Below are 70,424 nucleotides of genomic sequence, written 5' to 3' on the forward strand. Positions count from 1 at the left end.
GAGCCAAGTTTGGGTTTTTTTTGTTTTTGTTTTTTTTTTTTTTCAGAACTTTGGGTAAATTGACTTCAAATCATGCTTGCTAACTCAAATTTGACTTTTTATATATCTTTGTTCATACATTTCATAAAAAAAGTCTATACTTTTCTGGGAAATACTAGTACCCACATCATATTACACAATCACAATTTCAATGCATTTCAAATGTGGGTAGGTTGATTCTTTTTTTTCTACCTTTTCAGTCCAAAAAAAAAAAAATTTTGTGGGTAGGTTGTGCATAATAGACACTACCCTTGCTCATATTGGGCTGGGACTAGCCATCACTCGAATTAAAAGCTTTGACATGTAGCCTCTTTAACATGCATTTTTTTGGTGACAACTTGCACCAAGGTGACTCCCTGTACAAGCACCCAGAGAACTACCTAAAATATATTGTTTACAAACTATTATCTTGTATCCAAATCCAACTCAAAATAAGAAACACCAAGTAAAAAATACTCTTTGCTTAGTATGAATGAACTTTTTTGAGTTATATCATTTATGACCAGTGCAATTTCCTTCAAAAGAATACAACTAAAATGGGAGAGCCTACTTGTGTAATGAAAGAATAAAGAAGACAAATAAATGTAAAGCCAACATCTGTCTCTAAGATAAGCTATGAACACATTTTTTCACAACTTTTTTCACAATATATAGGTCCACCATTAACACTATTTTTATTATTCATCTGCCACAAATTCACAACCTACCATCTCAGCAATTAAAAAAAGTTTGTGAAAATTTTGTATCACCAGAGTTGTTCTTTAACTTTTCTCTTCTTCCCCACCCCCCCCTCCCTTCTCTCAGTGGCAAGAAAAGTCTCCTTCTATCTAAAAAAAGTAACTGTTTGTACAAAATTCTTCCCTCTTTCTTTCTTTTTCCATCCCTTTTGTTTAGTTTTTGTTTACAACCACATGTTGTAGATAAGTAGTTTTTTTTTTTTTTTTTTTTTTTTTAGCATAAAGAGAAGCTGAAAATCTACCCACTTAACTGCAAACATATTCACTTTTTTTTTTCATTTCTAACTAAACTGATCTTATGGAGGTAAAAACTATAGCAATTCATGGTTCAATCTACCACAGAAGCCATGTCATTCTCAACCAGTGAGGAAGTGTCAGAGGCAGCATCATCAATACTGAAGTTTGAAACTTCACCGCAAAGGGATGAGATTTCATCCTCGCCATTAATTGATGGTGCTGGGGATGCATCGGTAATAGTGGAACTGGAAGATGCAGAAGCAGGTGATGGAGCTGACTCTGCCTCTTCAACTGCTTTTTGCAGGCTCCAGTACATAATGCTGGCTGTAAGGGTGAGAAGCATCTTTTGGTTCACCTGCCATAGTTTGAAATAGATGACAATGATCGGTCAATTCTCTGATTTCCATCTCTAAATTCATACTTCATAGAGGGATCACTCACTCACTCACTGACATGAATGACGGAGTTGCCTACAAAAGGGTAACTGCTACTATCTCTAATGAACATTCCTATTGCTTGTATTGCCATGAAGCCACCGACATGTTACTGATTAATCTGTGTGAGGGTGCGTGTGTGTTTTGTGTTTACACCTGCAGATGTTTTTGTCTGTATCTCTTCTATAATGAAAAAAAAAAAACTAAACTGCCAGTAATCTGGTTATTTCTTGACATATGGTAAATTAATCTCATAAATCATGGTAGGCTGCAAGGTAATGAAGATAAAAAGGGGAAGTGTCAACTTATAGTTATAGTCTGTGCAATGAAATGTACAACTCAAAAAGATACAGGCCCCCAGCTGCAATCTTACCTCCATGATGTCCTCAGGTAACAAGAAAATGGAACAACCAAGCTTTCGCGCAACACTGATTATATATGTAGCATTCAACCTCTTTTCATCGTCTATCATAATAACAACAAAAACAGTCAGCCCACTTCTTCCTTAGTACTTCACTCAGTTTTGGCAATGTCTAGAGTCAACTAGTAATAAAAATAAATAAAAATTGATAAAGTGAAGCACTAGATTTCATCTATTCCCCTCTGGCCTCTCCATAAGATTAAAAGATATGGTTGTAATCCTGTTATTAACCAATCCATGATATAGAGTTGCAGGAAACATACCACTTTCACCCTTTGTAACAAGGTTCCAATTGACAACCCTAGCCTCCACAGCACTAAGAAGCTGAAGGAAGAATATTCCATTTGACAAACTCTTATCCTGAAAAGAATTTCCATATTACGCAAAGTCACCAATCAATCTCCATAAAAGTATTATGTTCATGTGATAAACATATAAAGTAAAAAATTCTCCCTCACCTTAAAACTGTCTATATGAGAGGATCTGCCTGTACTTTTCACTTTGTTGTTTGCCCAATTTAGGATATCAGCATCTTTTACCTCCTTTCCTTGAGAGTGATATCTTAAGTTCTTTAAAAGTTGAAGCATATGAAACCTCATCAACTGCCACAGGAAAGCTGAAACAGATTCAAAAAAAATTGAGCATTGGGACAACAAATTTACTGCCACAAATTCAACAAAAATCAAACAACCATTTCTTTTTTCTTTTTTTATTCAGTAAGTAATAAAATGTGTCAAAAAACTGTACCACTAAAAATATTTAGAAAGCTTGTTTAAAGAACAAAGGAAAATATTTAAACTCAACAGGGAATCGTGGAATAAGTAGATTTAAATTCATATCTTATGCTATGATACATACAATACTTCTTCCTACAAAAAGTTGCTATGTCAGACACTACTCTGAATTGACACCTGCTTGTACTCTTAACCAACGTGGCTAGAACTTGAATAAAATAACTCATCTTAATATAGTAAAATAGGAGAGGAACTGTGTATGTGTAGGAGTATAATGCCTTTTAATCAAGATACTTAACATGAGGTCATTCTTTAAATATTGTTATGCTTTAAAGGTGATTTGGTAATCAAATGCAAGCTTTAAACATGAAATAAATTAATAATTTATATTCACAACGCACATCAAAACGCAAAAGCCTTGTCCCAACATCATCAACTACAATGAGAGTTCAGAAAATTTGTACTAGTTAATAAAAAGTCTGCAATTATGCTACACAAATGCAATATGTGATGGAGGAGTTACCAAGTATGAGCTTCTTATTTCCTTGTACAAAATCATTTCCACCTAAATTCACTAGCGAAAATTTCATTTGCTTCCCAATCCTTATGACTTGATTGCAATTCTCTACTTTTTTAAATGGCATCTTAATTGGAGGCTTTGATGCCTGCTTCCAGATAACTGATCCAGGAGAAACTTTGTCAAGCACTTCTAGAAGTACCCAGCTGTGTACAAGAATAATGCTCATCAAGCCATATAAGAGGAAACTATAAATGCAATGTAGTTAATCACCTGTTAAAGATTTTTTGCATTTTTGGGGAAGAAATTTGAATTAAACAGAGATAAAGACCTTGAAAGGAGCACGTGCATGCGCGGGGGGTGGGGGTGGGTAGGGGAGAAGGGTAAATATTTTCAAGAATGAATTGAGAAGACAAAAGGCACACATTTACATTTGAATAAAACATAAGGGTGCATCTCTTCTAAAAATATATTCAGAATATATTGAATAAGTATTTGGCTGCAGCTTGTATTTCTTTTCTAAATAAGATTAGAAGAATTCACACATAATAAATACTTCAAAAATAGAAAAAACTCACCCATTTCTGACATCCTCAAAAACATTATTGACATAAGTAGCAATTCCAAGACTGTTGATCCACAACCTAAAGCATCTTTCTTCTCTAGAAGTTTGTATATCTTCTGTCATCATCTCTGCATAGGAAATTTTTTTGCTGTCCGTGGAGAGGCCACTCCTGGAAACATACATTCTCAACATAATGAACCACAAAGTTGGGAGGACGAGTTACTGAAAGATCCAACATATTACACTAATAAAGAAATTTTCTTGGACTCATATTAAGAGTGTACGTAAACACACACACACACACAAATATATATATGTTGAAAAGAAGAAGAAAAAGAGAAGCAAAAGGCTAAAGAGACGGAAAAAAAGGAGAGAGAGAGAGAGAGAGAGAGAGAGAGAGAGAGGGGAGGAGGAGGAGGAAAACCATTCCACAAAGTTACCATATGACTTTAAAGGAGAGATGATTAAGAAATCCTACACGTTCTAAACACTTCAATGTAACAAGAGATGGTGAATTTCTCTTCCCACCTTTGGTGAAAAATTTGTGCCACAAATGCAAGATTTAAATTTGGCGAGCCCTCAACAATGTCATTGGGGGATAAGTATCTTTTGCACTCCATTCTCTCTGCATGATCAAGTATCAGTTTTGCCCTTTCCTGAGGATCCTTGGTATCCAGTGTGGATGGATTGCAGTGTTCTGGAGCCAGAACATTTAGCAGGTAAGCATATGCCTCTCCATTCTGCATGCATATGAGCAAAAACATAAAAGCAAATGAAGTTACAAGTCTTGTAAAACATAATCTCTTGATAAGAAAATATGAATTCATCTGTAAGAAAGAAAAAATTCTGCTGTAATTGCTTGTGAGGAAGAGCAAATCCCTACTTAAAAGAAGGGGAGAAGTTGGGGAAGAGTATGATAACGGAGCAAGATGGATATCTAGACAAGCAATAATTCCTTTAAAGTAGCTCCAAATGCCACTTAACAGGTCATTTTAAATATATATAGTAGGATAATATGATTGAAATATATATAGTAGGATAATACAATTTAAATATTCCACTTACTACTCAGCTATTCATAACACCATCATTATGGTGCAACTAGGTACACAGAAGGAGTAGCCAATACCTTCAAATCAGAAGAAAAATTTGTAACAGGTTTCTTGTAGCCTGCTTTCTGGAGATGGAAATTCATCCATTTTAATAAAACTTTGTCAGGGGGTAAACTCATAAGCTCTTCAACATCCTGTCAAATAAAGCAATGCATAATCTGAGCTTCATTCCTAAGACATAAACAATTGAAATCTAACATTGACAGACTTAGTTTTGTTGAATATTAAGAACACGATAATTAACAAGATAATTCTAAATTTCATACACTGCTTTCATCGACCAGATCCACAAGCTGAGGTGTCTTCTTAAGGTTAAGATCTGCCAACAGTTGTATCTGAAAATGAAACAATAAGTTCATGACATAGAGGAGCTGAAAGAGATGACTGAATAATCAATCTCTAAAATTCAGAAGCCCAATGTTTATATAGTCATGCTACAGACCCAACTCTGGTGTCCAGCACAGGGTTAAAGGCTATTAAACTTTGTCAGAATCAGAATCTAAGTACAGATGCTCACCTTTATAATTTGAGAAATCAACCCAAATATCAGATGAGGCTGCAAAAAAAAAAAAAAAAAAAAAAGAATAGAAAACTTCAGACTAGATGAAATGGGTCTATTAATAAACCTAAACTGGGAAGCTGCATTAGCTAAACTCACCCTTCCTTCAACCAAGTCCTGTGTACCGATGTTAACTACTGTGCAGCCAATAGCCTTAGCAGAGTTGAGGCAAAGAGTATGGTTTTCATTCCTCTCCCATAAGTTGATAACTCGTTTGGTATTGATTGCTCGTTCATCTATTGTACCAGGCACAGCAACATTGATAAGCTTACTGCATAAAGCCATAAGATAAATCAAAACCAGCACATTGTATCAGCTAAAAGTTGCATAAAAAAGTTTAGCATTATCAAGCAGACCCTGGTTAAATACCATAGAAGAACTCCATCTTTTGCAAGATCAAATAGATCATTTGTAGCTGGGTCTAACGGAAGATATTGGCTTAGAAATGGGTCATCCCCAAGATAGCTGTTTATGTGAGCGACATATAATGCTTTCTCTGACTGGCTGATTGTGTGAAGGAGAGTAGTTGTGGTGGCTTTAAGGAAAGAAGAAGAGTTTTTTGAACCATCCGATTTTGTTGTAGTTCGACTTTGCAAATTCAGATATGCCTGGTACCACCATGCAACCAATTAAACATGTTAGCTCTTATCCTTCTAAAACTTAAAGCCAATAAATTCCCAAATCATTGAAATCTATTTCAACACAACAAACGTTACTTCTAACTTCAAAACAATTACAAATAAATTACATGACCTCTACTTTCATTCCTTTTTTGATGCTAGTGCTACAAAGAATCATTTATCAACTATCAGAGGAAGGGAGAGAGGAATCAGAGAAACCAGAAGACGCAGAATGCTCACCCTCAGGAAGGCTTCAAAATCAATTTCTTCACTCAAATCAGAATTCAATTCACCCAAAATACCCCTGATCTCCTCCTCAGTGAACTCCCTAAAAGCCTTTAGCTTCGCCATCAAAGGTGGCAAATCTTCGCCTGTAACTTTACCATTCTGATTCTTTATTGATACAAACTTCAAACCCACAAAAATGAAATTAAATGTTAACATGATCAGAAATAACCATCAAAGGATATTTTCAAATCAAATTTACTAACAAATTTAAACAAAATTAAACTTACTTTAGATTTAAGGCTGCGAAGCTCAACCTGTGTGAACTGGCTATGAAGCCATTGATCGACCACAACACCCACAAAATTTGACATCTCCACCAATTGCCAAGAAAAAGACGAGAACTAACTAACCTTTACAATTCTTCCCCAAATTACATAAAATCAGTAAAAAATCCAACAAGCATCCTTGAATCAACAATTCAGTCTGGCATTAAACACAGAAGTACATAATTGAATCCACATAGACATGGATTAGTTAGAATCATAAACAGACCATGCACTAGGGTGATTTAGTTCCTACTAATCACCAGCCTGTCCGACTGTATCCAAACAGATAGCATAAAAAAGGGGTGCACACAAAAAAATTAATAAAAAATTTAAAAAACAGCCACAAGACTAAGTTAAAACAATAATAGTTAATTAGTTTTTAGATTAAATGAACAATGAATGAAATCCTGTTAAATATATCATAACTTAAAAGGGCCCAGAACTGCATATCTATAGAAATTAAAGGGAAAAAAAGGGTCAAAATCGATGAGTTTATTTTCAAGTTCTAACTATTTGGAAAACATTCAATTGCACTACTTTCAAAACCAAAAAGAACAACAAGAAGTAGAAGACCATGAATCTGGTAAATTAGACGAAGGAAACATAACATTATGGCATAATGTCCATGCGTGCGTGTTAGAGAAAGAAAGTAAAACAATAAAAACAAAACCGAGAATTCCACACCTGCAATAAGTCTTAAACGAAGAACCCAATAGCACAAGACATAATATTATGCGTGTGTCTTATTCTAGTGCCCTTTTCATGAACACTATCATGATGAAGAAATCAAAACCCAATAAAGAAAACGTTAAATCAAAGTAATCCCACTAGTCCATACCAGTTGAAAAAAAAAAACAATAATAAACCCAATGGTATAAGACAAACCAAATAAAGTTTGTGTCTTTTGTGAGACTTTTTTGTTACAATGGATTTTCATGAACAACAACAATATACCAATAGAAATGAATCAGAACCCAGTAAACAAAACGTGTAAACAAAGAAAACCCAGAAGCCATTACCTGTTAAAAAAGCCTTGGAGAAAAAAAAATGAATGAGCCTGGTCCCTCACAGAAGTCTCAAGTCTCTCACTTTTTTTCTCAATTGTGATAACACACAATGTGAACAAAAAGAGAGACACAGAAAGAAAGGGATCGAGTTTTCCTTCGTGGGAGAGCAAAGTGGGAGAGAAAGAAAACAGTTTTGGCTTTCGGACCCGCTATGGAGACCAGAGAGGACAGCCGAGAAGAGAGAGAGAGAAAGAGAGAGAGAGAGACAGAGGGAGTTTGGTACCATGGTTATTGTAGAGTTTTTGCGGTTTTTGTGGTTCACGTAGTTGCGAGTGTATGGTAAGGTAGATGGACTCGCTCATTTTGCAGTGCCAACTGCCAACACATTGAGTTTTGTGTGTACACCTGTTTGGTCACTTCTGCAATTGCCTTTTGTTGCTATGTGTAAGCATGTGACTCTGTGAGACACTGTCCTTTGGCAATTGTTTTTTTTTGCCAAAAATATAGTACTACTTGTATTTCATTTTAAATACTAAATAGTAAATGTAGTAACTAAATGCATCACTGAAACACAACAACTAACCCCCAATCCAAACCAAACACTGACTGACAATTCCATGAATCTAATAATACTTTTCAAAAAACAAAATAAATAAATAATATTCACGACATTTTACAACAAATTCTAAGTAAAAAGTTGCAATTAATTATAATTAACGGGTTAGATCAAGTTAGAATCAATAATAATTTATCACTTAAAATTTGTTGTGAAATAATGAAAATATGGTGGGCATAGCACTTCTCAATTCGTTACGATGAGTAGATAACAAAAACTGAATTTTAGTAGTATATCTATTTTAGAAGTAATATTAAACCAGTTAAAATTTATTGTTTTAACAAATTTGTGGGAAAAAAAAATTGTATCCTTAACATTACTCTCAACAAGAAACAACCCTAACGAGTAACGACTATTTTTTTTTTTTCATTTACTAAAATACTCACTTTTGATGAACATCAAATTTGATCAAGTATTTTTATGAAGACCCCAAAACAAAAAATATATGATGCAATGCCATCAAAGTTTTGTCAAGTCTACTAATTCAATATATATATTTTTTAAATGAACACATTGATTAATTGTTCATTTTTCTAGATTATATGGATTTTAATTGTGTATAGAAGGTGTACATTAAACATTTGTTGAATTAATCTAATTATATAAGTAATTGTGAAGAATGTTAATTGTGATTATTCCTCTTGAATGTATCATAGATGTAAGTAGTATGTTTTCTAAATTCATGACAACTAATAGTTTACATACTTTGTAAGTTCCAGTTAGCTCAATTAGTAAAATTTCTGATGGTTGTATAAGAAATTGGGGGTTCAATTCTCATCTATATTAAAAATTGATTGGTGTCTTTGTTTGATGGTAAAAAACTATCATTAGTAACAGACGTCATAAGTTAAAACTTTCTAAAAAAAAAGTTTACTTATCATGGTGAATTTTTAGAGGTAGGGAGATATATAACTTATCTAGAATTGATGTTTAAGTTTTATCAATTTCTATCAAAATTCCAAAAAAAAAAAAAAAAAAAAAGTCTCTATCGAAATTTTCCCATGAAAAAAAAAATTATGTTCTGTCAAATTTTCTTTCTTTTTTAATAATTATAAATAAATAAATAAATAAAGGCATGTTGATGACAAAGACTATATATTTTGTCATATATTCTCTTCTGACACTTTTGGGAACCTAAATTAACTTAACCAACCGAACCTTAATAAGGTATAAATTGGAATAAGTGAAATGTTTATGGTGGTGATTGTCACACCTGAAACAATCCCAGTTAATTTTTTTTTAATTAATTGTTGTTTGGTTCCAAGATTATGGTTTGTTTGTGGCAAGGACAATCAAGGTGGACCATGGCATTCAGTGACATATTTAATTTCGAAGCCATATCTCAGCAGCATCAGAGTGGACCCCAAAACTATATGTTTTGTTTTTTGTTTTTTTTGATAATGCCCAAACCACATGTTATAATCCCAAGGCTTTCAGATCAGAATACAGTATCCAGATCTATACCTATGATTAGATTAGAGTGACATTGTCAAAAGATGACGCAATCTCCTACTTTTTATTTTTTTGAGTGAAAAAGTTTAATCATTTCATGATTTTTCACCCAAAAACATGTACCCACAGGCCCCCCCCCCCCCCCCCCGCAACCATGGCGCAGTGCCATTCACGCCAATGTTATTCGGATCTGTTCAATACATTTTAAGATCTAAATCGGAGAAGTTTAGATTATTTTTTTAAAATTATAAACTTTTTTCGATATATAATTGCTAATTAGGTTTTTGTATTTAAGTTTTATTGACATGTTAGGCAAATTAAATTTTCATGTGATTATTTTAACACATTCATAACAATTTAGACCCTGTTTGGTAGAGTTATTAAACAACTCATTTTCAGTTTTTAAATAATATTACATACATTTTTACACACTTTTTTTATTTATATGTATTTTAAAATATTACAAACAACTTTACTCAAATTCCTTTACCAAATAGACCCTTATTTTTTTGGTTAAATAGTTTATTGATTCAATTGGGTTAAATTAACTCAATATTATGGGGCCTTCCTGGAGTTGGGGAAAATAAAGCAAAACTCTTGTACATATTTTTTCTTTTAAAATAAATAAATTATCATTCTACAATTTTGGGACCTTGTATGATTTTGTGAGCCTTTTATATTTGAACTTGGAAGGGAGGCACTTAGGGCCCATTATAAATTTTTGGGGTAGGTGGAATTGTGGCCTAGGCCTAAAGCTAGCCCTAATGATTTATTATCGCAAAGCAATCCTTGAATGGTCATGCAATTGAATTTTTTAAATTGCATTTTTATCTTTCAAATATGCTACTTGTTTAATTTTTATCCCTCAATTTAAAAATATTCAATTATGGTCCTTCTATATTTTTGAAATGTAATAATTTAGCCCCCTTATAATTACTCCATTTACATGACTAGCAAAATGCTGAGACAACATATATTTAAAGGACTAAAATCAAACTAATCTTATATTTAAAGAGGTATTACCTCCTGACTTGATCCATGTAGTAGGCCACTCATAGTCACAAATTATGGGTCTCATAGATGCATGAGGCTTACAATATGTGAGTGGTTTGCCCTATGTAGCAAACTCAAAAAAAAAAAATATAATGACCTTAATTTAAGGAACTAAAACTAAGCCAATTGAATATTTAAGGGACTAAAATCAAATTCAATCCATATTTTATTGAACCAAAAATGCAAGAAATGGACAAAATTGTTGTATTTTAAACATTGAAAGACTAAAATCGAATGTTTTAAAATTGAGGAGCCAAAATTGAACACAACCCCATATTTGAAGTACCAAGAATGGAATTTACCATTTTTAAAAATATAGATCAGTTTAGATTAAATAAATAGATGGCATAAAACTTTTTAGGGTAGGTTATATTTCAAAACCTTATATTTTAGATAAAGGTGCTTCCAACCAATTAACTTGGCGTACTCGACCCAACTAACCAATCTGATGCCTCAAGTTGGCCTTTCATGGGTTAATTAGTTGGGTTAGATTGTAAATTCCTTTTGAGACTTGGGTTAGGTCATATTTGGGTTGGAAAAATTTACAACCTATGTAACCTAACACAATCAACACTATAAATCATTTACACACGCGCATATATATATATTTAACATTTGTTAGTTTGATTTATTTGAGAATTTTGAGACTTAGTTTTAATAAAAGTGGAAAATTAGGCTCAATTGTGTAATTTGTAATCTCTTATTTAAATGGACTTAAATAGTTGTATAAAACTTAATTTTTTTAATATGCCTCACAAAATTGCCACAAACCAACATCCCAAGCTAACCCAACTCGATTCCAATAGGTTGGGTTGGGGCAGGTTAGGTTGGATTTTAGTGATATAACAGATTGAGTTGGGTTGTAGATTTCTCAACCCAATGAGGATGCGTTGAGTCCCAATACTTAACTCATGCATACCCCTACTATTAAGGTTGAATTTAACTTAAACTATGTAATTTCACAAGTTTCAAAAATCAAACTTTGACATTTAAGGCTATTACAAATTAAACTTTATACATTATTCTCTAAACCAAACCATGAACATCCCACAATTCAAACCTGAAAATCCCAAATGGTTTATAAGTCCAAGGTTTGATTTGAAATTAGCAAAATTATGAGATTTAATTTATAATATTATAAAATTTTAAGGTTTAATTTGAAAATTTGAAATCTAAATAAGATTTAGTTTGAAATCATCGAGAGTTGAGACAGAATTTACGCAACATATAAATTTTGTTTGTTAAGTGAATATTTTTTAGATATCACGCAACATGGTCGTATGCATGATGGAGAATGTTCGTTTGCAACACGACCAGAAAACCATCTAATTAATATTGATTATTATTCGAGTAATGCTCACATTTGACAACACACTCTACCAGCTAATACCAATTTAAAAGATGGATCATCAATACATGGTCAGAAATAGTATTATATTAATTTTTATTTTTTTATTGTTATATTTTATTAATTTGATGGCCAGAAATAGTATTATATTAATTATTTAACTCCACTTTTATGAAACTGCACAGATTTAGTTGTTCTCACATTCATCACTCACCGGCCAAACCGATCTCCTGCATCTGACTTCAATGTGCCTGCACGACATAACGTATATAGCTCTTAATTTTTATATGTTTATCATCATATAAAGCTAAAATAGAATTAAATTAATTTTTTATAATTTGTAGATTGGCTGCAAGTGATTATATGGATACAAAAAATCTCATGGATCCTTATTTTCTTGAGCTAAAATGTTCAAGCTTACATGATTACATGTTTTGAAAATAATATTGATTAGTGATTTAGTATGCTTATAAATACCACTAAAAATGACCAATTCAATGCTACTCATGCTGTAAAAAAAAAATAAGCGCACACACACACACACACATATATATATATATATATAATTCACACATGAAGTATTATGTTTAATTGTATAGAAGCCATTATATTGCATTATGGACAGGAAAACAAAAAACATAAAAACTTACTAATATTAGAAGGAAACCAAAAAAGAAAAAGAAAAAAGATTTAGACCATGTAAAACTGTTAACCTGAAAACCAATCTGTATATTTCTTTTTTCTTTTTCAAAAATAAAAACAAATATTAAAGTTTTGAATGTAACTCAAAACTCTAATAAAGATCAATGTGAACTCTATATATTATGAAAATGATACAAAACATCTGGTATAGCTCAGTGTATGAAAGGAAGGCAGTGATTTGGAAATTGGAATATAATAATTTGCAAACCCAAAATTTAAAAATGTTTACCATCCCACTTCTATTGATCTTTTAAGTTTGATCCTGTAATGTCTTCATATAAAAGCCTCCTAACTAGTCATGGAAAAATTAGACTTGGACCAATGAACCTGTCCAAACTCACATGAAAAAAAAAAGGTATGAGTAATAGGAATAGCAATCCGATTTAACTTAATGTGTAATTCTCTAATATAAATATTTTTAATGTTAAATCTACTACTAATATTAATTATTTTTTATAAGTTCATTACAAATTTTCTTTTTAATTATTTATATTTTTTCTTTACCTAACGTATTATATTTTATTCTTAAAACTCCATACAAATTAACATGTTAGTTAAAGAAAATAATAATAATAATGTAGGTTTTTCACTCCAAAACCAAAGCATACAAATACCCTCAAATTTAAGCATATCCAAGACGCCTGGGCTTTCCTTTTCTAAAAGACTATGATTTTTAGAGATTTTTTTGTTTTTGCAATGTAGATACAATTTTTTTTTTTTAAATAACCTTTTTCACAATTTGTGGACTGATAAATTGTAATTAGTGCAATATTACTTTGACATTAGTGATGATAAAGGTATGGTAAATTTTACTACAAAGGTCTTACAAACTTGTATGTCAACTTCTTCTCAAAAAAAAAAAAAAAAGAAAAAGAAAAAGAAAAAAAAAGACTTGTATGTCAACTTTTAAATACAGAACATAACAAAAGAAAGTTCTTTATTATTATTATTTTATTCATGTGATACTAATCACATTTATTGCCACCCAAAATTTTTTTTCTTCTAAATAAAAGTTTTTTTTTTTGTTTTTTTTTTTTAGTAAAATGGACACTAATTTTAGCATTTTATATTCTTTCTTTCTTTTCTTTTTAATTTCTTTTGGCTAACAAAAAAAATTTCATATAGAGTTTAGACCAACCAACTCTCCTTCAATATATAACAGAAGGATGAATGTAACTTTTTTTACGTAAAAAGTGGGAGAAAAACTCGTTTGAAAGAAGAATGTAATTAATCTTCTTTACGTAAAACCCGTTTGACCATCAATAAAATCTTCTTCTCTACACAACGCCGGCGCCACCATCACCACCACCACCAACTCACCAACCTTGCCTGAATGTAAAACCAAACACAATTCAAATCCTCAAAAATCCCATGATAGCTACCCAAAAACATTGCTTTCTAAACCTATGATATAACCTCAAGATATATCGAGTTTATATCTCAATTGAATAGAGTTCAAATCCTCCTTCTACCATTATTCGAAACAATGAAATCATAAATAAAAAAATAAATAAACATACGATATAACGTTACCTATGTACATTTTGAATGTCACCCTCATAAACCAACATTAAATTCACCATTTTTTTAACAAACCCAACTCTGTCTTTGAATTTTGAAGGAGTTTCAGTTTCATTTTCATGGCGGCCGACCTCGTGAAGGAAATATTGGCAAGGCCAATACAATTGGCAGACCAGGTGAGCAAGAGTGCGGAAGAGGCACAGTCTTTCAAACAAGAATGTTTAGAGTTCAAAGCCAAGACCGAGAAGCTAGCGGCGCTTTTACGCCAAGCAGCGCGTGCTAGCAGTGATCTCTATGAGCGTCCAACCCGTCGAATCATTGATGACACAGAACAAGTCCTTGAAAAAACGATTGCATTGGTTATGAAGGCTCGTGCCAATGGCTTCATGAAGAGGGTTTTCACAATTATCCCCACTGCAGCGTTTAGGAAAACGTCCATGCAGCTTGAGAATTCTATTGGGGACGTGTCTTGGCTCCTAAGAGTGTCAGCCTCGGCCGATGATCGTGACAATGGCTATCTTGGTCTTCCTCCAATAGCAGCCAATGAGCCAATTCTATGTCTTATATGGGAACAGATTGCGATTCTATATAATGGGTCTACGTCGTTAGATGATCGTTCTGATGCGGCTGCTTCTTTGGTTTCGTTGGCTCGGGACAATGATCGATATGGAAAGCTGATTATTGAGGAAGGTGGAGTGGTTGGACTTTTGAAATTGGCCAAAGAAGGAAAATTGGAGGGTCAGGAGAATGCTGCTAGGGCGATTGGGTTGTTGGGACGTGACCCGGAAAGCGTCGAACACATTGTGAATTCTGGTGTTTGCTCAGTGTTTGCAAAAATCCTCAAAGAAGGTCATATGAAGGTTCAGACTGTAGTGGCTTGGGCAATCTCGGAACTGGCTGCAAATCATCCCAAATGTCAGGACCATTTTGCGCAGAACAATGCAATTCGGATGCTTGTAAGTCATCTTGCGTTCGAGACGATTCAAGAACATAGTAAGTATGCCATTGCTAGCAAACACCAAATGTCGATTCATTCTGTTGTGATGGCGAGTAATAATCCGAATCCAAATAATCATAGAAAAGAACATGAAGATGATGATAAGCAAAGCAGTCCTCAAATTGGTCATCCAATGGGGAATAACACTCCTAGCCAGATGCAAAATTTGGTTACTAACACCATGGCCATGAGGGGCCAGAATAACCCTGGCCAGTCAAAGCCACAGGCATCACAAAACCACGGAGCACATCACACTCCTGACCACTCTAAGAGTAATGCAAAACAGCACCCCCACCATCATCATCATAATCAGCACCAGCACGTTAAGTTATCAGGTGCAAGCATTAAGGGGAGGGAAATGGAAGATCCGGCTACTAAGGCTGAGATGAAGGCAATGGCAGCAAGAGCCCTTTGGCAGCTATCAAAGGGAAATGTATCTATTTGTCGGAACATCACAGAATCCAGAGCACTTTTATGCTTTGCTGTTTTGTTAGAAAAAGGACCTGAAGATGTTCAATCCTATTCAGCTATGGCATTGATGGAAATCACAGAAGTGGCTGAGCAAAATGCTGACTTAAGACGCTCCGCTTTCAAGCCTACTTCCCCTGCTGCCAAAGCTGTAGTTGAACAATTACTTAAAATTATAGAGAATGCCAACTCGGATCTTCTTTTGCCCTGCATCAGATCAGTTGGAAACTTGGCCAGGACTTTCAGAGCAACGGAAACAAGATTTGTTGGGCCCTTGGTTAGACTGCTTGATGAAAGGGAACCTGAGGTTTCTATAGAGGCTGCCATTGCACTTAGCAAGTTTGCATGCACTGAAAATTTTCTCCATGTTTATCACTGCAGAGCCATTGTAAATGCAGGAGGAGCTAAGCACTTAATTCAGTTGGTTTACTTTGGTGAGCAAATGGTCCAAATTCCTGCTCTGATTCTGCTATGTTACCTTGCAATGCATTTGCCTGAGAATGAGATACTTGCACAAGAAGACGTGCTTATTGTGCTTGAGTGGTCATCAAAGCAGGCACATTTGATCGAAGAACCTTCGATTGAATCTCTATTACCAGATGCCAAAAGTAAGTTGGAATTATATCAGTCTAGAGGTTCAAGAGGATTCCATTAATTCAATCAAATTGTAACAATGTTGCTAAGAACAGATTCGAAGAGCTTTACTTTTGTCTTGTTTTTCTAAATATCATACAATGTATATAAAATTAGCATTATTGTGGTCATCACTGCTAAGAACCTTCATTTTCCATATTGTTTCAATTGTGACCCATCTTTTCAATCTTTTAGTCTGTCTTACTTTCCATGTTCAATTAGCTGGCATTGGCTCTTTTTGAAATTGTGTTGCCTGGGCTTTAATAGGATGGCTCTGTCATAGAAGGCAAGTTAGCTTTTATAACGTCAATTTTATGTTGCAACATACACAAGCCAACAACTTCTAAAATCTTTTCCTTAATCATGCTTATCTCTTAAATGAACTCGTTATGTATCAATTTCGATGAAATCGAATTAATTTACATCTTTTATACCCTTTTTGAGTCTTTCTTTTTCTTCTTCTTCTTAATATTGTAAATAAACAACTATAATTCCCACAACCACGACCACCACAACCGTAGCCATTGTCACACTCTCATTGAACCAGTGCTAATTTGCTACCCTTTTTGACACTTCTTGGTGCACTTCAAATGGTACTTAGTAATGCCAGCATCCGAGTCAGAATTAAACTTATATTGGGCTATGAAATTGTGGGGAAAAACTTGGCCATGATGATGCTTTAAATTTGATACCTCCTTATCATTGTCTTCTTATATAAGTTCAACTCATCATTTCATCCTATCAAAAAAAAAAAAAAAAAAAAAAAAAAAAAAAAAAAAAACTCATCATTTCATGTTCCAGATTGCTTGTAAAGTTGTAATACAACATTCTTTCCCACTTATGTTCCTCCTACCATGACAGTCTGCTTCCTAGTAATTTAGAAAATGCATAGGATGTATTAAGAAGCAAACAAATAGGGTTAACATGCGAAAAATGTGGAGTACATGAACATTCTTAAAATTTAAGAACCAAAATCGAACCGACCCATATTTAATGCAGTTGTATAAAAAAATGATGATATAATGGCAATGGTCTTTAGACAACGTGTTATTATATTTGAAAAAGGCAGTGCAATTTAAATATGTTGTCGGTTCGATTTTGGTCCCTAAATTTGAAAATTTTCTAATTTAGTTCTATGAATTTTTTTAAAAAGAACAATTTTGTCCGTCTATATATTTTCACCTGTGTCACTAATGGCACACTGAGTAGATGGCTGATGTAGCATTTTTAGTTGAAATTGGTATTGGTAAATTGTAAATTTGGCCCCTTAAATATGAAGCCAATTTGATTTTGGTCTATTAATTAAAAAAAAAAAGTTCTAATATAGTTCTTTAAATTTTTTTTAGAGGAAACAATTTAGTCTCTTTATTTACTTTTTCCGACTATGTCTTACTTGCATTACCAACGACATGCAAAGTGATGCAGCATTTTTTAAATGACTTGATTTTAAGTAGCAAAATTGTGTTTTGTGAAATGAATCCTCAATTAATTTGAACTCAATCACATAATTATGAATATTTTTTGAATTTATATATATTTTTTACACAAAGCCCTAATCACTCTCTATTCCATCATTTCTTCAAGGTCTATTCGGTTTAGACATGAATATATTACTTACAATTTATTATAAAATATTGTGTATATAGAATTTCTCAAAATCTTCACTATAAAAATACATAAACCTTAAATTATAAATTTGGATTAATGGAAAGTTTTGAATTAAATAATTTTTTTAAAAAAAAATGAAGAGCCTAGCCTAGATAGTAGTAGGGTTTTTTTTTTTTTTTAATTTTTTTTTAATGAGAAGATAGTAGTAGTATTGAAAAAGAAAAAAAAAAACTATTATTAAGGGGGAAACAACACTTGGCATCCCGTTATTAGCCATGGAAATCCGAAACTTGTCGCTGGAACCTCCAAGGACAGAATCGTCATTTGGGTCCGTCAAAAAGAGAGAGAATAAGCTCGAAGAGAGAGAAGCACAGAGACAGAGTCAGAGAGAGAGAAAATTCCCCAGAGAGAGAGAGAGAGAAGGAGACCGTTAATTTCGGTTTAAAAAAAAGAAGAGAGAGAGAGAGAGAGAGAAAGAAAAAGAAATGGTTACAGACCAAGAAATATCGGAAGCCATAGAGTCTCTTTTCAACAACAACGTCAAAGAAGAAGGCGACGAAAATGACAACTCGCTGAGCAGCCTAAACGGCGTCGTTAGGAAGCTGGAATCGAAGCTCGGTGTCGATCTCTCTCACAAGCTCGACTTCATTCGCGCTCAGATCCACTTTCTCTTCCAACCTCAGCAACAACAACAACATCACCAACAGCAATACCAACAACGACTGCCACATCAGCATCATCAACAACAACAACAACAGCATCAGCATCAGCAGCCAAAGGACCATTTTGCCCTCCACCAAAACCCTAATTACCACCCCGCTCCTCCCTCCTCCTCCGCCTTTCAGATCTTCTCCGCTCCTCCGCCGCAGAATCATGCCGAAGTCGCCGTTGCTCAGCCGCCTCCGCTGGCTGTTAGGTTTGTTTCTTCCTCCTTTTCTTTTCTTTTTTCTTTTTTTGGTTTTTGCTGTTTGGTTGCAGAGAAAATTGAGGAAAAAGAAAAAGGAAAGTTTGAGTTTTAACAGTCGATAGAGTTGTTCTAGCGCTCTGTTTGGCTTGGCTGCTGAGAAAATCGAGGGAGAGAATAGCCTTCGGTTTTGCTTTGTTTTGGTTTAATATGAGTGTTTGGTTGCTGAGAAAATGGAGGAAAAGAAAGAAAAGTGGAATTTTTTGAGAGTAGTGTTTTTTAGCGATTTGGAGTTTGGAAAGTGTACTGAACTGAACTCGTCCAGTAAAATTTATTACTGCTATTAGTATTGCCTAAGAAAAGCATTTCGTAATTATTAGCCTCTTGTTTGGCTGGCGAGAAAATTGGGGAATAGATTAAGAAATTTCTATTTTTTTTCCCTTCTTTAATGGATACAATAGGATTTGAAATTGGGGAATAGGATTCAAATCGAGATCCTTTATTTGAAGACAAAATACTTTGCCAATTGAGCTAAATGTGAAATTCATGTACCTGTGGAACTGTTTTTGAATTGAGTTTGTTTGTTTAGCTTGTAATCGATTTGGTACTTGAAGAAGTAGAGGAAAATAGAAAATTATTGTATTCCTGAGTCTCACTTCCACAAATTCCTTTTATGGTCAAGTGTTTGAGCTTGAGCTTGGTGCTGTTGATGTGGTAACCAATGTGAACTTGGTGATTAGGTTATGAGTTGGTTTTACTTATCAAAAAAAGAACAAGAAGAAGGTTATTAATTGTTTTGGTGGCTGAGCATGAGGATTCAAGGCCCCCTTTTGTAGAAAACAGCCGCAGATGTGAAGAAATTTGACTTTGGGAAAGCCATAGCTAAAACATGAATGGTGGCAACTCAACAATTTGTCGTACATGGCCAAAAGACTATAACTTGGTTGTGGGTGTCATTTGTTATTGAAACATTTTCTTAGCTTTGGAAAGCTGTCCAAAATGCTTTGCTTGCCACATAGTATAGTTGTGCTCAAAACTAACCCAACCCCATCAGACCTAGTTTCTGTGCCTCTTGTAGTCAAATCCGGGAGTCTCCATTTAAGGTCATTGACTCATTGTCCTCACTGGTGCCCAAATTGTCATCTGACATTCTCACTACTCAAGACTCTAAAACACGTGACAATATCCCCTGAACAAGTTATTGGTCATGATGCCAAATCCAGAAACTTTGTTTACTTTGTAATCTCCATATCAAAATCATATTACTATCATGCCTATTTTGTTCAAGTAATCCATAGTTCTTTTTTTGGAGTTATAATCAAATATTATCTCCTGTCATTTTATTGCAGTGCTTCACCCAAAACTACTAAGAGAAAAGGTGGGCCAGGGGGCCTAAACAAACTTTGTGGCGTTTCGCCTGAACTTCAAACTATTGTTGGCCAGCCAGCATTGCCAAGGACCGAGGTTCAGACTCTTAGATCACACCACTTTATTTGTTGTTGGCTGTCAATTTGTTTATTTTCCCTAAGAGGTTCTTGAATTTCCATATCCTTACTGTTGTATTCAGATTGTCAAGCAATTGTGGGCTTACATAAGGAAACACAATCTCCAAGATCCAAGTAACAAAAGAAAAATAATCTGCAATGATGAGCTGCGTTTGGTATTTGAGACGGACTGTACTGACATGTTCAAAATGAACAAGTTGCTAGCTAAACATATCATTCCACTTGAACCTAGTAGTATGTATCAAAAATGTATCTCTGGTCTAATAGCAGCTTTGTGTGCGTGTGTGTGTGTGCGTGCGTGCACTTGTGTAAATTTAGTTTTTAGATTAAGGAGTTCATGATTTGATGCTTTCAGAACAGTCAGGTTCTAAGAAGGCAAAAGTAGATGTGGAGTCTGCAATGAGAAGTAGTGATCCCGGTCCTTCTGTAATAATATCTGAAGCTCTTGCAAACTTCTTTGGTGTTGGTGAAAGGGAGATGCTCCAATCAGAGGTTTTAAGACGGATCTGGGAATACATAAAACTCTGTAATCTGGAGGTAGATGACCACTATCCATGCAGATCAGTTTTTCAGTTTATTTCAACAAAATTAACTTTAATCTGATTATAGCTTAGGCATAGACTTTGAGAAAATTGACATTGTTGTCTTATGAAGTTTCCATTTTTCAAGAGTTCCTTAGATTATCTGTTCATCCTTCTAGTGTTGCATCCATTTAGGCCCATGCTTATGGTATTCTTGTTAGGTATGTTTCTAGATAGTCATCTTAATGGTAGATTTATAAAAAGTTTAGGATGCTTCTAAACTTAGTTAAAGCATGTTGGTGGAACATCTAACAGGAGGGCTTTTATTATATTCGTCACTTGAAAAATTGACTAGGAAAATTCTAAATGAGGCTGCAGTAGCCATAATAGGCTGAAAGTTCTTAAGGGAGTTTGAATTTCCCAAATTGTGTAATGGGATTCCTAATTACAAAATTGTTGCTAATTACTTTTAATTTTAGCCATATCTTTGTTATTTAAGTGGTAAGTTACACTTGCATCCAGTTGGTTTTGAACTCACAACCTCACCCTATTCCTATGGGTGAGGGAAATGCCATTTTATTAGAGCTTATTGGAAAAATTTGTGCCACACATGAGTGCTTAATAAAATTATTCTGCAAATGTTTGGACATCAAATTGATCTGATCTGTTTATTTATTTCTGGCTTTAATATTTTCTAGGATCCCGTAACTCCAATGGAAATACTATGTGATGCAAAGCTTCAAGAGCTCTTTGGTTGTGAAAGCATTTCTGCTTTGGGGATACCGGAAGTTTTGGAAAACCATCATATAATCAGGAAATAATGGTGCTGATCATTAACTGGTTAGTAAATGTTAAAAATGTAGTATTTTATTTTCACCTAAAATGTAATGGTTGCTCGTTTTTCTTTTCCTTTTTAAAAGATAAGTTTCAAGTTCTTATTTATTCATTTAAGAGATAAAAGCTTCAAGCTCAGCATTATGCTATTTTCTTAATTGTACTGACCTATATCTCTGTTTGATGACCATATTCATGCTTAATTTTTCCATTTGCAGCAATCAACCCTCTCAGGAGATTCCAGTTTTTCTTTTGTTATTTTCTGCATGCAGAAGTTAATGTGATGTTAATTATTGCTTGCAGATGTAAATGAATGGTGCTGAAGCCAATATGTTATGCAATGCCTCGCCTCAGAAAGCTAATAGCGTTTTTGTATATTGATCACTTAGATGTGATGATTCTCTATCAGAAGTGTGCAAGTTATGAACACAATGAAGATGCTGTGCAAGTTTTATTTTGCAATTGGCCCCATTGTCCTAGGTTTGCAATTTGTCTGACTTGTTATCTTAGGTTAGCATAACCCTTGGGAGTTTCTAACACCTGTAAAGTTCAGACAGTAGGAAAATCAAGATCATTTGTAAAAGTTGTGTTACTCGTTTTTATTTTTTCTTTTCCCCCCACTAATTAGATGGTGTATGTTTAGATTTGTATTAACTGTGTCTAGTTTATTGTGCATGTAAATAACTTTTAGGAAACTGCTCATTTCCTGGCTAAGAATTAATATGAAAGTTTGTTCATGTGTTACCTGTTGAAATCTATGTATTTAAGGTGAGTGTCACAAGAATTTGGAAAAGGTGAGTGTCACTAGATATTTGTACTTATTTTTATTTTTCCTGTTGTTTCATGTGGGTACTGATTTTAATATATTTACAGGGATTATTGCCTCTATATTTTCCTTAGATTTTCCCCCAACAAATATTATTCTTTTTATTCAATATTTTGACTAAATTGGGTAGGAGCGGATGAATTATCAGAAGGCATATATGTGAAGTGGTAAAATCATGTTTTGAAAAAACGTTTTCAGCATGTGTACGTAAAGACTATATGTGTGATAATCATTACTCTTTTACATACCTTTCAAACATTCTTATCTAGTTTCCAAACAAGATTGTGATATTTTTTTCCCTTTTGCCTCATCCCCCTCTTTTCAGTATATCGAAATATTGTTAATCTATCTTGTGAGAGTTGACTTCCTCTAAGCTGGAATTACATGACGTATTTAAGAATACAGAGTAATATACAATAAAAAGAAAAGAATTACATTCTATACTGCTCTCTGTAACTTTATGAAATAGAATCCATCCCAATATCTATAAATCGACCCTTGTGCACAAAGCTATTTATGTAGCCTTTGCATTAGGGACTACCGGTGGGAGAACATGGCCAAGGCTAGTGGCAAAGTTTCAGTCCAATATGTAGTTGTCACAGACATACTCATACTGCTCATTGCATTGGTGGGTGGAGCCAGGGCTGCAGAGATACGTAACATAGACTCGACCAAGCTCATCCAATGCCTCCCAGCAATTAGTGGATAGTCACCTCCATCGCCAACCAAACAATGTTGCACTGTTGTACGCCAAGCCTACTTGCTATGCGTTTGCAACTACAAGTCTATCCTCCCTGCATTTAGGATTAACCCAATGCTTGCCTTGGCGTTGCCTAAGAAATGTGGCCTGAAAACACCACCTCAATGCCACGGTAAGCATTTGAAGCCTTAATGGCTCTTAATGTATTTGAGAGGGATTACTGATTTGGAGAAATATTTGAATAGAGCCATCACCGATCATCCTTACAGCAGCATGACCTTCATTGTGTTCCCTGCAACCATTCTGATGAGTCCATTGAGCATATTCTAATATATTGCCCATTTACATCAATTATTTGGTCACTATCTGTTTGGCCAATCATCACTGCTTCTCTTGGGCATTTATTTCCTCGTGACATTGTAAAATATGCAATTTTCCCTCATAAGCACTTGCAGGTTTCTTCAGAAGATGGATACAAGATCACTCTATTTTGTTCAATCCTCTTTGACAACATTTGGAGAATTAGGAACCAAACAATATTTGCCAAGTACAAGTCTAATCCTAGAAAAGATGCTAATTAATTAAAAAGGCTTATTTAAAATATATTGCAGCTTGGACATTTCACCTTGCACATCCGGCCTTGAAATGGTTTCCTCCTCAACCCGGTTGGATCAAAATAAATTTTGATGTTGCTATTAGACCTCATGCCACCATCACTACCGCTGTTGGGAGAAATGAATTTGGAAATGTCTTATTTGCTCATTCAAATCTCTTCCCTCCTTCTGATTTGACTCTTGGAGAAACCCAAGTTGCTTTTCAAGCCATCAAGCTTGCAATCTACCGCAAGTACTCATATGTTCTCTTTGAAGGTGATTCCAAAGGAGTTATCGAGGCCTTTTAAAACATGAACTTGTCTCCTCCTTGATTCCTTGCATCTTTTCTCCTAGATGTCAAAGCTGCTCTTAGTTCTCTCTTTTGTTGGGATTTTTCTTTTGTTTCTAGAGATGTTAACTTCTTTTTCCACAACTTGGCCCGTTGGGTTGCTTTTTGTATTTGGAATGGCCCCATTTCCATCTCCTCTTCCCCCTTGGGTTTTCACCCAGAAGATTGAGATGGGTTGAGTCCTTTTGCTCTCTTTTTATATATTTATCCTTATTTATCCACCCCCCAAAAAAAAAAAAAAGAAAAAAAAAAAGAAAGAAAGAAGGAACAATCAAGTTATCAACTATCATCTAGACATGCACTTTAGAGGAAGTGACATCTTTAAACCTATAAACCAAACTTGGCATGATACAGCAGTATCCAAGATGCAACTACAATGAGCAGGAAAAATAAGCAGATAAAAATAATGCTTGACTAGTGCCACTAATCCACATCAAGGAGTTCTTATTTAATAGTTCATGGATGTGTTATCCTAAGTTTTGCAGAAGGCATGATTTAATTTCAGCTCAAATCAAGATACTTGGTACTCTGAATACCATCACCCTGAAATGATTATCAATGCGGGGATGGCAATCTGATCAGTGCTTAAAAATGGTATGATTAGGAAATTTGAGTTAGATAGTCATAGCTCAATGAACAATATTATTATGAACACTACTTTCTGATAATTACAAAACTGACATGGTTAGCTTCAATCACTGATCAAAATGCCAACAAAGGCATTTCTATATGGAATTAAGCATTAAGAGGTTGTGTACATTGCATCTAAAATTTTGTCAAGTATTGAAATCTATGAGAGGTAGAGTAGATTTATTCCCGGTACACAGCGGAACGTAAAGCCAGTATGTTATGGCTCATCTTTGGTGGTGTTTATTTAAAGTATCATCAAAAGTAATAGTTCCAGTGAAAACCCATCCCATGCATCACTTACAAGACAATTTTTTCTTGAGATGTGCTCCGAACTTTATAAAGTGAAATCCAAAAATTGAACCCAAAAGCGCACAACTATATTCATTTTACATCAACATTATAACATAGGATGGCATTGTAATGTATGTATTAAGATCAAATCATAAATTAAAATGTCATTTCATGCTAATATGTACATTTCAACCGGCAAGACTATGACTCCAAGAGCAGTGCCTGTTGAGAAAAGGCAAAAGAAATCTCCAACAAGAGATGTTGCATCATTCACATCTCCTTCCCCCAAAACTAGGCTTGTATAATGGAGTTATATCTTCATGGAGAACCCTCATCTAGTATGGCATCATAGAACACCCAACATTCAAGGCAGCCTGCTGCAATTAAAAGAAGAGATTACAAACCCAGCCAACCTGCAGTGTAGACACTGAATCAGTTGATGAAAATATTGTTCTGCAGCTGAATCAAACATAAGAGGTAACAAAGGAAATAATTTTCATTTGCAAATTATGTTTATTAACTACAAAAGAATAGATGCATAAAAATAGACCTTCCATGCAATATACATAAGAGGAGATCTTCCATGCAATATACATAAGAGGTAACAAAGGAAAATTCTCACCAAGGTAGTCTTGTACAGTCGGACCAACAAAGCCCAGCTTAGGAAATAGCCACCAGCTGCCTAGGCCAACAATAACGTCCCGAATTTAGAATAACTGTTTTATCTTGACCTGTAATTTGTCGGAGATAAATAGCAGATCCAACTAAGTTAAACACTGAGTTGCCAAATGATTAAATGTGATATCACTGGAACCAATCAAAAGTCTGGCTTATAAGAAAGATATCATTACCCAGCATTGAATTATCAGTGGAAGGAGTTACATGAAGAACAATTTCTCATTGAGTATAAGGATTTGAGAACTATTCCATTAGCTCAGAAACAAGATTACTGTTCCAGCTATGCATCCCTTTAAACATAACATTCAGAGGCACTACATGATTAAAGTAAACAAGAGTAACCAATCTCTCATATTCCTAAATGCCTGGACATACTCAAGCATTTTGCTTTGAGCATCCCTTGCATTTAAGAACTTCCTTATTGAACTTCAATCTATGCCAACCCATTTCCTAAATGCCTGGACATACTCAAGCCTTTTGCTTTGAGCATCAGTTCTAGCTTTTGATGCTTTTAGCCTCCTATAAAGATTCATATGAAGCTTTAGAAACTCACTTTTGTACATCCACTTGTCAGTGAACATACCATGCTCTTTCATATAACCAATGACCTCCATCACTCTCTCAAAGTAACCACCTCGAAGAAAACTCAGTAGCAAGAACTCACAGAGATCTCTGCTCACTACCAAATTTCCACTCTCCATATTTCTCTTAATGTCCCCCCAGATGATTGTGATATCACGATGCATTCCTAGAGAAGAATATCCACATACCAGATTAGAAAACGTTTGCACTGTAGGCTGGATTTTCATCTCCAGCATTCTTCTGTATGTTTTCAAAGCATCTGCTAACATTTTGGCCTTGAAGAAGAAGTAAATAGAAGAATTGAACTCATAAACAGTAGGAGGAACAGCATTCTCCTCTCTCATCTCTCGAACCAAAAACTCAGCCAGATCTGATTTACTGATCACCGTTGATGAGGCAAGCATGGCATTTTTATCCACTGCTTCTGATCGACAGATGGAAACAACCATCTCATCAGAGAAATTTAAGACCATACCAGCTTTTCTCATTTGTTTAAGCAGTGCCTTTGCTTCCCTAAACATCTTTTCCTTGTCGTAGGCAGCCAAGAGTGACAAGTAAGTAGTACAGCCCATGGGAGATCCAGCGGATTCCATGTCATCCAAAATGTCATGAGCAGTTTCAAGCCAGTGCAATTTAATGCAAGCATCAATCACGTCAGAGCACAATCTGGATACCTCCAATGAATGTGACTTCTTCTGAATGCTAAGTAAAAATTTTGATATGTCACTAATCTTCCCAACTCTCTTGTATCCATTAATGAGCTTGGCCAGGGCCTTATTGCTAAGGGTGAGTTTCCCATTCCTAAAAGCAACAAGTTCTTGTTTACCTTCCACTTTGAGGATAGAATCCTTCTGCAGCATCTCAGGTACAATCTGTATCTTCAACCCTGTCTTGAGATTTTCAGATCCCAATGGAACAAAATGAGGCTTTTGTAGTTCCTTCCTAACATTTTGAATGGGAAAAGATTCCCGGTCTCTATATATATACAACACAAGATCAGCAGCAGAATCAATGTCATTAAACTTGAAGTGCAAGCTCAACAAACTATCATAGAACTGCCGATAATGAAAAACAAATGGAGCTGAAACTCGATCAATGTGGTCTTTAAATTTCTTCAGCTCATCCCTCTGACCATTCATCTCATGAATCTGGGCAATAATAGTGATTGAATGTGCATCAGCTACAACCCCTGTCTGAGACATCAATTCAATGATCTGTTGGCCTTTAAAAGACAATTCAAACCTCACACAAGCATCAAGCACTAGGTTAAAGATCATTGTATCTGGTTTTATCAGCTTTGCCCGGTCATTTTTATTCACATTTAAGTGTTGGAAACAATCACAAATCTGAACCAAGAAATTTGAAGCGATGTATGTCCCAATCTCTGTCTTCACCATATGCAGAACAACTAACCACAATACATTCATTGGGGGTAAAGTCTCTTTCTCCAGCATCACTCTAAGAATCATTGAGGCAGGGATAGGCAATTGAGATCTTGCTAAGGAAAGGGACAACTTAATTAGGGTATCCGATTGAAGTAAACCCAATTCCTCTTTCAAAACTAGCAAGACTAAATCACATGCCTTCTGAAGCCAGTGTGGATCAGATGAATATGACAGTTCATTGATCAACTTACCAAAAAGACTTCCCTTAGGGAATCCATACAAGTTTTTAAAATCATTAAAAGATTCCCATACTTCATCCAATTGGTGATCCTTCAAGGCAGTTTCAAGCTTTCTCAGCAGAACTGCATGCGAGGAACCTTCCCAACATATCCTTTCAGGGTGAGTGCTAGTAGAAATTTTTTGAAGATATGGGTTCTGATACAATCTGTAGTAAACATCTGATATTTGATAAGTCCCAACATTTTTTCCAATAAGTTCTCTATTGTGATTAATGAAAATGTTCCTCAGAACAGTCGCAGCCACACGAAATCCCAATGAATAACTCACGGTGAAGCGGGGTTGCACTAGAACTTCTCTGGCCAATGCTAGTGCCATTCTTAGAAATATACATCATCACCAAAAGATCCTCATGTTGGACAAAGGCTAAACTTGGCCAGGTGAAAAGTCAAGCACTAAACCTCACACATTTACATCTTTAACCACCAAACAGAACTCAAAAATAGAAGATGATTCGAGAGAAGGTACCATAGTTCCAACCAATCATTATCTGTAAAAAAGTAACTTAACTGAATGAGATATATAACATTTTACTGATATAAACACAATCTGAAAGACTGAAACTAAATTAAGTCAGCTAAATTTTATCACAATTATACCCAACCACCTAGGATGAACCCAAACAGATGAAAGATATGAAATTTGCTTCGTTTTCAGCAACCAAACAAAAAATGGAACGAAACCCAGAAACGAAAATGACAATACGAAAATAAAACTCAGTCCAATTCTCGTTTTTCCGTTAACCAAAATTCGTTAAAATTAGAACAAACAAATTGAAGAGGGAAAAAAAAATAACTGAGGGAGAGAGAGAGAAAGAGAGAGAGAGATTACCTGAGAATGTGAAGTAGGGGAAGACTGTGACTGGTTTGGTACTGCTAAGCTTTCATTTCTCTACACGACATAGCAGGGTCTGCCATTGAAATACAGAGAGAGAGAGAGGGGTTTTAGACTTGAGGTGAGAGAACGGCAGAGGGTAGCCCGTAGGGTGTATTTGTAAGAGAGAAGAAGAAAGAAAAACAAAAACTATTTCCATGATAGTGGAGACTGGAGACAGGAGAGGGTACCCTGTGGTATGATAATAATTCTACTAAACAAACAAATTTGAAAATAAAAATAAAAAACTAAAATTTTTGTACCTCTAACTATTTTTTAGGGGAAATTACATTACATTTTGCACTACATTTTGCTGTTATATTTAAGGCAAAACTACACTATTGGTTCTTGAAGTTTATCTTGTGTCCGTAATTGGTCCCTTAAGTTTGAAACGAGCACAATTAGTCCCTTAAATTCTAAAACTGAGTTGTATAGGTCCATTTACTAACTGCTGTTAACAATGTTACTTATGTGGCTAACGAAACAATGACTTGACATTTTTTTAACGATGTGACATGTTTTTATTAAAAATTAAAAAAAAAAAAGTTTCCACGTAAGATGAAATTGAAATAATATTGACCCGATTAAAAACAAATCTGATATTTATTTTTCCATAAAAATTAAAAAAAAAGTAGATATTTAAAATCAACTGGGTGTTCATGGCTAACGGAACTCTCTGTTTTTTCATAAAAATACACCAATCCTACCATTCAATATGAAAATTTGGCAACTGGGTGTTCATCAATAACTGGGATAGTAATTGAGAAAGAGTCAAAAGGGCATCACAAAATTCATCTTGATAATTATTCACCAATCCTACGATTCAATATTAAAATCTGACAAATGGATGTTCATCAAAAACTAGTAGAGTAATAGAGAAAAGGCCAAATGGGCATGGAGTACGTACCCATGTTGATCGTAGCCCACACCCTTCCACGAACAAGAGATTCATGGGTGGGCAAGAGCCGCTGCTGCTTGTGCTTGTGCTAGTGCTAGTGCTCGTGGAGGTACTTTGGTCGGCTTCCATGGCTACCGATGTGGCTTTGGATTGCGGAGTTGGAGGAGGTTGGATTTTAATTTTGGAAACTATTTTTTAAAAAAAAAATTTTAATTAAAAACATGCCACATCATTAAAAAAAAAAGTCAAGTTATTGTTCTGTTAGCCACATAAGTAACACCATTAATAACAGTTAATAAGAGAACCAATACAACTCAATTTTAAAACTTAAGGGACTAATTGTGCTTGTTTCAAACTTAAGGGACCAATTGCGTATATAGGGCAAACTTCAGGGACCAATAGTGTAGTTTCACCTATATTTAACATCATCTTGTTGCATGTGACAATCACATGTTTCTTGCTTAGGTAAAACAAAGTTAAAAGACTGAAACACCCTTCTTCAAAATCAATGAAAAAGAAAACCCAAATTTTTTCACATCTCCCTCTATCTCACGTGCATGTCATCCTCTTCCCTAAATTCAGTTTCTTGTAAACCCTAAATCCCCTATTTGAAAATTGCCACCGCTCCACCGCCTTGACACCTTTATTTTTTTTGGTTAAGATGTCATTGAACATCTAAGCAGACAAAAATAGATATTTAAAATCTTTTGATATTATAAAATCTAACAAAAAGGTTCAGTTGCATCAAATTAGAAAACGCAACAAATTGCGTATTCATCACACCATAGATTCTCAACATCAAAGGTTAAGGCTGAAGCACTACTCGTCTAAGATCTCAAGTGCTTATCATCAGGTATGGTCAACTACCAGGCAATCACACCCAAAAAATAAAAGCCAAGACTTAAATAAGTCTAGGCATGGCAATTTTTAATAAAAGAAGTTGAAAAAAAAAAAAAAACTAATTTTCTCATAAGGTTCTGAAGAAAAATTGTGCATTAACCAAACTACAAAAAGGTGGTCTGGATTGGTGAATTCATCAACAGCAACCAAATTAAAGATATGTTTCGAGAAAAAACATTTTCACCACTCACCTAGAAAAGCTAGTAACAAACACCATATGAACATCTAATGGTTGAATATGTTATGAACGAACCCCAACATCGGCTGGGGCATGGCCACCTTGAACAGCTAAACCATGGTTGTTATAAGACCGCCCACCTCCCCTGCCACCCCTTCCTCTATTGTTATATATTAGTTCGAGGGATAATAATTTCCAAGTTGTTCATAATAGCAAAGGGAGATCTAGAAAATTTTGGGTTTTGTTTTAATTGATTATGAAGAAAGGTGTTTAAGTCTTTTAACTTTGTTCCACCTAAGCAAGAGACATGTACTTGTCACATGTAACAAGATTCTGTTAAATATAACAGCAAAAATAACATTGGGGTGCAAAGTGTGATAAGTGTGATAGTTTATGGTGCAAAGTGTGCAGTCAAATAGTTTAGGGTACAAAGTGTAATCTAGTGCATAGTTTAGGATGGTAAAATGTAATTTTCCATATTTTTTATTTTTTATTTTATTTTTGAGAAATTATTTTTTATTTGTATCTCTAAACTTTTACTTAAATAAAATTTGTTAGAAAAATATTTTCTAGGATTCAACTTTTTTCTCATAATTTATTATTATTATAATTTACTAAGGATTAGAACAATATAATGGAAATCTCACTAACAACAGTTTTTCTATATATAATAATTTGGTATTTACAAATATGAGGGAAGAAGATATGATCCTAAGACTTCTTTATAATGGTTAAGAAGTGCCACTTGGGTTACAAAAATTTTGGTCACCACACATTACTAACAACAATTTATTATAAGCTAATTGTAACATACCACCATTTTTCTACCACTCAGACTCAAGTCCATTATTGACTCCTTCAAAAAAATAAATAAATAAATAAATAAAATCATTATTTGACCGCAAGATATTTTACCACTTAAGTTCTTTTATTTTCAATTATAGTAAAATGTGATCCATAAACACTTAAGAAAGTTGTGCATTTGTTGGTCTTTTTTTATTTTTTTATTTTTGACCTATTTGTTTATGTTTAAATGTGAGATTTGTTTTTGTTTAAATGTGAGATAAAAAGTAACTTTAAACAAGAAGTTGGCTTATTTTGCTTAAAAACACTTGATTTACTTAAAAATAACTTTTTGTAGGCTTATTTTGCTTAAAAGCAAACACTTGATTTACTTAAAAATCACTTTTTGTCTCATCTTAAGCAAATAAATCAACCAAACCTAAAAAAGAATTAGGTTAAAATGGTGTATCTTATCCGAATTTTAACATTAAGACATTTTTTAAAAGATTTTAAAAGGATAAACGACAAGTTAGAAATATCTTCAATTCTCATACTGATTGGATGAAACGATTGTTCTCTATGGAACTGATTAGCCTTTTTAGTTGGTTTAAGCATACGTATGACATACCTAAGAACAAGAGAACTTCTAAGGAAAAAAAAAAAAAAAAACACATGCATATTCATTATTCACATCCCAACTAGGCAGAAAGCAATTTAGGCAGTCTTTTATTTGGGGCTACTGGCGAAAGAGAAGAAGCCCAAGGCTGGTTAAAATCACTTAAAATCTTTTGACTTGTTTTTGAAATTTCCTGGTTTTATGAATTGGACCTTACTGGTTTTAAGTCCCAGTTTCTGGCTAAACCAATTAGACCAGAAGGTCTAGACATGATTTGAAAACCATACATTCTACACCTTGGCATTGCCTAAGAAACGTGGCCTTAAATGCCAAAATCATATGATGTTACTTCTTGTGATCTTTTGATCATGTACTTGCTCAAAGGTCTACAGAAAAGTAATAAAACTTTTCAAATATAACTACTTACAACTGATAGGGTGCACAAAATATAACTCAACAAGCCTCAGTTGTTTATCTTGCAAAGCATCACAATTTTACATTACATTTCATCATAAAAAGAACTAAGGAAAAACAAAGAGAGATACTCATGATAGCACATTATTTGTTTTCTTGAAAAAGGAATTGCATCCTTTTGTAGGTATTGTAGAAACACCAAAAAGAAGACTGGGGATAAAAAAAACCTGACAAGGTCACAACCTAGAAGAAGATTCTAGTTTAATCTCTCATTACACTTATAGATGAAGCCTACATACAAAAAGTCTATCAGTAAACTTTCCGGAGGAGTAGTGAGTAAAAGTATAATAACAAAACTTTGCATAGTCAGGAAATGAGGTCAAACTTGACTCATCTAATAGATTAGCAAACTGCTACCTCACGACTTAAACTCATTGTGCTTCTGTATTCCCAGTGACATTTGAAAGTTGAAACTGCCTAGTTTGATGAAAAGTGGACCTGATGTTCAACACCAAGAAACGACATCTCCTCACCAATAGAATAGCATTACAAAATGTCAACTGAGTAGAAAGTAAATTTGCCCATTTCCAACACAGGACTCAAATGAATTACCATCAGGATATCTTGGCACCTTGCTGCTATCTAATTCACTTGCCATTGTTCCTTTAACATTGCGACTGATTGGTAACTGGCCCTCCAAATATGGGTCTCATATAGCTATCATCAAACTTCCTCCAGTAGGAATGTATGGTGGAAATAGGCCTTTCTATAAGAAGGGATAAACTATCCTTTGCACGGCCAATGTTTGTTGCAGTAGATTCTTCGAATGAGAGCAAAGGCACATTCAAGTCATCTTTTGGAACAGCTGATTCTCCATGCCTGATTTTGATAGTCTCATGGTGAGGAATTAAATAGTTTATTAGAGGCTTTGTTATAAAACCAAACACCTGCAATCATTGAATGATACTATCAAATCTTTGGAAGTAAAAGGATTGTGCAATGTTCCTACTCTTGGCAGCTAATACATTAGTCAACATCATTAGAGTTAACAACGACACCTAAAAACATATGAATATTGTAACATAATGTTTTATGCTCCCAACAGACAAGGAGATAATAAATAGAACAAAACTATTAACCTCATAGTGACATAACTGTAAGATGGTTGATAAAAAAAACCTAAAATTTTGACACCCATTGTAAAAGGAATCTAATTTAAAGAGATAAACCAACATACCAATGTACTGAAGAGGACTACGATTATGGTGTTGGTGATCATTGTGGCACTAACTGGATCCCACGTAACACCCGAATATGTGAACTTCACAAACCAAGAGAGAATTAATTTAGAGTGTCTCTCCAATTATTATAGAATTGGTAATCCAAAACATAGGATTATCTCTACCAAACTTTCATGAACTGTGATAAACAGAAAACTCATATATACCTGTTTAAAAGCCAATGCAATAGAGACTGCCCCTCTCATAAGCCCAGCCCACCAAATGATTATCTATATACATGTTAATTTCAAAATCCAGAGACCGTCAAATAGTGCAACTCCATTCCCTTCCCTTGTATGCATTAAAGTTTATCAGGGCAAACATTGTAATACTAACCTGGTGTTTAAATGTGATTACTTCTGTTCTCTCGGCCTTTCTGTTCAAGTAATTGGAAAGGGCGGAGAGAGGGAATACAAATGCAGCACGCCCAAGCAATATTAGAAAGATTAGGGTGCTATAGATGGCCATTAAAGTCCCAAAACTGCAACCAACAGAACATCAAAAGAACATATTTTTTACAAAAGACACCTGCCATTATTCCAAAGAAGCTAAAGGATATTGTGACAAAGATTTATTTCTAAGCATTATATTTTAACCTAAACTAAAATCCACGTTAGTGGTTGCATTCTACTTCAAACTTGACCAAAGAAGATCCCTAAAAAATGTCACTAACTTAACCAATTTTTCTTTAAAAAACAACAAAGAGAGAGAGAGAGAGAGAGAGAGGCATTTATTGTAAGTATGTTGTGAAAGGAAAGTTTATTCCTTGTCAAAGAAGTAAAGTAATATTTCTTGTACACTAAGGAAGAGAAGGTAAAGTCTTATATAGACAACACTATAAATGTTAGGTGGCTTTGGCCCAAGAGGTTCTTCCATATGGGGAAAGAATTAACACTTTTAAAAAAACATAAACGAGTTTCTTCGAATAGTAATTGATAATTCTTTTGAGGTTAAAAGATAGTTGTGTGTATAAGTTAAGTTTTTAAGTTTTTATTGAGAGTTTGGAGGAGAATATATGAACCTTAAAATTGGCTGTTCATAATTAGCAACAAGCATTTCATTGATTTATATTCCATAAAATAAAATAAAAAATTAAAAACTTTAGAGAGGCACACTTTTCAACCATTCTTATTACTGAAGTCTGTAATTTGATTGAATAAAAAGCCTAAATTTTTTGTTAAAAGTGCATATGTTGTATATGAAGGCACAACCCATGAATAGTCGTTTATTGACTACATGTACATGGAGTACATTGTTGTACATACAAGGTACTGCAACATGCTTCTCAGAATATAGTCACTTAAAACTCAAACTCAATTGGATGAACAGCAATTTAAATTTTTTATCAATAATTTATTTTATTATAGCTGACCATTCTTATTAGTAAATTTTGGTAATATAACCAAGCTGAATTGTAAGAGGAGAGAATTAGTACCTTAATTTAGTCATCTTCCACTTTTCAATGTCAAGAGCATCCATTCCCACATAAAGAAAAATGAATGTCTCTGCAATAAATGACATTGTTGCAAATACATGCCTGCAAGAGGAAATGTATTGCTCATAATTAAGCATGAGTGTTTGACCCATGATACAACTATAATCCAAATAATCCTTTTATATAAATATACCTGGTTGTGATTCTTGAACTATCAGTCACATCATGCCATGCATAGTGTGACATCAGAATCCCACAAAAGAAAACAGTGAGAATTCCACTAAGTTGCAGTAGCTGCACAAACAATTGGCAGTTAATATAGATCAATGGGAAATTTTGTATTTCACATGCTTCAATGGAAATCATGTATTCTACTTGATCCATATCCAAAGCTGCTAGTTAGCTCCTATGAAAGTAAACAGCAAGAAGGCTAATCAGCTAATCTAGAAAACCACCAAACACCACATCCCCCCCCCCCAAGCACACTACCAAAAAAAAAAAAAAAAAAGACATTGGCGAAATAGGAATACCCAAAAGAAAATTTTTCAAAATGGAGAGATGATAGTCACTTGAATGGTAAAAACATCATCATTGCACGTTATTTACCACAAGTTGATGATGTCAAAATTGTAGTAAAGGCCAATGCTGTACATCTTAAAGAGAAGTTCAAGATCATCACTTTCATGACATTGACTAGTAGTTTCCTTCTTCCTATTTAACCTCAAGCAATCACATAAAAGTCCTTAATGACACAAATTTTCTATTCAGATGTTAGTTGACAAAAAATCATGTTCATTATGTTGGACAGAGACATCAATTTTAGCGATAATATTTAGCTCACCATACAAATCAAAATTCAGAATCAAGAATCTAGAAGTTTTGCACTGGCGTAGATATAATTAACATAAAAAGTGAGTGGCCATTTAAATACATTAATTACCTCTGCCAACATGTAGGACAGATATGCTATTAAAATCATCAAAGAAATTTCGCGGATGCTTGAGTGTCTGTAAGCAGAGGAAAGCATTTTCATTAAGGTCACTGTCAAACCAAATTGCACTTTGCCTCCAGATTTAGAAAATGGCGTGAACTCTGTCATTCAAATTATAACTACTAAAAAAAGTACTCCTCAAGGCCATTTTATTAAAGAAGCACTTACCTTCCAAAGTATAAGGTTTTAAGAATATATGCTGCCACAAGTCCAGCCTGCAATAAAGTTGTAAGACATGATATCCTCTCCAACATATACATAATTTATTATTGGCATTCATATATGCAACGATATAAAAGATATATTATCTAGTGTTATGTATCAATAACATGTACTTCAAAAGTATAAATTAATAGTAATTTTGCAAATGCTGTGTTTTGGACGTTGGATAAGCAAAATAATTGAGACCGGAATTATTTACAGGTGCAATAATTAGGACACTGATATGGAGGTTAGGGAAAAAAAAAAAAAAAACTGAAATTGTGGTTGTTGCCTTCAGGTGACTTGTCAATTTAGACTGTGTAAGTTCAAATCTGTCATTATTTAATTCAATACCCTATCAAAATTCCCGAAAAAGCATTTCAATAGGTAGAAAGCATCAAATAGGTTGTTTAACACTGCATCTAAATTTTTTTTTTTTTTTTTTTTTTAAAGTAGCGAAATTTATGAGAAGTTACATTTAAGAGCAGATTTATTTACAATACTCCACTAAGAAAAAGGTAAAACCAGTATGTTATGGCCAATCTTTGGTAGTTTTGCTCTTTTATGAATAATTTTGGTGGTTTTCCTTTAAATGCACAATGATTTAAATTTAAATGATCGTAGCGTGCATCAAAGTAAATATTTCTTAAGGAAAACCCATCCTATGCATCACATGACATTTGTATTTTTGAGATGTGCTCCAAGCACATCAAACCTTATAAAGTAGAAGTAACAAATTCAACCAAAAAGCATGCAAATATATTCATTTTACAGCAACATTATTCAGTCACAGGTTACATAAAAATAGGATGGCATCGTAATATATGTATTAGGTCAACTCATTAATCAAAACATCATGCTAGTACATTTCAACCATTGAGACTTACAATGACTCCAAGAGCAGTACTAGTTAAGAAAAGGTAAAAGAAATCTCCAATAACATGAAGCACAATCTTGCCATCTACTCTTGAAACATCAAGCTTTTGAATTGCATTAAACAGAACAACTGATGTCGCGTCATTCACAACTCCTTCCCCAAAAACTAGGCTGTACAGCAAAGGAGTTTCATCTTGATGGAGAACCTACATGTATATATAGTATCATAGAACATCCAACATTCAAAGCAGCCTACCGCAATTAAAACAAAGAGAATAATTACTAATCCAACCAACCTGCAGTGTACACACTGTATCAGTTGATGAAAATATTGTTCCTATAGCTGAATCATAAAAAGAAAAATTCATTTGCAAGTGATGTTTGTTAACTACCAAAAAAAGAAAAGAAAAGCATGATAAAAAGGTGTTCCAAGTTATAGATATATAAGAGGTAACAAAGACAATAATCTCACCCAGATATTCTCGTGCAGTCAGACCAACAAATCCCAGCTTAGGAAACAGCCACCAGCTGCCTATTCCAATGATAGTATGCAGAAATTTAGTAGTGAATTCAGGGAAATTCGAACAGGAAATAGAACATGGAATTGACTAGAAAATAAAGGAAAGATTTAAATGTTACCAGCTGTGATAACTACAGCAGAAATGAAAACACCAAACACCCCAAAGAACATGATAGTAAGGAAGTTTTGGAAGAACTGCTTTTTCTTGACCTGAAATCTGTAGTATATAGAAGAGTCAAGCGATTTAATATATATATAAATATATATATATATATATATAAATTCATCCGAAATAATTCAAGAGAAGTAATGCTAGGACACTACAAATATTACTACATAATACTTACAAATTACTGGTGTCACTAATCATAAAAATGTAATTCAACATTTATTTTATTATCCCTTGGCACATTAATTTGTAAATCTTTTATAGTAAAATTGATAATATCTTACCATTCAAGAGTAAAGAAAGATTGTGATTACCAAAAAAAAAAAAAAGAGTAAAGAAAGATAGCATAACATTACCCAGCATTAAATATTATTGGTGGAAGGAGATATATGAAGAACAATTCCTCATTGAAGGTAAGGATGTGAGAACTTTTCCCTTTGCTCAGAAACAAGATTACTGTTCCAGCTATGCATCCCTATTTAAACTGAACATATTTAGTGACATAAATAATTATTAAAGTAAAAAAAAAAAAAAAAAAATTTCGCAACCATTAATTTTTCACATTCCCATTGAAGTTATCAAACGCATTAAAAAGCAAAAATAATTCTCCTGTAACTTTCATATTTCTATAAGAACAAATTTTCATCTCCTAGGTCCTTCAATGATACAAAAATACTAAAATAATTTTTCTTGTGTCCTATTATTCTTTCTTCTCTTTCCTTCTGCCTCAGTATATCTCTACAATCTCTTTACAATATTTTTCTATTTCACTTTAATTTCAACAAGCCTTAATCCCAAAAAACAGAGACAAACACATTTTTTAAAAATATAATACCATATAACAGATGTAACATTGCTCTCACATACATTGAGACTCGTTGTCCAACGTTGGAATCCTGACTAAATTATTAAATTTATCATCCTAGAACAACTTTATGTTTAGAACAATTGATTATTTATTATCAAAATTCAAACCACCTTTCTGCTCTAATAACTCCCATTTAAAAAGTTAAAAATCCAAATTAATTGGATCCATTTATTAAGGAGAGAATCCATACGATCAAATGTGAGAGAGAATTGTTAAAATGATGAGTATTATTGAGTAAATAACTAAATCCATCATTTTCTAATTGCTTAATTAAGCACCTCAAACAAGATTAAATTCAACCATATATAATTCAACTTGTTTATTCGTAACATGAGAGAGAGAGAGAGAGAGAGAGAGAAGTTACAGTCAAAATGGCAGTGATGGACTCGTTAACCCAGCGGTTCTCTTCAAGCAAGTGACCGATGATTAAGCAAAGACAAAGAATGGCCACGAACACCGTTATGAGAAGTACCTGTGGGTGTTCTTGATTACCAAGGTTTCTTAGATAATCAAACACCATCATTCTATTTTGTTGTTGTTGTTGTTATTCCTTTGAGCCCTGCAATCTTAATCTCCACGACAACACGTTGTGACAAAAGTAAACTAGTAAGAGTTGAAATTGTGAGCAACATAAATCTCATGCACACACAGAGTGAGACTGAGTGTGTTGAGTGTTTGTAGTAGGAACTGACACGTAGGAAAAGCTGCATGCAAAGGGTAACACGTGGTGAATTGGATGTGAACAACAGAACCGTCGTCGTTTTTGCCTTCCCCTAATTCAGTAAAGCTGTAACCGTTCACTGTTTTTCAAACTCATCGTCGTACACTTTGTAGTGGCGGAAATTAAAGTTATCAAGGCAAACAAAATAGACTTAATAAATGCCTCTTTTTTTTTTCTTTTTCTTTTTTTAATAAATAAAGGCATTCCTAAAAATAATTTTTAAGACAGCTCAATAAATTGTTATTATGTTAAGGGTCATCAAATAGCACATGGCCCACAGTTCGACTCAGAAACCTGACGGCCCACCGGGCTAATGGGCGGCCCAGCCTGTTGTTATTGAGGCCCATGGGTAGCCCACTAGCCTAGTGGGTTAGGCCATGGGCTAGTTTTTATGCCCATGGGTACCCGATAGGCTAGCTCAAAAGCCCAATCCGTTGCCCAGCCCATTGGCCTAACCCGTTGGCCCAACCCAATAACTCATAATTTATAACAAAAATATATAAGAAGTGTATGAAGGATTGATCCTAAAATATTATAGATTAATTTCTTAAGAGAACTCCCTCAACCACTAAGATACTCAAAGTAATTGTGCTAAATTTAGTTTACTAAATATATATTTTTCTAGTAGTCTAGCAAATTTGAATTAACCATTTGACATTTTTTTTTATTAAAGATAAAAATAAAAAACTATTTAAAGCCTTAATAAAAAAAATTAAATAGATTTGACTGTAAAAAAATTTGTAATTAAGTATTAAATTCTTTAATTCTTTCCTTTAAAAAAATAGATTGATTATTCCTTTATAAAAAATTGATTCTTTCCTTATAAAAATAATAAAATAATATGCTAATACAAGCCCATAGGTAACCCATTAGGCCCAACCCGATAGCCCACCTTGCTAAAGACCAAATGGGCATTGCCCATGGGCAGGGTCATGGGCTGAGGTTTTTTCTTTCGGCCCAGCCTGACCCAGTCCGTTAACTAGTTAATAGCCCATTATACCCAGCCCATTGTGCCCATGGGCCAAGTAAAAATGGGTCGGGCCGGCTCATTGACGACCCTTATATTATGTCAAAAAGACTCTCCAATACATTTTTTTTCCTCCTTTCAAAGAAGGAAGTGGTATCAATTAGCTAAATTATTTCACTCCTTATTTATGAGAGATTTAAAAAATTCTATAGATTGATAATGTATAAGAGTATTTTTTTGAGAAGATAATGTGTAGGCCTAAACAAATATAGTAGCACATACAAGCAAGAAAACAGCACATAAAACACAGCATACCATTCTCCTTCAAAATACTTGGAAGTTTTCTCCTTTAATTAATTACAAATTTAGAAATGTTACACAAACCCAAAAACCACAACCAAAATAAAATCTACTTAAAACCACCATAGGGAAGATCAGTGTAAATACTTTGCATATTAAGGGACTTAAGTGTCTAATTGCATAATAGAAAAATAGCGAATGTAATTATGGAAAATTCAGAGATTAGAGCAATTTTCCCTTTAAGATATTATTACATGGTCACAAAGCCATTTATTGCTCCGATCCAAATCTTTTATCTCACTCCTTTTACTCCACTATATACTCCACAAATAAAAACATGTCACATGTCTATCTATTTAATTAAATACTAAATTTATGCTTTCTATTATTTCAATTTCCTAAAATAAATAAACAAATAACCCATCATATTTAAGTAATTGAAATAAAAGAATGTATAAATTTAGTATTTAATTAAATAGATGGACATGTGGCATGTTTTCATTTGAGGAGTATATAGTGAAACAGGAAGAATGAAACAGAAAATTTAGACTCTTATTGCTCCACATGAAACAGGAAGAATGATCACCACCTTAAATAGGCTATATAGCTGTAACTTTCGAAGGAACTTTCTTTTTAAGAATTGAATTTCAAGTCACTTACAAATACGAAGTAGAATACATCACAGCTTACAACGTTTCTTGTGGGTAAGCAATAATATCAAGTACAAAACAATACTGTCAATAGAAAGTAGGTCGAGTGTTGGATTATTAAACTTGAATTTGTCTTGATTTCAAGAATTGTGCTGCAAGCAGGAGTGCTATATGCAAGATCCGGGTTTTTGTTGACCATTAGCAATACCTTTGACATTAGAACATGAGGATGCTACAGCTCCTTCAGCACCATGGTAAGTAAGGTTAATATTGTTGAGCTCAATCTTCTCACAAGGTTTGCCTTTGCTACAATCAAAAGCAACTGCAATTTTTGAGCTAGAGGTGCCTCTGATGTTTCCGTACTTCACATCTCGAATTTGAACTTGGGAGTCACCCTGTAGATAAAAAAGAATGACCATCATGGTAAATCAAGTTTTATACAACATATAATTTAATCAAGAACAAGCACATATAACAATATTTGAACAAGAGCTAGGTACCTTTTCACAATTGCGAGATGGGCAATATTGTTGATCAATGATGATGGGGTTGTTGACATTATCCATGATGATGTCTTCAAAGGTAAGATTGAAAACACTACTAGCATAAGACCTGGCCCATGTTTTGATCCTCAAGCCATTTTGAGTGCCAATGAAAGTGCAATTAGTTACCTTTAATCCATTGACATCTTCTTCATTAGGTCCCCCACCAAGGCTTCCAACACTAATTCCATGACCTGGGCCACATGTTACGTTCCTAATGTTTATGTTTTTAGAACCAGGACTCATTGATACACAATCATCTCCGGTGGCTATTGTTGAATCCAATATTTGAATATTGCTAGATGAACCAATGTGTATTCCATCGGTGTTGGGGCTATCTTTGGGTGCTATTATATGGATGTGATCGAATTTCATATCTTTGCATGCAAATACATTCACATGGGCATTCTTGCTGTTCATTGAAGTTAGTTGAGTAATCCTTGAATTGGTGACGAAATCAAATCTCAATGACTGAAAAGAATAAGAGAAACACACAATGTGAATAATATGCATTATAAATAGAATTAATTACAATTTAAAAAATGTTCAAATTAAATTTCTGTAGTTTATTTGACTTATTTTAAAATATGGGAATTGTTTTAGTAATTTTATTATTTGTAAATGAAAAATATGCATAGTAAATTAATAAATCAAATCTATACCTAAAAAATAAATTTACTAAATAAGTCAACTTCTTTCATAAAAAGACGAGGGGGGGGGGGGTGTTTGGGTTAACACAATCTCTAAACATTGGAGATAGTAAGAAAGAAATTAAATTGTAAAATTTTATTTATCTTTTTTTAGAAAAGGAAAGAAAATTTTTTATTTATTTTTAAGAAGCATAATCTAAGCACAAGGAAAAAACATTATAGCTAGAATTTTGAAGCTATACGACCGATAGAAAAGTCTATTAAATGGAAGCATAGTAAAAAATAAAAATTATGAATGACTCATGAAAAATGGTCCCGACCACATGATCATGGGCAACTCCATTTATAGCCTAATTTAAGATGGATTTGTTGAAACAAAAACTTACAATGGGAAGAGCTTTGCAGTTTGGATTTTTACTGCAAGTATTGTCATCCCAAGCAGAGGGACCTTGGCCATCCAGTTTCCCACCACCACTTAGTACCAATCGGTCTACGTATTGGAAGGTGATCCAATGGTTAATATCAATGGTAGATGTTTCATCTATAAGAGCTTTTAGTGTCCCTATGATATGAAATTCCACTTGGCCCTTGCATGGTCCTTTCAACACAATAGGCGCCAACATATATGTCCCTCGTGGGATTAACACAAGATTCCTTCCTTCAGATTGACAAGCTTTGTTGAATACATTTTGAAAAACCTACAAATACAGTCACACACAATAACAAAATTATAAAACAATTATATTGTTTTGTTAGAATGCTTAATGCTACTCATCTAAGAAAAGATTAATAGTATCATAATTCTATTGAGTGAAAATTACCTTACTGTTATCAGTATTTCCATCAGCAACAGCACCATCCTTCATCACATTAAAAACCATTTTTCCAAACCCAACTTCAGAATAAATGCATGCTAATAAAAACATCAAGTAAACACAAGGAAAAACTGATATTGAACCCATGTTTTCTACTATTAATACCTCCTTCTTTTTCTTTTTTCTTTTTTGATAAAGCGATAATAGTATTTTATTGAGTAAAAAACTAAACTGTAGATATACAACAATACTTCACAACAAAAACTCTTCTTCCCAATACTATACAAACTTCACAACAAAGACTCTTTAACCCAATGCTTTACATTTTGGTTTCTCTGCTTTTATAATAAATTTTCATAGATAAAAATAGAATAAAATCAACAATAAAGTTAAGGACACAAAAAAAATTCACAGCAATTTAAAACAATATTCCCAAATTAGCCTACCATCTCACACATGAGCCCATTACAAACTGCAATTTAGTTTTTTTATTTTTTATTTTATTTTTAATGGCCTATGTGTGAAGTGATAGTCTAATTTAAGGAATGTTAGGTAAATACAAAAATTTTTGATATCGAACCCATATTTTCTACTACTACTACTTGATTGTTTTAGTTTCTTTGCTTTTAATAATGATTTTTTTCTTTTTTATAGATAAAAATAGAATAAAATTAACAATAAAACTAGGGAGACAGCAAAACTTGACAACAATTTTACAACAATATTCTTAAATTGGCCTATACTACCACACATGAGCCCACCACAATCTATCATTTAGTTATTATTTTAATAGCACATGTGTGAGGTGATATCTTAATTTGAGAATATTATGAATCTGTTGTAAATTTGTGTTATGTCTTAGAGCAACTGCATCAGTCCGTGCAAAAGTCTTATCTATTTTTTAAGAAAAAACATACTTTTTCTATTTTACATACCTATTTTTACAAAACACCCACATCAGTTTATCTATTCTATCATCTATTTTATTTAAATAATAATATTTCTTTAATTTTTATTATATCAAACGAAGCACTACCCACATGGCCCCACCCACCTTTTTCTTTCTTTGTTGTGAGAAGAAGACAGATGAGAGAGCAACCTGATAGAGAGAGAGAAAAAAAAAAGAATAAAAAAATCATTTGCAAAGCAGTTTTGTATATTTGCATATTTTTACAAGTACTGAAGTGGGTTTTTTTGGGTTAAAATGTGCAAAATTGAGCACTTTTGTATTTTGCAACTACTGATGTGGTGCTCTTAGAGCATCCACAACAGTATGTACAAAAAATTTTCCATTTTGTACATTTAAAACCTACTTTTTTTTATTTTACACACCTATTTTTACAAAACATCCACATCAGTTTGTCTATTATACACATTTATTCAAATAAAATATTCATTTTTTAACACTGTGAATAGTAACCATGAGAGGAGAGAGAAATGAAAAGAGAGTGAGGTGAAGAGAGGAGAGAAAAAAAAAAAAATCATTTACACGGTGAACAGTAACTGTGTATACACGGTTACTGTTCATTTGTAAGACCATTGTGCATATTTAGACATTTTTACAAAGACTAATGTGGGGGGTTTTTGGGTTAAAATGTGTAAAATTGAGCCCTTTTGTATTTTAGAAGACTATCCATGAGTTTGTGTGGTTGCTCTAATGACAAGTGCTTTTGTCTGTTCATTTATAATTTCAAATAACTTGTATCCAATTTCTACAATCTGCATGGTAATTTGAAACAATGAGCACCAAAAAATGGGTCGGGAGTCATTTGTACAGAAATGGGGCATTAATCTTAAGGTTTGTTTGAATATAGCTTATTGCTGAAAACTAAAAACACTGTAACAAAATAATTTTTAAATGTGTGAATAATGTCTTGGAACCCAGTTTTAATGAAATTTTTGCTGAAAAAAGAAATTTGTAGATCCCGTGAATAGTGCACGGGATCCACTGATAGATGCCCATTACAAAAAAGCGCCAAACGCTGAAGTTTTCATCGTAATCCAAACATACACTTAATATCTGTTTAAGAACAGATTATTTAGCTGAAATTGAAATTTTTTTACTGAAAGTGCTGCAGATATAGCTAAAAAGTAGCTAAAATAGTACAGTGGAATTCATGAATAGTACCAAAGAGTGCAATGAAACTCATGAATAGTAGCAAAAATAAATTGAATAGTAAAAAAAGTTAGCTTTTTAAGCCAATGGCAAACACACACTTAATAGTTAGTAGTAAGTTTGAGAGTGACAGAAGAAAATCAAAATCAAAATCCCTCTTCCAACCAAAAGGCAATATTAATAACTATAATATATTTAAAGGAATAAAAAAAATAAAAAAAATAAAAAAATAAAGAGCAAATAAGTTAGTTCTATGTCCAAGATAACCAATCAATGCACGGGTAATTATAATAGGCAAAAACTTGTTCTACACTTCAAAAATGTTCTTGGTTTTAATCGCCCTTTCAAGAAGAGTCTCTAGTATCTACTCTCTACCCAAAATAAAATATAACCAATAGAAGCCAACTCATTTAAATAGGGTCGGTTTGTTTGAAGCCCAATTTGGGAAGCCACACATCCATCAATGTGAGAAGTTGTTCAATCAAGAAAGTGTCTCTACCCACTGTACCCAAAAATAAAATACAGCCAATATTTCAAGCCAACTCATTTGAATAGGATTACTTTGTTTGAAACACATAACAATTACAGTATTAAATATTATCAGGGCTAGGCTCACCTTAATCTCAATATAACTCCGTCCTTACTCCCTAGATCCTCGTCTTTAGCTGAAGTTTCACACAAATCACACAACTTCCATATTACTTATGGCCTGTTTTATTTGAGGAGAGAGGAAGGTTGAAAAAGGAGAGTAGATTAGAGTTGACTGAAAATTAGGCTAATTTCCATCTAACTTTACTCTACTTCCCTCTATTCTTCCTTCTTTTTCAATCTAAACGGACCATTAGGTTTTTTTTTTAAGAAAGATTTTGAACTTTAAACCCAACTTCTGTATTACTTGGTCCAGTACTTTTTAAAGCACAGAGCCTGTGGCAAAGTTTTGGCTATTCTCTCATGAGCTCCTTTTTTTCTTTGTTTTGATAGTTCATGTGAATGGGATTTGAGAAGCTAAGGTTAGGTTTTGTGTTGGGTATCTATATAATACATAAAAGTTGGGTCTTGGGTATCTATCAGTCTCAGATTGAAGAAGCTCAGAGATACTGAAAATCTATCATCTCTCTGAACTGTCAAAATAAAGAAAAACCCTAGTTAAATGGCGTACTAGGGAATGCTGGCATGGGTATTGGGAATCCCCTTCTTGAGATCTCAGTTGTGGTGGACGAGTAATTCTCGAAAAAGTAAGTCTCTATTTTATCTTTTTTCTACGCTCTGTTTGGTTGCCCAGAAAAAAAGAAAAAAGCAGGAATGTTTAATAAAAACGAAAACTTTATGACATATATTGACGGGAGAATGTTAAACTGTTTTGGTGTTCTTTTCTGTTCTAGGGTTTTTTTGTAGTATTAATTCTGGTGATTTTCATGTATTGCTTGTCCTTCCATTTCCATTGCTATATAGTTTTATGGGGGTGGGGTGGCATAAATATGAATACACTTATTCTGGATTTGCTTGCCGTGATAGATCTGCACATTATTTGATGCTAACTGTCAATTTTTTTTTTCTTTTTATTTTGTTGAGAAAATGCTAATTGTCATTTGGTTTGTTGGGTTGTTAAAAAAAATGTGGATAATAAATGTTGGTTTATTTTATATTAGTTTCTCAAAAAAAAAAAAAAAAAAAAAAAAAATCAACTGGTAAGAATCACAAGTTCTGATTTTTTTTTTTTTTCCTGTTTACCTACATTTTGGAGTGATAGCCTACTAAGATTTTATTTAAATTTTTAGATAATGAAATACCCATTAAAATAAATTTTAAATGATATGTAGATACTCCTTTAGATTTATAATATTTAATTTAAACTATGAAATAAATTCATTTTAAATGGAGAAGATGAATTTTCCCGTCTGATAATTGAATCTATTTCTCTATAATGAGTTTTGAAGTAAGAACCTGTTTTTTGATTCCTTGTTTTAGTGAATGGTGCATTTAACTTGCATTGAGAGTACATTTCATAGTGAATGGTGTATGTTTTTTATAATGGGAATTAAAATGCTGAAATCACTGAAAATGTCACAATCTTGTATCACAACTCGTCATTTGGCGAGTTGTAATTAGTGAAAGTGTGGCCCTACATGGCCCACAGATACTCTTTCACCAGTCACAACTCGCAACATGGCGAGTTATGGCACAAAGTTGTGCTATTTTTTGTGGTCCTAGCACAACTCTTTATAATCAGGACTGAAGTAAGGACCTGTTTTTTAATACACGTTTCTCAAAAAAAATCTACTTAAAACCACTCTACGGAAGATATAGTGTAAATACTTTGCATATTAAGGGAAGTGTCTAATTGCATAATAGAAAAATAGCAAGTGTAATTATAGAAAACCTTAGAGAGATTAGAGCAATTTTCCCTTTAAGATATTATTACATGGACACAAAACTAGTTATTGCTCCACATTAAACCTAAAATGGACTCATCACCTTAAATAGGCTAGCTGTAAGTTTCAAATGAACTTTCTTTTTAAGAATATTCAATTTCAAAGTCACTGGATTCTCAAAAAAAAAAAAAAAAAAAATTCAAAGTCACTTACAAATACGAAAGTGTAATAAATCATAGCGTACAACATTTCTTGTGGATAAGCATTAATATCAAGTACAAAACAATATTGTCAATAGAACGTAGGTTGAGTGTTGGATTATTAAACTTGAATTTGTCTGGATTTCAAGAATTGTGCTGCAAGCAGGAGTGCTATATGCAAGATCCGGGTTGTTGTTGACCATTAGCAATACCTTTGACATTAGAACATGAGGATGCCACAGCTCCTTCAGCACCATGGTAAGTTAGGTTAATGTTGTTGAGCTCAATCTTCTCACAAGGTTTGCCTTTGCTACAATCAAAAGCAACTGCAATTTTTGAGCTAGAGGTGCCTCTGATGTTTCTGTACTTCACATCTCGAATTTGAACTTGGGATTCACCCTGTAGATAAAAAATAAAAATAAAAAAGACCATCAAGTTAAATCAAGTTTTATACAATATATAATTTAATCAAGAACAAGCACATATAACAATATTTGAACAAGATCTAGGTACCTTTTCACAATTGCGAGATGGGCAATATTGTTGATCAATGATGATGGGGTTGTTGACATTATCCATGATGATGTCTTCAAAGGTAAGATTGAAAACACTACTAGCATAAGACCTAGCCCATGTTTTGACCCTCAAGCCATTTTGAGTGCCAATGAAAGTGCAATTAGTTACCGTTAATCCATTGACATCTTCTTCATTAGGTCCCCCACCAAGGCTTCCAACACTAATTCCATGACCTGGGCCACACGTTACGTTCCTAATGTTTATGTTTTTAGAACCAGGGCTCATTGATACACAATCATCTCCGGTGGCTATTGTTGAATCCAAGATTTGAATATTGTTGGATGAACCAATGTGTATTCCATCGGTATTGGGGCTATCTTTGGGTGCTATTATATGGATGTGATCGAATTTCATATCTTTGCATGCAAATACATTCACGTGGGCATTCTTGCTGTTCATTGAAGTTAGTTGAGTTATCCTTGAATTGGTGACGAAATCAAATCTCAATGACTGAAAAGAATAAGGGAAACATACAATGTGAATAACATGCATTTCAATCAAAATAAATTACAATTTAAAAAGTGTTCAAATTAAATTTTGTAGTTTATTTTACTTCTTTTAAAAAATGGGAATTGTTTTGGCAATTTTATTATTTTAAATGAAAAATGTACCTAGTAAATTAATAAATCAAATCTATACCTAAAAATAAATTTACTAAATAAGTCAACTTCTTTTATAAAAGACAAAAGGGTGGGGGGGGGGGGGGGGGGGGGGAGGGAGGGTTTGGGTTAACACAATCTCTAAACATTGGAGATAGTAAGAAAGATATTAAATTGTAAAATTTTATTTTATCTTTTTTTAGAAAATGAAATAAAATTTTTTATTTATTTTTAAGGAGCATAATCTAAGCACAAGGAAAAAACATTATAGCTAGAATTGTGAAGCTATACGACCGATAGAAAAGTCTATTAAATGGAAGCATAGTAAAAAATAAAATTATGAATGACTCATGAAAAATGGTCCAACCACATGATCATGGGCAACTCCATTTATAGCCTAATTTAAGATGGATTTGTTGAAACAAAAACTTACAATGGGAAGAGCTTTGCAGTTTGGATTTTTACTGCAAGTATTGTCATCCCAAGCAGAGGGACCTTGGCCATCCAGTTTCCCACCACCACTTAGTACCAATCGGTCTACGTATTGGAAGGTGATCCAATGGTTGATATCAATAGTAGATGCTTCATCTATAAGAGCTTTTAGTGTCCCTATGATATGAAATTCCACTTGGCCCTTGCATGGTCCTTTCAACACAATAGGCGCTAACATATATGTCCCTCGTGGGATTAATACAAGATTCCTTCCTTCAGATTGACAAGCTTTGTTAAATACATTTTGAAAAACCTACAAATACAATCACACACAATAACAAAATTATAAAACAATTATATTTTTTTGTTAGAATGATTAATGCTACTCATCTAAGAAAAGATTAATGGTATCATAAATCTATTGAGTGAAAATTACCTTACTGTTATCAGTATTTCCATCAGCAATAGCCCCATCCTTCATCACATTAAAAACCATTTTTCCAAACCCAACTTCAGAATAAGTGCATGCTAATAAGAACATCAAGTAAACACAAGGAAAAACTGATATTGAACCCATGTTTTCTACTATTAATACCTTCTTCTTTTTTTCTTTTTTTTGATAAAGCGATAATAGTATTTTATTGAGTAAAAAACTAAACTATAGATATACAACAATACTTCACAACAAAAACTCTTCCACCGAATACTATACAAACTTCACAACAAAGACTCTTTAACCCAATGGTTTACATTTTGGTTTCTCTGCTTTTATAATAAATTTTCAAAGATAAAAATAGAATAAAATCAACAATAAAGTTAAGGACACAAAAAAACTTCACAGCAATTTAAAACAATATTCCTAAATTAGCCTACCATCTCACACATGAGCCCATTACAATCTGCAATTTAGTTTTTTTTTTTTTTTTTTTCTTTTTTTAATGGCCTATGTGTGAATTGATAGTCTAATTTAAGGAATGTTAGGTAAATACAAAAAAATTTTGATATCAAACCCATATTTTCTACTACTACTACTACTTGATTGTTATAGCATATATATAGATAAAAATGGAATAAAATTAACAATAAAACTAGGGAGACAGCAAACCTTCACAACAATTTTACAACAATATTCTTAAATTGGCCTATACTACCGCACATAAGCCCACCACAATCTATTGTTTAGTTATAATTTTAATAGCACATGTGTGAGGTGATATCTTAATTTGAGAATATTATGAATTTGTTGTAAATTTGTGTTATTTCTTAGGACTCTAAAATTAAAAATATTATTTAGTGCATATTTAGGACCATCTCATCACTGTCTAGTAGTCCTCCCACTCAAAATACTATAATGGCATTTGTACAATAGAACCCCATGAATAATTAGGGTCTTTCAAGGACGTGACTTAAGGTTCATCCCATTGTGCGTACAATATGCCTTAAACTTAAATAGTCCTAGATATGCGGCAGTGCAAAATGGAAGAGAGAATGAAAATCCTATGCCCTAGGGTTCTTACAAGGAGTATGGACCTACGATAACAAGCCTTGGTACATAGATAATTATGAGGCTACATGCAAGACATTTCTAGATTCTACACTTAGGGTGAATTTTTAAAACTGCGATTTTTGGATTTATATCACCACCTCAAACCAATAAATCACTACCCGGATGCCCCCACAGGGCTGGGGGTACATTTTTTGAATGTCAATAAATTCTTTCAATATGGATTTAGTATATGTGGGTTCTTTAAAGCTGGGCTATAGCCGCATTTTTCAAAAACGCAGCTATAGGTTGGGGTCTTTAGCCGCTATTTTAAAATCATCTCATTTATATTTGAAAAACTCAAATCTGTACCGAATTTGTTGGTTTACCTTATCAATGAATTAGGTCAAATGGACCAAATTAGCTCAAGTTATTCTAAAATTGAACATCTAATACATTACTTAACAATATTTAAGTATAAGTAACCATTTTTACTGTAAATTAAGTAATATTTTAAGGGGAGAAAGAGGTACACTAACATTATTATATATAAAAATCGTACTTTTAATGTGAAGAAAATTAAAAATAAAGGTAACTGATGAACATAATAAGATTAACAACTGGGTCAAGTTTGGAATCCTAGATATAAAACTAAAATCCTGATAACCATTTTTATATTCCACATGAAAATAAAATTTTAAAAAAGAAGAAGATATATAGGTGAATATGTTAGACTTTTAATTAGAGAATATAGTTTGTATGCGGTGTACTTGTTCAATTAACATTGAAGGCTTGAACATAAAATACTGAAATGAGAGCTACGAGCCTACGAGTAACTGGCCATTATCATTCATTCATTCCACATTCCTGAAGTTATCTACTGTCATGGGGCTAAGCCCATATGTAGAAGATACCAGTCCAACAATATGGAATAGCTAGCTTGTTCAATGCATTGAGAGGACCATCTATTGAGGGAATGAGAAATATCTCACAAGCAAATGATAGGAGCAATGAAAATCCAAAAGAAAAATAAACTTCCACACACAACACAAGAGAGAACACTATAGATTTACATGGTCCAACCTTAATTCTACGTCCCTACGTAATGGTGAGGAAAAAATTTTACTAATCAAATATATATGGATAATACTGAGATAGTTTTTACAATACTCAAAATTTAATTCCAAAAAAAAAAAAAAAAAATCTAACAGAAAATAAAGAACGAACAAATTTCTATTACTCTACTCTATTTTGCAATTAGACAAAAGATACAAAAATTTATATATATTTGTCATAGTCGGTTGGTGGTTCTGAACGGTGCAAAACTGCAAGTGCACAGTATCGTAGTTTTATAGTAAAGTGATGAGAAGAGTATCGTTCTCAGGGATTGGTAACTTACTTTTGACAAATACCAAAATTATTCTAATCTTGATTTTATCTAGAGAAGTCACTAAGGTTTTAGTAATTAGAATTCAAAATAAAATCAATTTAAATAAAAGATACGCAGAGGAAAAGAAAAATGTTGTTTGAAAATCAACTTAATGAGAGAGAAACTTCTAGGAAATCGATTTCACCTAATCCCTCACTATGCTTTACTCATCTAGCTAATTGAATTTAATTCTCTCTGTTTGTTAGCAATCTCCAAACTCTTCCAAAAGCCTCTTTCGACAGTCAATTGGAAACATTCTTGTTCATCAATTTACACAAGAGTATGCAATTTAATAAAGTAAGAAAGCATTAAGACCAACGATTTTAATACTACATAGGTTCATACAAGTCTTTCGATCTCTATATTTACCTATGCTGAAATATTCAAGATCTATCCTATAATTCTCTCTTTCGACAGCAAATCACAAGATTAAAATCATCTAACTAATGGCCAGTTAATTAGAAGCAATAAGCTTAGAATAAATAAGACAAACATGAAGAGAAATTGTTCAAATTAACATAGAAAAACAAGCATAGTTTGGAACTAGATTACATCATTTTCCTAGAATAAAGAAAATTTAGTTCATGCTAAAAATTAAATCCAACACAAACGAGTTCACCATAATTTTTTCTGAGAAGATTGGAAAGAAAATAAATGCTGAAAAATTCTCTATTCCAACCCTCTCTTTTTTTTCAGCTTCAGTGCCTTTCTTCTTCTTTTTGCTTCAGTGGCTGCCTTTTTTTTTTTTGCTTTAGCGGCTGCCTTTTTTTTTTTTTTTTTTTTTTTTTTTTTTTTTGGCTGCCCTTTTTTCTCTTCAGCGTTCTTTTTTCTTTTTCTTTAGCCCTACGTTTTTAAAGTCCAGCCCTTTACTTGTTGCAGCCTAACACAGCCCAAAAAGCCCAAACGTTTTTCAGCTTTTCAGCCCAAACATTTTTGCTTCAGTTCAGCCACTCTTTCTTCTTGTTTTTTCTGCTTTATTCTTTTCTGGTTCAGCCCAAAAATGTTACATTCAGCCCAAAACCTTTTTTTCCTTTTCTTTAGGTTGCCCTTTATTTTTCAGCCCAAGTGTTCAGCTCAAAACCTTTTTTAGCTGCTTCATGTCTCTTTATTTGAGTAAATCTTCATTTTCTTCAAATCTAAAATAAAATTTAAATAACAATAATGAAGTCTAAAATCAACAAAAAAAATAAATAAAATTAGACTAAAGTTTAAAGTTGAGAAGTGATAAATTACACTTAATTATGCAAGTCATCAGGTTCTTAATTCTCATCATATTTGACAACGTAGGTTTGCCAAAGACTAGATTAATTATTCTTGCTGCCCTGTACGGAACTAGCTTTTACCAATTCAAGCCTCCTTAGAGCAGCCACAGTAGTGGATCTATAATTTTAGCTATTTAGCACCACCAAAACTTACTTTATCTATTTTACCTACATATGTTGCAGCAGTGGATCTATTTTAGCTTTCAACACAAAAAAATAATATAAACATCACAATAAAATAATATAACAATTACAATAAAATAATATATCTCACTACAAAAAAAAACCAACCACAAACACCTCTATCATCAGCCACAGCCAACACCACCACCGGTCCACAATAGGAATAAATAAATAAAAAATTTTAAAAAAACCAAATCTCCAATCTTTTTCCACAGACACAACCACCACCAACACCACCAGCAGTTCACAGCAGGAAAAAAAAAAAAAAAAAAAAAAACCAAATCTCCAATCTTTTTCCTCAACCACGGCCATAACCACAGCCACAACCACCACCACCACCACCACCACAGTCCACAGCAGGGAAAAAAAAAAAAAAAAAAAACCCTCCAATCTTTCCTCAGCCGGCACAACCACCACCAACACCACCACCACACCACCACCACCACCACCACCAACCAAATAGTGAAAAAAAAAAAAAAAAAAAAAAAAAAAAAAACCACGACAAGCAAGCAACAATCACGTCAGCAAGCTGGGTCAGCAGAAGGGGTGGATCGGTGGCTTGGGTGATCGAAGTTGAGAGAGTGAGAGATTGGAGTGAGAGAGTGAGAGGCCAGCCAGAGTGAAGGAGTGAGAGGCCGGAGTGAGAGAGTGAGAGACTAGAGTGAGAGAGTGAGAGACCGGAGTGAGAGAGAGAGTGATGTTTAGAGATTAGAGAGAGAGAGAGAGTGTGTGTGTGTGTGTGTGTGAATGAGAGGTATTATTTTAATCCACCGGGTGATTAAATTTTTTTTTTTTTGGCTCCTCATGAACAGTGCACATCTACTTTTAGATGTACATTGTAGCAGTGGAGCTAAAATTTTTTGATTTAGCTCCACTGCTGGAGCATCATTTTAGCAGCAGTGTAGCTAAAATATAGCAATATAACTACATTGCTGCAAATGCTCTTACAATGACAAGTGCTTTTGTCTATTCATTTATAATTTCAAATAACTTGTATCCAATTTCTACAATCTGCAAGGTAATTTGAAACAATGAGCACTCAGAAATGGGTCGGGAGTCATTTGTATAGAAATGGGGGCAACCTTAAGGTCTGTTTGGATACCATTTATTACTGAAAACTAAAAATATTATAGTAAAATAATTTTTAAATGTGTAAATAGTGCCGTGAGACCCAATTTTAATGAAATATTTGTTGAAAAAAGAGATTTGTGGTCCTGTGAGTAGTGCATGGGACCCATTGACAGACGCCCATTACAGTAAAGCGCCGAACACTGAAGTTTTCATCGTAATCCAAACATACACATAGTATCTGTTTAAGAACAGATTATTTAGCTAAAATTGAAATTTTTTAACTAAAAGTATTCTAAATAAAGCCAAAAAGTAGCAGAAATAGTACAGTGGAACCCATGAATAGTAGTAAAATAAACTGAATGGTAAAAAAATTTGGTTTTTAAAACCAATGCCAAACACACACTTAGTACTTAGTAGTATGTTTGAGAGTGACAGAAGAAAATCAAAATCAAAATCCCTCTTCCAACCAAAAGGCAATATTAATAACTATAATATATTTAAAGGAAAAAAAGAAAAAAAAAAAGGATAATCAAAAAGCAAATAAGTTAGTTCTATGTCCAAGATAACCAATCAATGCACGGGTAATTATAACAGGCAAAAACTTGTTTTACACTTCAAAAATGTTCTTGGTTTTAATAGCCCTTTCAAGAAGAGTCTCTAGTATCTACTCTCTACCCAAAATAAAATATAACCAATAGAAGCCAACTCATTTAAATAGGGTCGGTTTGTTTGAAGCCCAATTTGGGAAGCCACACATCCATCAATGTGAGAAGTTGTTCAATCAAGAAGTGTCTCTACCCATTGTACCCAAAAATAAAATACAGCCAATATTTCAAGCCAACTCATTTGAATAGGATTACTTTGTTTGAAACACATAACAATTACAGGATTAAATATTATTGGGGCTAGGCTCTCCTTAATCTCAATATAACTCGGTCCTTACTCCCTAGATCCTCCTCTTAAGCTAAAGTTTCACTCAAATCACACAACTTCCATATTACTTATGGCCTGTTTTGTTTGAGGAGAGAGAAAGGTTGAGAAAGGAGAGTAGAGTTGAATTGATTGAAAATTAAGCTAATTTTCATTTAACTCTACTACTCTACTTCCCTTTGCTCCTCATTCCTTTTCTTCAATCCAAACAGACATTAGTTTTTGTTTTTTTATAGAAAGATTCTGAACTTTAAACCCAACTTCCGTATTACTTGGTCCAGTACTTTTTAAAGCACAGAACTTGTGGCAAAGTTTTGGCTATTCTCAAATGAGCTCCTTTTTTTCTTTGTGTTGGGTATCTATATAATAAATAAAAGTTGGGTCTTGGGTATCTCTCAGTCTCAGATTGAAGAAGCTGAGAGATACTGAAAATCTATCATCTCTCTGAACTTTCAAAATAAAGAAAAACCCTAGTTAAATGGCGTACTAGGGAATCCTGGCATGGGTATTGGGAATCCCCTTCTTGAGATCTCAGTTGTGGTGGACAAGTAATTCTTGATCTTTTTTTCTACGCTCTGTTTGGTTGCCCAGGAAAAAAAAAAAGGAGGAATGTTTAATAAAAACGAAAACTTTATGACATATATTGACGTGAGAATGTTAAACTGTTTTGGTGTTCTTTTCTGTTCTAGGGTTTTTTTGTAGTATTCTGGTGATTTTCATGTATTGCTTGTCCTTCCATTTCCATTGCTATATAGTTTTATAGGGGTGGGGTGGCATAAATATGAATACACTTATTCTGGATTTGCTTGCCGTGATAGATCTCTGCACATTATTTTATTTTTATTTTTTGGTTAAAATCTGCACATTATTTGATGCTAACTGTCAATTTTTTTTTCTTTTTATTATTATTATTATTATTATTTTTGAGAATCCTTCTTTTTATTTTGTTGAGAAAATGCTAATTGTCATTTGGTTTGTTGGGTTGTTAAAAAAATGTGGATAATAAATGTTGGTTTATTTTATATTAGTTTCTCAAAAATGAAAAAAAAAAAAAAAAAAAAAAAAAATCAACTGGTAAGAATCACAAGTTTTGATTTTTTTTTTTCCCCACTTTACCTACATTTTGGAGTGATAGCCTGTTAAGATTTTATTTTCAAGATTTTATAAAGTTTTAAATAATGAGATGCCCATTAAAATAAATTTTAAATAATATGTAGATACACCTTTAGATTTATAATATTTAATCTAAACTATGAACTTCTAAATCTAAAATGAATTTATTTCATAGTTTTTTTTTTTTATGCAAAAAAAACTATGAAATAAATTCATTTTAAATTTAGAAGTACAATTTTTCCATCTGATAATTGAATCTATTTCTTTATATATAATGAGTTTTGAAGTAAGACCTGTTTTTTGATAACTTGTTTTAGTGAATGGTGCATTTAACTTGCATTGAAAGTACATTTCATAGTGAATGGTGTACGTTTTTTATAACGAGTACTAAAGTAAAGACCTGTTTTTTGATACACGTTTCTCAAGAAAAATCTATTTAAAACCACTCTACGGAAGATTAGTGTAAATACTTTTCTTTTTTTCTTTTTTTCTTTTTTTTTTTCTTTTTTTTTGAGGAAGAAATACTTTGCATATTAAGGGACTTAAGTGTTTAATTGCATAATAGAAAAATAGCAAGTGTAATTATGGAAAACCTTAGGGAGATTAGAGCAATTTTCCCTTTAAGATATTATTACATGGACACAAAGCTAGTTATTGCTCCACATTAAACATAAAATGGACTCATCACCTTAAATAGGCTATATAGCTGTAAGTTTCAAATTAATGAACTTTCTTTTTAAGAATATTTAAATTCAAAGTCACTTACAAAATACGAAAGTGTAATACATCATAGCGTACAACATTTCTTGTGGATAAGCATTAATATCAAGTACAAAACAATATTGTCAAAAGAACGTAGGGTGAGTGTTGGATTATTAAACTTGAATTTGTCTGGATTTCAAGAATTGTGCTGCAAGCAGGAGTGCTATATGCAAGATCCGGGTTGTTGTTGACCATTAGCAATACCTTTGACATTAGAACATGAGGATGCCACAGCTCCTTCAGCACCATGGTAAGTTAGGTTAATGTTGTTGAGCTCAATCTTCTCACAAGGTTTGCCTTTGCTACAATCAAAAGCAACTGCAATTTTTGAGCTAGAGGTGCCTCTGATGTTTCTGTACTTCACATCTTGAATTTGAACTTGGGATTCACCCTGTAGATAAAAAATAAAAAAAATAAAAAAGACCATCAAGTTAAATCAAGTTTTATACAATATATAATTTAATCAAGAACAAGCACATATAACAATATTTGAACCAGAGCTAGGTACCTTTTCACAATTGCGAGATGGGCAATATTGTTGATCAATGATGATGGGGTTGTTGACGTTATCCATGATGATGTCTTCAAAGGTAAGATTGAAAACACTACTAGCATAAGACCTAGCCCATGTTTTGACCCTCAAGCCATTTTGAGTGCCAATGAAAGTGCAATTAGTTACCGTTAATCCATTGACATCTTCTTCATTAGGTCCCCCACCAAGGCTTCCAACACTAATTCCATGACCCGGGCCACACGTTACGTTCCTAATGTTTATGTTCTTAGAACCAGGGCTCATTGATACACAATCATCTCCAGTGGCTATTGTTGAATCCAAGATTTGAATATTGTTGGATGAACCAATGTGTATTCCATCGGTATTGGGGCTATCTTTGGGTGCTATTATATGGATGTGATCGAATTTCATATCTTTGCATGCAAATACATTCACGTGGGCATTCTTGCTATTCATTGAAGTTAGTTGAGTAATCCTTGAATTGGTGACGAAATCAAATCTCAATGACTGAAAAGAATAAGGGAAACATAAAAATAAATTTACTAAATAAATCAACTTCTTTTATAAAAAGACCGCCAGGGGGGGGGGGGGGGGTGTTAACACAATCTCTAGACATTGGAGATAGTAAGAAAGATATTAAATTGTAAAATTTTATTTTATCTTTTTTTGGAAAAGGAAAGAAATTTTTTTATTTATTTTTAAGGAGCATAATCTAAGCACAAGGAAAAAACATTATAGCTAGAATTGTGAAGCTATACGACCGATAGAAAAGTCTATTAAATGGAAGCATAGTAAAAAATAAAATTATGAATGACTCATGAAAAATGGTCCAACCACATGATCATGGGCAACTCCATTTATAGCCTAATTTAAGATGGATTTGTTGAAACAAGAACTTACAATGGGAAGAGCTTTGCAGTTTGGATTTTTACTGCAAGTATTGTCATCCCAAGCGGAGGGACCTTGGCCATCCAGTTTCCCACCACCACTTAGTACCAATCGGTCTACGTATTGGAAGGTGATCCAATGGTTAATATCAATAGTAGATGTTTCATCTATAAGAGCTTTTAGTGTCCCTATGATATGAAATTCCACTTGGCCCTTGCATGGTCCTTTCAACACAATAGGCGCCAACATATATGTCCCTCGTGGGATTAATACAAGATTCCTTCCTTCAGATTGACAAGCTTTGTTGAATACATTTTGAAAAACCTACAAATACAGTCACACACAATAACAAAATTATAAAACAATTATATTGCTTTGTTAGAATGATTAATGCTACTCATCTAAGAAAAGATTAGTAGTATCATAATTCTATTGAGTAAAAATTACCTTACTGTTATCACTATTTCCATCAGCAATAGCACCATCCTTCATCACATTAAAAACCATTTTTCCAAACCCAACTTCAGAAATACATGCTAATAAGAACATTAAGTAAACACAAGGAAAAATTGATATTGAACCCATGTTTTCTACTATTAATACTTTTTTTTTTTTTTTTTGATAAAGCGATAATAGTATTTTATTGCGTAAAAAAGCTAAACTGTAGATATACAACAATACTTCACAACAAAAACTTTTCCACCCAGTACTATACAAACTTCACAACAAAGACTCTTTAACCCAATGCTTTACATTTTAGTTTCTCTGCTTTTATAATAAATTTTCATAGATAAAAATAGAAAAAAAAAATCAACAATAAAGTTAATGACACAAAAAAACTTCATAGCAATTTAAAACAATATTCCTAAATTAGCCTACCATCTCACACATGAGCCCACTACAATCTGCAATTTAGTTTATTTTTCTTTTTAATGGCCCATGTGTGAAGTGATAGTCTAATTTAAGATATGTTAGGTAAACACAAAGGAGAAATGATATTAAACCCATGTTTTCTACTAATACTACTTGATTGTTACCGTTTCTCTACTTTTAATAATGACTTTTCTTAGATAAAAATGGAATAAAATTAACAATAAAACTAGGGAGAAAACAAAACTCACAACGATTTTACAACAATATTCTTAAATTAGCCAACCACCACACATGAGCTCACTACAATTTTCCATTTAGTTTTGTTTTTTTTAATAGCACATTTGTGAGGTGATAGGTTAATTTGAGAATGTTATGAATTTATTATAAATTTGTGTTATGTCCTAGATGGACTCTAAAATTAGAAATATTATTCAGTGCATATGGAGAACCAACTCATCAATGTCTAGTAGTCCTCCTATTCAAATACTATAATGCCATGTGTACGATTGAACCTCATGAATGATTAGGGTTTTTCAAGGATGTGACTTAAGGTTTATCCTATTGTGAGGACAATGTTTCTTAAACTTAAATGGTCCACGATATGCCGCAATTCAAAATGGAGAAGAGAATGAAAATTCTATGCCATAGGGTTCTTAATTATATGGTGCATGGACCTACAATAGCAATGAAAAATTGAAGCGAGAATGAAAATCATATGCACTAGGGTTCTTGTATGGAGTTTGGACCTACGATAACAAGCCTTTACACATTGCTAATTATGAGGGCTTCATTCAAGACATATATATCATGCCCTAGACTAATAAATCACTATCCAGATAAAAAATTATTAAATACTTTGGAAGTACTATAAATATGTACTCCTCCCTCTCACATGAATTATGAATCCCACCATAAATTTAATTAGTAGGACACACAATTATGTGAGATGAGGGAGTACGCATTTATGATATTCCGAGAGTACTCAATAATTACTCCTACCAGATAACCCCACTAAACTTTGGGGTTGGGGGAGTGGGGAGCGGGGTACATGTTGAATGCTAATAAATTCTTTAGATATAGATTTAATATCAATGGGTTCTTGGCATTTATAAGAATAGAAACAGATCAACCACCGCACACCCTTAGTGCGATGGTTACTCCACAGGTATATAAGTGCTTGTGGGGTGTGGGGGGCAAGGGTCAGGGTTCAAATTTCTAGGAAGGAGTTTCACATACATATACACTTAGATTAGGCTAGAGTAGAATTCTATCTTGTATAAAAATAAAATAAATAAATAAAAAAGAAAAAAGAAAAAAGAAAGAAAGAAAGAAAGAATAGAAATAGATCAAATTTGGGACGAAAATAGTTTTTTCAAACCCAAACCCTCTAACTATTTTACATACCAAACTTTCATAAAATCTTTTTAAAAATCATTTAATTTATATTTGAAAGTCTCAGATTAGTATCGAATTTTTCGAATTACCTTATCACGAATTAGGTCAAATGGGTTAAATTAGCTCGAGTTATTCTAAAATTAAACATATAACATATTACTTGACAGAATTTAAGTATAAGTAACCATTTTTACAGTAAATTAAGTAATATTTTAAGAAGAGAAAAAGGCACACTTACTTTTATTATAGAAATCCTACTTTTTATGTAAAGAAAATTAAAAATAAAGGTAATTTATGAATATATTAAAACTATTTAATTGGGTTCAAGTTCACAAACCTATATATAGAACTAACCTAATAAATTTAAAAATATGAACCCAAATCTAACCCCATTCTTTTTTTCGAAAAAAAAAATACAAACCTTTATTATTAGGGTTGGGTTGGTTCAAAAAATCCACAAACCCAACCCAATGCAACTACAGATATTACACGCATGTTCAGAGGCTTTTTTTATTTGAATTAAAAAATTATTTATATTTCTATACTGCATTGACTGTTTTTTCTTTGTATTTATATATACAAAATGACAATTTGAAATATACACCAATTATAGTGTAGAAAGAGTGTTTCAAGTTTGAACACCTAAAGAACATTAAAGAAAATCTTTTCAGAATATTTGAACAAGAAAACATTAATAAAAATTGAGTATTAAGAAAAGTAACTCTACTTATGCCTAGAGAGAAAGAGAGGGAGGGGAAGATAAGACATTTATTTATGTTTTATTTTTGCAACGAAGTCGCAGTTTAGAAAAGATAAAGATATGTGGCAGTGCCTAAATTTATGGACGAGAAGTTATAGTAATAGTTTTATTGTAGGGTTCTATTTTTTTTTTTAATTCAAAATAAAAAATAGACTTGAAAAAATAATTAAAAAAAAAAAAGAGACATAATATTAGAAATAAGGAACCCGCAAAAATGAAATAAGGAAACCGAAAATTCATAAAAAGAAAAAAGAAACAGTTAAGGGTCTGTTTAGTTGGAAGGATGGAAAAGTGGGAGGATGGAAAAGTGAGAGGATAGAAAATATTTAGTTTTCCCTCTTGTGTGTTTGGTTGGAGGGGTGGAAAAGTAAGAGGGTGGAAAACTTTTTTGTTTGGTTGAAGAGAAAAAGAGAATGATAGAAAATATAATTTATATAAATTGACTATTATACCCTTGTTACATAATAGGTAAGAAATAGATTTATTTGTACTCATTAAATAATATAAAATTTACCACATTTTATATATATATATATATAAATTTATGTTATTATTTTTATTATTATAATGTAAAAATTACAATAATGTACAACTTAATCAGGTCACATTGAAAAAAAAAAAATAAAATAAAAAAGAGAGAGAGAGAGAAGAGAACCTGGACCGCTGGACGTTGGTGTGCTATGAAGGTAAGATGAGAAGAGGCAAAAATGATAAGAGCAACCCATCAATCTGTCTAAAAAATTTCATCTATTTTACACCAAAAAAAAAAAAAAAAAAAATTTATTTTTTCTATTTTACATCATCATTTTTACAAAACATCCACATCAATTTATTTATTATACACACTTTTTTTATTAAAATAATATTTCTCTTCCCTTTTTCTATTATTTCCCAACTACCCCCCACCTAACCCCTCCTCCTTTTTTCTGCCTCATAATAACACTCCTTCAATCCTCTTATCTCTATCTCCGCCTCTCTTTCTTCTCCTTTTTTCTTTTTTTTTTTTGAGAATCTTTTTCTTTCCTCTTCTTCTTTTACAGTTTGAGTTTTATGCTTTTATTATAGATGATGATTTTGGGTTGGGTTTGATTAAGGGCAGTGATTTTGGGCGAAGAAAGCAAAATTCCGATTTGGGTTTTTCTTCCTCTTCTTCAGCATCTTCTTCTTTCTTTCTTCTTCTTCTTCTCCTTCTTCTTTTTTCAATTTCAGTTTGATTATTTATATGAATTTGTATATGGGTTTGATGAATTTGGATCTAGATTTAGAACGATTTTGATGATTTTGTGCTGTGTCTGTGATGATTTTGGGTTGGGTTTCCCAGTGAGTTTTGATTGAATCTGAGTTGGGTTTTCTAATTGCTTTTTCGTTGATTTTGGGTTAATTTTCTATGCTAGGTTGCGGTGTTTGGTGGTGGTGTTGGGTTTGGTGGTTGGGTGGTTATTTTTTGCTTCCTTCTTCTTATTCTGCCTCGCTGGGTTGTTAAACGTTGGGAAAGGGCATTTTTGTAAAAGTGCTGTGAGGGCATTTTCTCTCCAGCCTTTTCCTCCCGATTTGAGAGGACGAATTTTGTGGGCCCGGGAGAGAAAATTTTCTCCCGAGTTTTCCTTCCTCCCCATTTTCCTTCTTTTGCCAAACAGTGGAAAACATTGTTTTCCACCCTATTTTCCTCCCTATGTTTTCCATCTCCCCTAAATTCACCCCAACCAAACACAATGTAAGTCTTGATAAAGGGGAAATAAAGATGTATTTGGAGTAGTTCAAAATACATAGTTGTCCTATTTTATAGATAACTATGTAGTTTTTTAAAATATATATTTTATGTATTTAATTTCTTGAGATTTATAAATAAGAAAATAGAAAATAATATTCCACATGAAAATAAGATTATAAAAAATAAAAAAGATATTTAGGTTAATATGTTAGACTTTTAAAGAATATAGTTTGTATTCCTATCCCCCCAAAAAAAGGAGAATATTGGCCTATTTGGAAGTTTAGAGAAGGAGGAGAGTAGATGGGAGTAGAAAGGAGGAGAGTAGTGGAGAGGAGAGTAAAGGGGAATGGTTATCTTCAACCTTATTTGGATGTTTTTAAAATTAATAAACGGGAAGGGAGTAATTAGCCCTTCATCTTATTTGGATGTTTTAAAAATAAGGATGAAGATGAGAGGAAATTATTTAAATAGACAAATTTACCCCTATTTGAAAATGGACTTGCAACATTGGGCTATGATTAATTTATCAGTTTTGTAAAGTCTTGAACCTGATTATCATTCATTCAAATCTTAGAATATGTTAGTGATTTTTTTTTTTTTTGGAGAAGAATAAATCAAATTAAAAAAAAAAACATAAAACAAAATAAACTATATACCTAAAAACTAAAAAAATAGTAAAAATCAGTCAAAATTGAACTGTTCTCTGAATGTTTGAAAACAAAGCGTTCATAATAGTATCAATAAATACTAAACAGTGCCAAATTTAGTAGGTTTTTTAAAAATCCAACCAAAATCCAAATTCCCATTTCTTTTCCACATTTTCTGAGCAACCAAACACAGGCACAAGTAGAGGAAAAAAAACGGACGGTCACGATCTTTGGAGGAATGTTGGTCGCGATCCTCGTCGTCATCAGGATAGTTCTCCGAAATCAGAGGGGAAGAGTTGCTATTGCGCTTCATCGGCGACGAAGTGGCTCAAGGCCCGATCGAGCTTGAATGGCTGAGCTCAATCCCGATCGCCATGAGCGACGTGGACCTTTGGACGTCGTCGTCGACGACCCACGACTCGGCAGCGTCTAATTTCTTGTGCTTTTTTCGGGTTACAGCTGTGAGATTCTAAGAAAAATTTTGTGGCTTTAATTTCTGTTTGGGTGCTTTGAAAATGGAGGAAAAGGGAAAGGGATTGAAATTTGAGTATTGTGTATTTTGTTTGTCGTTTTGTTTGTTAGAAAATAAAACTTATAGTTACACTTTTTGAAACAGAAAAGTGTTTGTTTTTTGTGGCTTTTCTGGTTCTGAATTTCTAAAATTTTAGCATTAAATTATTTATTTTCTCATGAAACAAACAAATATTATATGTTTGTAATTTTGTTAATTAAGAAAGGGCAAATTAGGGAATTCATTTGGTCAATAATTTATCTACTCTACTCTCCCTTCAAATATCTCCAATTTGAGGGAATTAAAAATGAGGGGTTAGAGGTAGTTGAAACCCCTCCCGCTCCTTCCTTAAAAAACTTCCAAACAAGGTAATTGAACAACTCTCCCTCCTTTTACTCTACTCCCCCTCCTTTTTTTTTACTTCCAAACAGGCCATATAGTTTGTATTTAGTGTACTTGTTCAGTTGACCTTGAAAGCTTGAATATAGAATACCGAAATGTGAGAAAGGAGTAATTGGCCACTATCATTTATTCGTTCCACATTCCTGAAGTTAACTAGTGTAATGGGCTGAGCCCATATAGAATACCAGTCCAACAATCCAAAATAGCTTGTTCAATGCCTTGAGAGTAAGGACCATCTTGTTATAAAACTGTTATTTAAGCGCTTATGGAAGCATTCCCATGCAAAATCAATTGTGGAAAACTAATGTGGGTTCTTGTTTTGGTTAGTAACTAGGCCCAAGTGATAACGAGGATCTTGGGCCCCCAAAAAAGTTTTGTATTTGTTTGTGGATGGATTGGGCTTAGTTCACCGTAGTTATATTGTGCTGATTACGAACCAATTTGTACACAAAACATGGGCCTTACAACACATACACATTCATACATGCAAACATATACATATTGTAAAATAAAAGGCTAAGGAACGGTAAATAATTATTTAAAAGGTGCAAATAAGGATGTGTGGGATCCTTAGAAAATAAAGCGATATGTCATTATATTGAATTTTTAGTACATTAGACCCTATTTCTCACTAGGATATGTCATTTGGTTCAAATAAATTCAAAAGCCACAAACTTAGATAGCTCTTTATAAGCTTCCAAGACTTGTGAGGTTTGAATCTCCTTGAATCCAAGTGTATCCTTAAGCAATTATCATAGGATCCCTCATAGTGTTTCTCTCTTTTTTTTATTTTTCTGAGGTTTAGTGACTCTCTCTAATACTTCTTTTTACTCTGATTAATTGTTGATAAATGAGTTTTGTTGATGACTTGATCCCCTTCTTATAGTACATTTCTAGGGTTTTTGGTGTGCCATTGATTCCCTCCATTTGCTGCCCTGGGTATCAGAACAAACGTTGTGTCAACAACATTAGTGGCTGGTATTTTCCTTATTTTCTCATTATATTCTTCTTTTGAGGTTTTCCTCCAAAAAGTCTCCAGCTGACCTTCCTCTTTTGGGGGTCCTAAGGGTTGACTTTTAATTTCTTTTTCCAAGGTTTCTAGAGAGACTTTTTAGAACCCTTTTTGGCTGCCTCACCCTTTATCTTTTTTCTTCAAATAGGCAAATTCCTCTCTGTCATGTTGAAAGATCTCTAGTCACCTTCCTTTATGGTTCACGTTCCTACTCTTCCTGAGGTACCAAGCTTCCCTTCATCAGGTGCTGGTTCTTAAGTCATCATCTATTTCCAAAGCTTCTGAGTTGTAGGCAACTGATGGGACATATCTTTCTTCATTCCTTGTGTTCATAAGCATACTTCCCTGAGCTATCCAATTCCCAGCTGATTCTTTCCTACACTTCTTGAGGATCCCCTCCCTAGTTACGGCAGCTCCAAGGTATCCTGGTCCAATCTCTTTCTGGGATCCTTAAGAGCTCTTCACACAAGGCAAGCTTCCCAAGGGAGTCAATATCGTACCGGAAGTCATTTCGGTTTGGCCGAAAAAATGAAATATTTCGATACCGGTTAATACCAGTGTACCGTTTCAAGCTTACCACTAATATATATATAAATTTTTTAAATGATAAATTTATATGTCACTCATCTAATCAATAACAACAATAATAATATATACTTTAGAGAAACCAATAACGTAAATATATTTTAGTGTGTACCATTGTAGTTATATAATATATAATAAATAAATAAATCCCTTTACGAGACTGTGGGTGGGTGAGTACTGGAGTGACAAGTTAAAAACAAGTCCCATCAATTTACTTAGCATTAATAATAATAATAATAATAATAGAGACAAAGTCCCATCACATTTCAAATTAGTATCAGATTTTCACGTGGGCTTGAGGTCTTGAGAAGATAAAAAGAGGGAAAACTGCAGAGGGAAGGGTAAAAGCAAAAGGTAAGAATAATAAAGGAGAGGAGGCGACCACAGGTGAACTACTTGTTGAGAAGAAGAAACTTCAGAAGCTTGGGTGATCAACAATGGCAACGAATGGTGTTCCAGTGTTGCTTCTTGCCTTAACTACTTCTTCTTCTTTTGCTTCTTCTTGTCAACCTTCCCCTCTCTCAAAATTTACAAAAAAACTCTCTCTTTTCTTAGAAGTTTACAAATAAATCAAAGATTTTTGCTTCGGTTTGAAATGCACTTACCACCAAAAATCTGGTATTTATCTCAGTACTGCCGAGACAGCTCCCGGTATTTAATCTGGTACGAAATGAGAGTGTACTTGTACCGATGAAGGTGCTGCTACGAAAAATTCCTGCCATACCAGCTAGTATGGTATGAAACTGACTTCCTTGAAGCTTCCTCTGCTTTTTTTTCCTTCTCTAAGGTCTAGGGCTTACACATTCATGAGTTTGGGCTTCTTTTTACCCATTTTAAATGGGTCTTGGCTCACGGATTGGGTCTTTCTTATCTTTGAGGGCCCATTAGTTTTGGATTTCAATACTTGTAATATTTTGGACATCAACAACTATCAAGGAAGTGAGACATATGCCACAAACAACTGATAAGAGCGAAGAAAATCCATAAAAAATCAATACATTTTCACACACAAGAGAGGACACAGTAAATTTACTTGGTCCAACCTTAATTCCACGTCCCTAGGTAATAGGAAAATATTTCACTAATCAATTATAGAGAATACTCATGACATGGTTTTCACAAGACCCAAAAACTTCAAATCCACACGTACACACAAAAATAAATAAATAAAGGCATGTTTGGTAGATTGTAATAGGCGTTGTAATGTAATAGTTATTCCTATGGTTTAGTTATTCTTTAGTTTGGTTATATTTTTATTACAATGAATAATCATTCCTTATGAATAGTTATTCTTCAAAATGAGGAATAACTATTCCTCTTTAAAAGATTGTATTAGCTATTCCTTAGTAAGTGCAATAATTTCAAAACTTAGGGCATGTTTGGTAGACTGTAATTATGATTACATAGGAATAGGAATAGCTATTACAAGGAATGCAAGATGCTGTAATGTAATAATTATCCTATTAAGTTGTTTGGTAACCCTATAGTAATAGAACCCTGAATATGTATTCCACATGTTTGGTACAACATCCTAAAACAATGTAATGAAAGCTTTTTAAATCAAATTGCCTAAAATGCCCTTATTATAACAAATACATTTTTTATAAGGATTACTTTAATAAACCCATTCTTGAATGGAGACCTCTTATGAAATTTTTTTTTTGGTTTAATAAACCCAATCTTTTTTTTTTTTTTTTTGGATTACTTTCATTTCATTGCATTAAAATTAACTTGTCTTTTTTTTTTTTTATTCTCAACATGTCTTCTTCTCAACGTTGTCTCACACCTGTAAAATTTTCCCAACAAACAGTATCACTATTTCATTATTCTTTCAACTATAAATACTACCAACAACTAAATATCTCAGTTTGAAATCTCATTCATTCATTTTTATTGATGTACGTTCTTTGTTTCTATTAGGAGCTTAGGAAAAAAGACTAAATCTTAGACCCTGCCCCAGTATTAAAGGTATCTTTTTTCCCTGATATATATATATATATATATATATATTTGGTTAACATGAACTAGAAGTATCCTAGGACAAAAGCATAACTAGAAGTATGCTTGAGCAAATTCACTAGCCTTTTTATTTCTTTTTCAAGAGAAGAGTTCTCTTCTTCTGATTCCTTTACACAATTCACCAAATGAAGTTCTTTTTGCTCCCACTCAGCCTTGGAGTTTCGATTTCATTCTTGGATTGTTGAATTGTATTCATAAGAACATCAATCTCATGTTTTGCATCATTAAGCATGCTTTCATACTTCTCATTTGTTGCTTTCAAAACCAACTTTAGAACTTGTATTTGGGTCTCATCATTTTCATATATATATATAGTTAACAGGGGAGTTGGCACTGCCGTAGCAGTGCCTTAGGTACGCATAACTAGAAGTATCCTAGACCAAAAGCATTCAAACATTTGGACACCAACTATGAGCCTGGGAATATATTGAATAACACCAAATGAACATCAAAGCCAACTATAGTGCAATGCCTTCAGGCATGACCTCAAACCAGACCTGACACCCCACCATGTTCCTAGCTTTTTTAGCTAGAGCATCAGCAACAAAATTACAAGTAGCACATGAATGAAATCAAAGAACAGGAAAGATGAAACTAAAGGTTGAATAACCATTGAAAAGTCTTAAAATGCCCAAATTATATAAAAATTCAATAACATAACATCCCATTTACCTAAAAAAAAACACCACAATCATCCAAAATTCTTAGGGGCCCCGTGTTCAAGTGGGATAAAAAAGAAGCATAAATGCAAATTGGATTTTCCAACCTTTGTAAGCCACTCAAAAGTCACCATTAATAAGGCCTTTCACCCATTCTTCCTTCTCAACATCCAGCATGCTCAAGAAAACATCTATTAGTTCATGTTGACAAGCAATCAATTTAGTTGCCTTGTGACACTCCTTA

At 33.3% G+C, this 70,424-nt stretch overlaps 8 protein-coding genes across 13 annotated transcripts; 2 read left to right on the top strand and 6 right to left on the bottom strand.

The window, feature by feature from the left end:
- Positions 1-502: 502 nt before the first annotated feature.
- LOC115957657 (fimbrin-1-like) lies at positions 503-7,900 on the bottom strand. 5 transcript variants are annotated; one of them, XM_031075953.1, is made up of 15 exons: positions 7,549-7,767; positions 6,491-6,686; positions 6,216-6,383; positions 5,725-5,963; positions 5,455-5,626; positions 5,314-5,352; positions 5,063-5,131; positions 4,814-4,930; positions 4,213-4,424; positions 3,698-3,853; positions 3,126-3,325; positions 2,327-2,484; positions 2,132-2,228; positions 1,821-1,912; positions 992-1,368 (listed from the first exon to the last, which is right to left on the bottom strand). In XM_031075953.1, exons 2-15 carry the CDS (start codon positions 6,572-6,574, stop codon positions 1,105-1,107), a joined length of 2,067 nt encoding a protein of 688 aa, XP_030931813.1. In that variant the 5' UTR covers positions 6,575-6,686; positions 7,549-7,767; the 3' UTR covers positions 992-1,104. The 5 variants fall into 5 exon arrangements, with proteins under 5 accessions (XP_030931811.1, XP_030931813.1, XP_030931812.1 ...); XM_031075952.1 differs by having other exon boundaries at positions 1,105-1,368; positions 6,491-6,613; positions 7,549-7,900; XM_031075954.1 differs by having other exon boundaries at positions 1,105-1,368; positions 6,491-6,623; positions 7,549-7,900.
- A 6,382-nt stretch (positions 7,901-14,282) lies between these two features.
- LOC115958578 lies at positions 14,283-16,455 on the top strand. Its single transcript, XM_031077008.1, has one exon. It carries the CDS (start codon positions 14,348-14,350, stop codon positions 16,346-16,348), a length of 2,001 nt encoding a protein of 666 aa, XP_030932868.1. The 5' UTR covers positions 14,283-14,347; the 3' UTR covers positions 16,349-16,455.
- Positions 16,456-18,347: 1,892 nt separating this feature from the next.
- Positions 18,348-22,452, top strand: LOC115958376. The gene is made up of 6 exons (XM_031076792.1): positions 18,348-18,850; positions 20,188-20,302; positions 20,406-20,577; positions 20,699-20,880; positions 21,563-21,704; positions 22,002-22,452. The coding sequence occupies exons 1-5, from the start codon at positions 18,420-18,422 to the stop codon at positions 21,683-21,685; spliced, it is 1,023 nt and encodes a 340-aa protein (XP_030932652.1). The 5' UTR covers positions 18,348-18,419; the 3' UTR covers positions 21,686-21,704; positions 22,002-22,452.
- A 2,677-nt stretch (positions 22,453-25,129) lies between these two features.
- LOC115955968 (pentatricopeptide repeat-containing protein At4g17616) lies at positions 25,130-29,082 on the bottom strand. 2 transcript variants are annotated; one of them, XM_031074396.1, is made up of 4 exons: positions 28,861-29,082; positions 25,939-28,519; positions 25,710-25,818; positions 25,130-25,500 (listed from the first exon to the last, which is right to left on the bottom strand). In XM_031074396.1, the coding sequence occupies exon 2, from the start codon at positions 28,345-28,347 to the stop codon at positions 26,194-26,196; it is 2,154 nt and encodes a 717-aa protein (XP_030930256.1). In that variant the 5' UTR covers positions 28,348-28,519; positions 28,861-29,082; the 3' UTR covers positions 25,130-25,500; positions 25,710-25,818; positions 25,939-26,193. The 2 variants fall into 2 exon arrangements, with proteins under 2 accessions (XP_030930256.1, XP_030930255.1); XM_031074395.1 differs by having other exon boundaries at positions 25,710-28,519.
- A 3,758-nt stretch (positions 29,083-32,840) lies between these two features.
- On the bottom strand, positions 32,841-39,666 carry LOC115955969 (sodium/hydrogen exchanger 4). The gene is made up of 14 exons (XM_031074397.1): positions 39,396-39,666; positions 38,520-38,638; positions 38,114-38,211; positions 37,947-38,006; positions 37,771-37,817; positions 37,486-37,680; positions 36,566-36,612; positions 36,347-36,413; positions 35,600-35,700; positions 35,407-35,508; positions 34,308-34,452; positions 34,139-34,201; positions 33,929-34,012; positions 32,841-33,638 (listed from the first exon to the last, which is right to left on the bottom strand). The coding sequence occupies exons 1-14, from the start codon at positions 39,552-39,554 to the stop codon at positions 33,357-33,359; spliced, it is 1,569 nt and encodes a 522-aa protein (XP_030930257.1). The 5' UTR covers positions 39,555-39,666; the 3' UTR covers positions 32,841-33,356.
- A 2,170-nt stretch (positions 39,667-41,836) lies between these two features.
- LOC115956271 (exopolygalacturonase-like) lies at positions 41,837-43,742 on the bottom strand. The gene is made up of 4 exons (XM_031074697.1): positions 43,683-43,742; positions 43,248-43,559; positions 42,170-42,682; positions 41,837-42,064 (listed from the first exon to the last, which is right to left on the bottom strand). The coding sequence occupies exons 1-4, from the start codon at positions 43,740-43,742 to the stop codon at positions 41,837-41,839; spliced, it is 1,113 nt and encodes a 370-aa protein (XP_030930557.1).
- A 4,793-nt stretch (positions 43,743-48,535) lies between these two features.
- On the bottom strand, positions 48,536-50,548 carry LOC115956272 (exopolygalacturonase-like). The gene is made up of 4 exons (XM_031074698.1): positions 50,408-50,548; positions 49,973-50,284; positions 48,878-49,390; positions 48,536-48,763 (listed from the first exon to the last, which is right to left on the bottom strand). Exons 1-4 carry the CDS (start codon positions 50,546-50,548, stop codon positions 48,536-48,538), a joined length of 1,194 nt encoding a protein of 397 aa, XP_030930558.1.
- Positions 50,549-58,284: 7,736 nt separating this feature from the next.
- On the bottom strand, positions 58,285-60,113 carry LOC115956273 (exopolygalacturonase-like). Its single transcript, XM_031074699.1, has 4 exons — positions 60,054-60,113; positions 59,619-59,930; positions 58,713-59,225; positions 58,285-58,595 (listed from the first exon to the last, which is right to left on the bottom strand). The coding sequence occupies exons 1-4, from the start codon at positions 60,111-60,113 to the stop codon at positions 58,368-58,370; spliced, it is 1,113 nt and encodes a 370-aa protein (XP_030930559.1). The 3' UTR covers positions 58,285-58,367.
- Between the last annotated feature and the right edge of the window lie 10,311 nt (positions 60,114-70,424).

Source organism: Quercus lobata, chromosome 8 (assembly GCF_001633185.2).
Source record: "Quercus lobata isolate SW786 chromosome 8, ValleyOak3.0 Primary Assembly, whole genome shotgun sequence".
In the NCBI taxonomy this organism is placed as follows: domain Eukaryota; kingdom Viridiplantae; phylum Streptophyta; class Magnoliopsida; order Fagales; family Fagaceae; genus Quercus; species Quercus lobata.

Coding starts and splice junctions, on each gene's coding strand:
- LOC115957657 (XM_031075951.1), bottom strand. CDS start 6,574: ATGTCAAATTTTGTGGGTGTTGTGGTCGATCAATGGCTTCATAGCCAG. Junction 6,384..6,490: donor TTCGCAGCCTTAAATCTAAA/GTAAGTTTAATT, acceptor GTGGGTTTGAAG/TTTGTATCAATAAAGAATCA. Junction 1,369..1,820: donor TACCTGAGGACATCATGGAG/GTAAGATTGCAG, acceptor AAACTATGGCAG/GTGAACCAAAAGATGCTTCT.
- LOC115958578 (XM_031077008.1), top strand. CDS start 14,348: ATGGCGGCCGACCTCGTGAAGGAAATATTGGCAAGGCCAATACAATTG.
- LOC115958376 (XM_031076792.1), top strand. CDS start 18,420: ATGGTTACAGACCAAGAAATATCGGAAGCCATAGAGTCTCTTTTCAAC. Junction 18,851..20,187: donor CCGCCTCCGCTGGCTGTTAG/GTTTGTTTCTTC, acceptor ATTTTATTGCAG/TGCTTCACCCAAAACTACTA. Junction 20,578..20,698: donor CATTCCACTTGAACCTAGTA/GTATGTATCAAA, acceptor TGATGCTTTCAG/AACAGTCAGGTTCTAAGAAG.
- LOC115955968 (XM_031074396.1), bottom strand. CDS start 28,347: ATGGCACTAGCATTGGCCAGAGAAGTTCTAGTGCAACCCCGCTTCACC.
- LOC115955969 (XM_031074397.1), bottom strand. CDS start 39,554: ATGATGGTGTTTGATTATCTAAGAAACCTTGGTAATCAAGAACACCCA. Junction 35,701..36,346: donor TGTCCTACATGTTGGCAGAG/GTAATTAATGTA, acceptor TTGTTTGTGCAG/CTACTGCAACTTAGTGGAAT. Junction 34,453..35,406: donor TGGAAGATGACTAAATTAAG/GTACTAATTCTC, acceptor TGTTGGTTGCAG/TTTTGGGACTTTAATGGCCA.
- LOC115956271 (XM_031074697.1), bottom strand. CDS start 43,742: ATGGTTTTTAATGTGATGAAGGATGGTGCTGTTGCTGATGGAAATACT. Junction 42,683..43,247: donor ACTGCAAAGCTCTTCCCATT/GTAAGTTTTTGT, acceptor TATTCTTTTCAG/TCATTGAGATTTGATTTCGT. Junction 42,065..42,169: donor CATCTCGCAATTGTGAAAAG/GTACCTAGCTCT, acceptor TTTTATCTACAG/GGTGACTCCCAAGTTCAAAT.
- LOC115956272 (XM_031074698.1), bottom strand. CDS start 50,548: ATGGGTTCAATATCAGTTTTTCCTTGTGTTTACTTGATGTTCTTATTA. Junction 50,285..50,407: donor GAAATACTGATAACAGTAAG/GTAATTTTCACT, acceptor TTGTATTTGTAG/GTTTTTCAAAATGTATTTAA. Junction 49,391..49,972: donor ACTGCAAAGCTCTTCCCATT/GTAAGTTTTTGT, acceptor TATTCTTTTCAG/TCATTGAGATTTGATTTCGT.
- LOC115956273 (XM_031074699.1), bottom strand. CDS start 60,113: ATGGTTTTTAATGTGATGAAGGATGGTGCTATTGCTGATGGAAATAGT. Junction 59,931..60,053: donor GAAATAGTGATAACAGTAAG/GTAATTTTTACT, acceptor CTGTATTTGTAG/GTTTTTCAAAATGTATTCAA. Junction 58,596..58,712: donor CATCTCGCAATTGTGAAAAG/GTACCTAGCTCT, acceptor TTTTATCTACAG/GGTGAATCCCAAGTTCAAAT.